At 43.4% G+C, this 72,089-nt stretch overlaps 3 protein-coding genes across 9 annotated transcripts in view; 1 reads left to right on the top strand and 2 right to left on the bottom strand.

The window, feature by feature from the left end:
• ephb2b (eph receptor B2b) overlaps positions 1–13,484 on the bottom strand; it is a 124,184-nt gene extending 110,700 nt beyond the window's left edge. For all 3 annotated transcript variants that reach the window (XM_027024339.2, XM_027024347.2, XM_027024355.2), the window contains exon 1: positions 12,936–13,484. In XM_027024339.2, coding sequence (XP_026880140.2) covers positions 12,936–12,990 — 55 coding nt within the window. In that variant the 5' untranslated portion in view covers positions 12,991–13,484. The remainder of the gene's footprint in view (positions 1–12,935) is intronic.
• Positions 13,485–43,579: 30,095 nt separating this feature from the next.
• Positions 43,580–54,227, top strand: lactbl1b (lactamase, beta-like 1b). The gene is given in 9 exon segments (XM_035520614.1): positions 43,580–43,698; positions 44,162–44,175; positions 44,805–44,884; positions 46,152–46,309; positions 48,002–48,201; positions 52,404–52,509; positions 53,266–53,468; positions 53,471–53,614; positions 53,617–54,227. Coding segments are annotated over 9 exon segments (1,635 nt in total).
• Positions 54,228–55,603: 1,376 nt separating this feature from the next.
• nmur3 (neuromedin U receptor 3) lies at positions 55,604–63,303 on the bottom strand. Of its 5 annotated transcripts, none has more exons than XM_035520146.1 (5): positions 63,204–63,303; positions 62,678–63,042; positions 62,117–62,206; positions 58,672–59,650; positions 55,604–57,820 (listed from the first exon to the last, which is right to left on the bottom strand). In XM_035520146.1, exons 4-5 carry the CDS (start codon positions 59,540–59,542, stop codon positions 57,369–57,371), a joined length of 1,323 nt encoding a protein of 440 aa, XP_035376039.1. In that variant the 5' UTR covers positions 59,543–59,650; positions 62,117–62,206; positions 62,678–63,042; positions 63,204–63,303; the 3' UTR covers positions 55,604–57,368. The 5 variants fall into 5 exon arrangements, with proteins under 5 accessions (XP_035376039.1, XP_035376040.1, XP_035376042.1 ...); XM_035520147.1 differs by having other exon boundaries at positions 62,678–62,713; positions 62,866–63,205; XM_035520149.1 differs by having other exon boundaries at positions 62,117–62,200; positions 62,678–62,713; positions 62,866–63,205.
• Positions 63,304–72,089: the final 8,786 nt, after the last annotated feature.

Raw genomic sequence — 72,089 nt, 5'->3', positions numbered from 1 at the left:
CGGTGGATAAAGCAGCATACAAGACAACACTAATCCTTGCTCGAGGGCAAAGACTAGCTGGGGGGGGGGGGGGGGGGAGTCTCATTTTCCTCTTCTTTCCAGCACAGACATTCATCCCGTCACCTTCTTTCCTGAGTTTAAATAGCGTAAATCTCTCTGTGATGGCTGTTGTTTATCAGAAACCTTTTAGAGGTTTCAGGCTGATTTGTGCAATAGGAGGGTTTGGCTTTTAAAAATGAGCAAGCAGTATAAAAGTGGTAACAAATTGGCAGACTGCTGGAGGAATTGGCAGAGCCGTGATTTGTTTGTTGCCCTTTTAAAATCTTTCAAAGGTTTGGACCGCATCAGTGAGGCGGCCGTCTTGGCAAAGTGGGGCAAGTGTGAATCCAAGTGCTAAAATGTGTCAAATGTTATCAGCACGTTAATGTTAAACATGGGCATCGATGTCTCCCTGCTGTCTTTTTTAGGAAATGTCACCAGCCAAAGAACAGCTTTAGCACTTCAAGGGTTACAGAAGTGTGAGTTTAATGCATGACTTTATGCAGAACAATGAACCTTTATGGTAAAGGCTCAACTAATACACTGGGTCGTGTTCCTGAACCCAAAGGCGTCGGCTTTTGGTGGTAGAGGGTTCAAAGGCTGCCCAAGCCCGTGACCCTGTGTTCACACCTCTTCCGCTAATCTGCCTGCGAGGCTCCTGCTCCCACAGAGGCTGCGGCAGAACGAACATGCCTCCAAGGCCAGTTCTGCAGGTGTTCCATCAGCCAGCCACACGTTACGCGCAACAGCCTGGGCCATATGCTCCACACAAAGGACCATCTGACGTGGTGCAGGAGGAGGAGTCCCGAGCTCATTCCTCTTCCGGGACAGCAGAGGGCACTTTGTTGAATTTAGAGGAGACGCATCAATCAAAAGTGCCCAGGATTCAGAAACTCAGGTAGGTGCACCGTAAGAATGTTTACATAAAAAAAAATAAAAAATTTTAAACTGATACATACTTTACCCAAATCTGAACATGGAAAAAAGGAATGGGGTATAATCCCAGACATGTTTTTCCAATCAATCCTTATGGCAGTCTTTCTGACGGAGCCCATCGAGGGAGTCATTCAGTTACCACATGCACGCAATGTGTCTGCCACTTTTCACCACAATCCCAGAAAAAGTGAGAGAGAGAGAGAGAGAGAGAGAGAGACGGAGAGGAAACGCATCTAGAGACAATCTGGCTGCAACGGAAGGAGATCTTCATGTCACCAGCTGCTCAAAAGCGCGTTAAGTTTGGAGAAGCTTTTAGTCATCTCCAGAGCTCCCGCGACCGTAACAATTCTGAAACATGATCTGTAGATTAATACACCCCCCCGCCCACCCGACACACACACGCACACACACACTCCCCCTTAATGACACACTGCTTAATCTAACAATGAAAGAAAAAAAACTCTGACTGACAGACATAATACAGTGGTGCATGGCCAAACGGAGCATGAGGAAAAGCTTCGTGAGACTGAAGGCTCGGATCAGTAGCAAAAAGGGTGCGGCACAAAAACGGCAGGACGGCAGGGAGATGAGGACTGGCCCGGCTCGGGAAGCAGAGCGGAGGCTCCACGGAACCGCGTCTCTTAACCGGGCCGAGCCCGTTCTGCCAGTGCTTGAGGCCGGAGACTTCACGCTCGTAACGGAGAACAAAAGAGAAATCAGGTCACACGGTGGTGTAATTGATATGCGAGCCACTCCCCCAGGGAGTGCCGTTTCATAAACAGGGGAAATTGACTGGATAGGAATGTTTATTTCCCCAGACTGATTAACCCTGCTACGCTTTGCGATAGGAACGGCAGAGGTGGGAGCCACACAAGCGATGAGAGCTCGGATAAAAAAAAAACTACCAAGGAGAGATCCAATTTACAGATGATCCCGGAGCTTTTCAGTCAGGCGGGGCGTAATCGCCGCCTCCCAGTGAGATGGCGCCGGCGGTGCCCGGCATCCACGGCGAGGCGGCCGTTGTTGCTGGATATGGCACTGTGGGATTGTGGGTAAATGGGTAGGGTGCCTCAGCTCAGACGCACAACAGCTTGTGTTAACTGCAGCTGAATACACCATTCAGCATTCGGAGGGAACAGCAATGTTTCACACGTTGACCCGTGTTGTGCTGCTGGTTCGATTTATTGCGCAGGCCCGGGCGGGTCGCTGCGGATCTCCGCGGAGTGTCTCGAGGGGCCCTGTAGATCTTCTGTCTGAAAGGCGGGCGCTTGTGGAAGGCTGGTGGTAAATGAACACCTCGGATTCCTGCATTTCGCTGCGGTTTCAGTGAGCCGTGCAAGTCCGGTACAGGCCAGGCTGCGGTAGTCCAAGTCCCAGTCGGTGCTTAACGCACGCTGGCAGATTCTCGTGGTTTTGGCGGGGTGGAGCTCGTGGGTGTACAGGCCCACACTGCTGCAGAAAAATCTGGACAGGACTGAGAATGGAAGGGGCCGTGTGAGTCCGAAAGGCACAATGTGCAGAAATACACATAAGCGAGGTCTGATTGGCTGAGGTCTCTTCCCTTCTCCACTAATACACTGATTTCAGCAAATTTTGAGTTCAATTTGCATGTGTGTGTGTGTGTGTGTGTGTGTGTGTGTGTGTGAGGGAGAGAGAGAAAGAGAAAGAGTGTGAGAGAGAAAGTGAGAGTGTATTTGTTTGTGTGCGTGTGCGTGTGTGCGTGTACATGTTTTCACGTATGACTGTGTTTGTATGCTTGTTTGTGCGCATGTTTGCATGGGTGTGCGTGTGTGTGTGTGTGTGTGTGTGTGTGTCTGTGTGTGTGTGATTCTGGACTCACACTGCAAAAAGCAAGCACTAATGACCACTCATTACTCAGACTTCATAAAATCCTCCCAGTGCCTCAAGCTTTGGAGAGTTCACAGAGTTGATGATGGCCGTGGCTCTGAACTGCATTCTAATTGATAGGGCCAAGCACAAATAATCAGTTGTTTAGCATTCTAAAGGCTTCTCGTACTCAAATTTGCATTCGGCTGAATGTACTTAAGATCTACGAATAAATGCAAAATTATTAACTTGCAATTCACATTGTAAAAATGCGTCACGAAAGCTACATCAAGGGACAATGCGAGAACATTCCGAAGAGGAGGAGAGACTTTATGAGGAAGGCCAAGTGACTAGCAGCCTTCTGGAAAGCACACACAAAGGCCTCAAAGACTCGGGAAAATGTGCAGATAACCTAGAATCTGTTACAGCCCACCCTGTGAATCCAAAATCCCTCAGATCTTACCAGCTTACCATGGCTCATTTTGCCCGGAATATTCACGGCTCCACCTCAGGGCAGTTCAGACTTATCGAACCAGAGTTAATTAACCCTCAAGGAAAAAAGCCTGAAGAGTTCTTCAGCTGCAGCGCTCCGTCTTCGCTCTCTAGATAACGCAGCGCCCTTTTCTTATTATTGCAGTATCAACATAAAGGTTTTGAATCTTTTCTTTTCTTTCTTATTTAGAAAATTAACATCAAATTGTAATCTGCACTACAACTAAATCCGCTCGAACAATAAGTAAATAAAAGAAGAAATGGATTCAAAAAAGTATGAATTTAAAGGAAGAATGAAATGTGTCCTTGATCTCTTTTGAATTACTGAGTCCTGCTGTTCGGAGAATTGCCTTCTCCAGTCTGAGAGCAGTCGTGTACCAGCCACGGGGGTGAGTCACTCCATTATCTCTGTTAATTCCCGGTGTGCCAAGCTAATGGAATTATATGCAAACAAATACCTGCAGCCGTGACACTGCCTCTTCCCTGCCACGCGTTGTCTCTGAGCGAGAGGCTCATTTAATTAGCCTGCCTCGTTTACAAGAGGCAGTTTCCACAGTCGGTGCGTCCTACGGAGTCCCTTCATGTGCACAGGCCTGTTACTGTCTCAGAGCACGCAGACGCCGCTGAGGTCAGTCATACATTTGAAAAACATTAATGAAGGAAAGATGTGGGAAAGGTTGCACTTGGGAAGAGTTCTTTTTTTGCTACTGTCCACACGTCATTGACGTTAGGAAGATCGCAGCGTGTGGATTAACTAATAGGGTCAGTGGAGCACTGTGAGTGGGCACAGGAGTGCTAATCATATGAAGAGGTATACCCACACACACACACACACACCAGAGCTATTCCATCTCGCGCTGTGTTGCCAAAACAGTCTCAGACATGCAGGAAAACAAACAGAGTGAGATGTGAAGGCAGACACTAACAGGGCCTGACAGGGAATGCAAATGCACACTCTACTGACAGGCGATGCTTATATAGTCACGGATCGATGGCTAAAGCTTGATTTATTTACCTACAATCTGATTCGCCAGAGTACAGCGAGCGTCGTAATTACAGACGTAGAGGAAAATTCCTCTAAATTAGCCTCCTGACATGTGGCTCTAAAGCTTCTCAAGTCCAACCCGTGTGCTTACGACAATAGATTGCAGTTCACAGAGAAGACCTCTCCACACAGGAGGGCCACATGTGGGTTCCATGCACGACCACAGCCCCGTGCAGGACAGAACAAGACAGGGACGACCAATAACACGTCGCTCTGAAAGCGTGCCGAATGGCTTAGCGTCAGTCAGTGGTTGTTGGGGTCTGCCCCCTATCTCTGACAAGGAGTGTCTGCCAAAAACCTGGTAACGGGCAGCTCAGGGAGGCAAGCGATTTTATTCCCACTTCCAGAAACGACGCAGGCCCGTAAAGACCTCTGTCACCCGCACAGAAAAGAGGGTCTATTAAACGAAGCCGTCTGCCCTTCTAGAGAGGAGAGACTGTGGGACCGAGGGCATCCTCAGGGTGGTGTTAGCGCCACTGCAGTTCAAAGGGCTAAAACTGCACCCCTCAACACTAGTTGAATATAAAGGTCAGTTGGTGTGTCCCGGCGGGGACGGTGCACACCAAGTCGCTAGTCCTTACGCCACAGCAGGTTAAGGCTGCAGTAGTTCAGGCTTCGCTAGTGCAGGCTTCAATGGTTCAGGCCTCGGTCGGTTCAGGTTTCAGTAGGTCATACTGAGTTCCTGGGACTTGACTTCCTGGATCAGTTTCTCTGCCCTTCCTTGATGGGAGTGTTATGTGGAAAACTTACACTTTGGAGCAGTGAACTGCAACACCGGGCTTTTAACACACTGCTGGCAATCTGTGGGTAACTAATTGTTAAATAGTTCTCTGCCTTGTTTACTTTCACCCTCGAGGAGAACAGACGAGAAGACACAAACATAATAGAAGATATAATCTGATCGTGACATTGACACAGGTGATTCTGGGTAATTCAATAATTCTGTATTATGATCTTGACAAAAACTCTATTGTAGTCCATTAAAATATTTTTTATAGAATTATTTTGTGTGATTGACTATGTATTCACTTCTCTGTTGAATACTATATAGGGTTTGGGTGTATTTTATGCATTATTTTACTAGCACTGACAATTTAGAGTTTAATTTATATTCAGGCTAGTGATTCATATAACAATGATATTAGAATAAGTAATAATAATAATAATAATATAATAAGTAATAAGCACATCTCGTGCTTGGTCTAAAAACGGAAGAATGGTGCTGTTTCTGTAACGAACTGTTCCAGTTTGATTTTGTAGTTTTCTTGCCTACATTTCTTTTCCTTTTTGTTGTGTAGATCATACAGAAAAGCTGGCATGACAGCCCTGTATTCTAAGTGACATGGCCCAGGGTTGCCATAACAAAAACCGTCCCTGTGATCATCCCAAGGGAGGACGCACTGTATGCGCTAGACAAACCACATGAGAGAGGGGTACCAACAAGGGCATCGCTGGGCCCAAAAATTTGACTAACTGGGGCCGTGAGTCGTGTGTGAGTCCCGCTGTTGCGCACGTGAGGTCGTAATCAGACTTATTTCGGCCCTGAGAAAGCACAGGTCTGTGGGAGACAACACACTAATCCAGAGAGCGTGTGTGTGTGTCTGGAGGGGGTGTTTTTGGATGAGGGTCACCAAAGCTGTCACGTATTTTTAAAACAAATCTATCATAGGCAACTGTAAAAAAAAAGTGGAACAGAGGCCCAGCTGCTGGGAGCCCTTATCGGGAGAGCTGAACTGATGTGACTGTACTCTTTTAATTAGCCCCAAAACGCAACAAGCCAAGTAAAACTTCATTAGCGAAACTGCTCGAAGTGCTGCACGCGGCCTGTAAAAAATCACAGCGCGTGGTCCTGCGTGCAGCAGCGAGCAGTGAAAACAAATAATGCCTCTCCGGCAAGGGATCACAGTTTGGGACAGAGGAACCCACACACACACACACACACACACAAAAATCGCCAGCTGCGCCCGGGCCCTCTCATGTGAGTTTTCGTGATCTGCACTTGGAAAATGCAATGGGCAGGCATTACATTATATAAACAAGCAATGAATATTACCGGCGTGCATCTGCACGGCCAACCCCATCACTTACGACTTTTGGCCACGTTTCATTTGGAACGCGTTTCACAGGGGCCTGTGAATAGAACGGAGCGTTTCAGTTTGCATCTGGTCACTGCTAGCACACATAGTTTAAAAAAAACAGCAAAAAAAACTAGGCCAAAAAATAATCTCTGTTGCTAAAGTACGATTTTATATATTATGTGGAATTATATGGGTCACGTATACCTTAACACTTGCGCTTGTGCAAAGAACGATCGCAATGTTCCTAGACATAATTAAGTTCGGAGGGCGGACAAGTCACTTTTTTTGCATACTGAAACGATTAGCGGCCCAAGGTGAAACAAGACAGCTATCGTTTGACCATTTTAAGAAAAAAAACATCGCCTAAAATCCACAAGGCCCACGGCTCTGCCTTTAATGGATCTTTAGTTGAGAAAAGGAATCAGTAACATATAGGTCTCATTTGTTCCCAATTCCATGGAGTCCCCAGGTTGATACAAAGGGAGTTTGTGGAGTCCTACTCCATGACTCCAGGGAGTAATGGGTATACTCCTTTCAGCCAGAGCCAGTTTTTCAGTATAAGCCCACAATTTAACAGAAGTGATGTTAAATGAAAAATGCATCGCTTCTCTCCTGAATGCTTTGTGTCACAGACACTTATCTGTCGCCAACGCTTCTCTGCTCAGCCTTCTGTGGAAGTAATCCGTTTCTGAGATCGAGATCTGGACTGACCGAGAATTAACCAAACTGTGCTCGCTAATAATTTTTCCACGCTGCACAGCTACCGGGTTGGCACAAGGGCTAACTGGGGCCATGTGAAAGCAATCAATGTTCCTTCCACTACAAAGCACTGCCTGCTAGCATCATCAGAGAAACAAACTCCCGCCATATGACAGGCCAGTCTTGACATCAGCCAGGCCAGGGCCCTGCGTCAGTGTCTGGACCTGATGCAGTTTCACTGTGGAAACTGAAGTGGAATCTAAACGGCCCTGGTGACTCTGCCCGGTCGGAAGGCATCTGAAAGGCAGCCCCGCGCTACGGTGTCTGCCCTTCGTAAAGAGTCTTGCCCAAGGCGCTACATAAATCTTTTTAAGAAATGATTTTAAAAAATTCCAACTGAAAAGGCCTCACTGCTTGCTGAAAGGAGAACGTTGCTTCTGGTGGTGCTAAGGCCAGGACGTCAATTGCGAACGGGTGACAACTTGCCCACGAGTCAAATAATAACACTCTGAGAAAACTTCTGACATGCACTGCCATGCAATTAGAGCAATTCTGGCCCTTTTTCACTCACACATCAAAACCGAGAGTTGACTACCATCTGCAGAGTGTGTCGTGTTTTAGCAAACAGCACGTGTTTATGATGGCGCTGTGTGCCCGTGATTCATTAAAAGGAGAAGGCTGAGCTTTGAAGGGAGATTGATTTCGGTGGTCTCGGTGTGGCGTGGGGGGGGCTATGATATCACTGCACAGCTCGATGCGAAGGGCAGGAATGTCGCAGGGGAAGCAACTGATCCATCCTGCCCACTGGAATCTCCCTTTACGTTCCTGCTCACAGAATGCGCCGGGCGAAACGTCTGGACACGACCGATGCAGCTCGCTATTATGCTCAAAGGTAACGTTTCATCGTAAAAAATAATCGCAGGTTATGTTACATGTGGTGTAGGGGGTCGTGAGACTGTGGCTAGATTGGGTGTTAACAACAAGAGTTCTCCCTACACGGTTCAGAACTATCCTGTACATTATTAAAACTGTATCCAAATAGGTTTTTTTGTTTTGTTTGTATATGCATGTGCGTGTAATGGAGTAATACAGTAATACTGTAAACTGCAGCAAGTCACCATTTTCCCTGAGAGACATGCATTATTTTCAGCGCCCCCTACTGGTCGCGCACTATGTTATGAAAGTATTTTAGAAGGTCTACGAAATGAGCACAAGCCTGGCAAAAACAGAAAGTTGTTTTAAATGAAGCCAAACTACCGCCGTGAACAGCTGTTGCCTGTACCCTTTTACCTATTTTCAAAGAATTCACGGTTGAAAATACCAAGACTATAGTGATACGGTGAAATTCGACGGCGGTTCACCAGAGAAACAACTGGTACCAGCACTAATTGAAATTTTGCATGCAGAGTTACAATGGCAGAACGGCAGGCAGCGTGGATTAGGCGCCGAGTGGGAACGGAGCCTTTATGAAACCCACTGTGGAGGCGGGGGGGTAGGTGTGTGTGTGGGGGGGGGGGGGGGGGGTGGTAGGTGTTTGAGATGGTCGGCCCACGTCTGCTCAGCTGCCTGATGGTGAAAACACAGCGCTGTGAGCATCTGCTAGTTCTACCTTTACCTAATACCATTCCCCCCCCCCCCGCCAACGCACGCACGCACGCACAAATCCATACACGCGCAACGCAACAGGCACAAAACACACACACACACACACACAACCCTAAAAATGCTCTGGCTTTTGTTACCCTTCCAAAAAAGCATGCAGTGTGTGTGTAGGCTTACGACTCGGCGGCCTACACTCTGTGTACAGTTGGAAGCAGGCAGCCCGCATTTACATCTGAAAGCAGATTATTCGAACTTGGCAGGCATTTCGGGACGGAAGTGGCCGAAAACAGCTAGCAACAGTTATCAAACAATAGCTTTCATCATCTTGCCCTCTCTATGTGTGTTCTTCAGACTGTTATGGCAATAGATCTTAAACGCTTCACTGAACAGTGCTTTCTCACAAAAAGCTAAAAAAAAAAATTTAATGGGGACTTATGGATTTTTCGTGATGTTTAGGATTCAGTGTAATTTAAAGGCTGTCGCTTGGATGTTAAATACAACTGCTAATTATGATCCATGTATATACAATAGATCACCCAGTTTAGACTATTATTAAAAAGCTTAAATTTTAAAATATATAAAGGTCAGAAATGGCGAGAGATATGTGACCTAGTTACTACTGTCAAAAGTATTTTCAGGTTGGAAAAAAAACACCTCAGAAGCAGCCCGAGTCCAGCCCCACTGCGTGCCTGTACGTTTCTGTTGACATTTTATGGCACCGGGTCTCCAGACATTTGAAAGAGCTACGTGTGCTTTGTACCGTCGCCCACATGGCCACGACTCATTTACAATCAGTCTGCTCTCGCTGATAGGAAACAGCATCAGGGAACATCACGAAGCGGCTCGGGACAACTCGGACGAATTCAGCTCAGACGAGACACGGGAGTGCATGGAGGTGAATCAATTATTTTGGATGGCTCACGTCTTACCTATAAAAATAAATCTCTGCCATTGCTTTGGGAAGGAAATACCAAGATTGTGTAAAAATACCTAAAACCATGATGTTTTCTAGACGCTGGTATATTTCAGACCCATGCCAATGTATCATGTTTTTTTTTTTTTTTTTTGCTATTTGGAAATATGCGAAACCAGAAACCCTCATTAAAAAGCAATATAACGTGCCAAACCTGACTACCAAGAGACAAATCACTTAGAATTAGAGAAACACAATATTTATAATGGCCTTAATTGAGATGGAACCTTGTCACATGGAGTGAGAAGTTACACAGCACACACCACGCAGCATGTTTCTCCCAGTTTAAATGTTGTAAATTAAATATGTAATCATATACCATTGTGCTTGATCCTATAATTTACTAAGATGCACTGCCATTTGATGTTCCTAGACAATTATAATATTTAATGCACTTAGGCAAATATAAGCATCAACAGATTTTTATGTATTTACATACTGGACATACTTTCATTTAACCAAAGCTCCACGAACTGAACCCACACAGTCCTGACTTCAGCGAGACGCAGCCTGCTTCCCTTCGATATGAGAGAAGGCCAAAGGCAGGGAAGAACTTCAGCGCCGCCGAGACGGACGACATCCCATGGAACACATCCAACAAGTCACCTATCGGTGGAAAGCTGTCTGTCTTATCTCTTGGGCGGTTCTCAAATGGAGGCCTTGCATGCTCAAGTGCCGTGCCTTCACGCTTCTCGAGCTGAAGAGGGGCCGCGCACCGCGGGAGACCACCACGCCACTCAGGGACACGGCCTCCCTCATAATGAGCAGTGAAGACAGGCGGCGGCTCGGGCAGTTGGTCTGCATGCACAGTGGTCAGGAAATACAGAACATACTGCTTATATTTGGCCAACCAACATACTGCACATATTCGAAAAGGACAGCAACCATTTGACAAGACCTGTAGTTAGGTTGAAAAAAATATCCCTTCATTAACCCCTTACCCGTTTTGAATTTGAAGTGATGTGGGTAGCTTTATTTTATTTATTACATAGAATAATATTTAAAGTGATCATGGCTACCCCATGTCTCTTTTTTCTGAAACGAAGTGAAGCGATACTGACCTTGTTTTCAACTCGTAAATTTGTATGCGAAACCCCAACGTGTCAAAGTCACTGGTCCGAACGTTAGTGTGACTGAGAGTGGGAGAAAATCTGTGCATATCATGAATTCACCAATACAGAAGCAAAATCTGCCTGTTAACCACAGAATATCCTCATATTCAGCTGATGCCATCCTCAGCAAATAGTGTTTAAAATGTGTTCAGAAAACACCATTTCAACATATAACTGTATAAAATGATTGTACTATTTAGATGCAATTTCATAAAATATTACAAGGTGGTATTCCAACATGACTAACTGCTGTATATTATATTGCAATAAAACTGATGTAAAATATTGATTTTTATTCAAAATTCACATACAACTCATAAATGCAATAAACCCCCAATGATTTTATAGGGAAAAAAAATTTGCTTCTGCCTCGAATCAAGAACCCAGGACGTACACTAATATAACGCTGATAATTCTTTACTCTATTGCTGCAGCATTTTATGAGGTCTTAAATAGAGACAGAAGAAAACCCTGAAGAACGTCGCGTCTTTTATAAGCGTCGGGCAGCAACAGCAGAAAAGATGGAGGTGTCCTCGGAGCCGTGCACGGCACGAGACCACATGCTGCTTCCTCAGCTGGGCCTCACAGTGCCCGTAGACGGCCACGGTACGTGAACACAAATAAAACTATTCTTTGACCTCTGAGGGCACTTGCTGCTATAAAATGTTTTCATTGCAAAAACTCACAAGTGTATCAGATAAGTAAGAAGTAGTCTATTTAAAGGTAATAATACAGTACTGGTTTAAGGTTTTTTTGTTTGTTTTTTGTTTTTTTTTTTAAATAAAAAAACAAAACAAATCTTATTACCACTGTTACACATGTCAGCATGATAATTATCCATTTACACTTAAACTCCTGGAAAAAAAAACATCTTTTAAGAGTTGGCCCAGGGGTGTCGTTGGCTGAGACAAAACGGCCTGACCTCTTTCCAAATAATCCACTTTTACTCAGAAGCACTCGAGGTGTTTGAAATCCAGAAGCAACTATAACAGTTGAAGTGTTGTTATAAACAGCCTTGCAGTGGTAACTTTGCTATGCTTTGCTCTGCAAGAAATATGGCACTTAAAATATGCTACACTATTAAAACCTGATCTAAGGCATTTAGGTGCAAGGAGAAGCAGACCAGGCCATCTCACGTCAGGAGTCAGGAGCGTAGAGCTTTGTGTTGCACAGATATGACTCATAATCCAAGAGTTTTTTGTTCTACGGTTAAATAAAATTCATGATGTTCAGGGCCTCACAGGGCTGTCAGCGGGCCACAAAATATGAATATAAATAAAACTATTCTTGATTGCCTCACCTCTGACCACATTTATTCATCTCAAAGCAAGATTTCTTTATTTGCTTTTTGGGAAATATTTTTTGATGTGCATTCTTCAAAATAGTTTTCTTTCACAAAACCACTGGAAATATATCTCTAAAAAAAAATTTATATATATATATATATATATATATATATATATATATATATATATATATATATATAATTATTATTATTATTTCATTTTCTTTGCTTAAAAGAAAGAGTAAGTTCTTGGCACGGCATGTTAATGCGTGACAGACCACGCCACCAGACCATAGCCACCAGTCACAGTGCTGAACACACGGGGATCTTTTCTACCTGCTCGTGTAGACTCGGTTTGCCAAAAGCAGGGGACGCGGCTCCAGTCTGACCTGGTGCCGCGGTGCGCTTCTGTCCTGCGAGGCTCGTTTCATTGTCCGGCATCCTGCTTACTCGCGCGTAACGGCGAATATTCGGCGCAGAGAGCCCCCGTGACACCACGAATAATGTACAACGACTATTCGCACATGAAAGGGTTTAACTCCAACACAGCAGACGCCACCGTTTATTAGAGGTGAAGGGGGGGACCCTTCGGGCGCGCAGTTCTGAGTAAAATGTACATTTATAATGTAGTACGTGACTGCCGAGTCCAAAAAAAACCCAAAACAGCATACCTGAAAGGACGGAACTGTGTTTGCCCAAAGCTTCATCTATGGTTCAAACTAACTCTTCTTCTTCAGTAATCTTATTGATGCGTATTCATTGAACACTCGCAAATATTTGTGAAACGCTATTCAAAGCAGCAACTCTCCGGCTGTTGTTCCCCAACCCACGAAAACGCACGGCTCACCTTCAATAGCCAGCGCTGAAGGCAATATCCATAAAATCCATACGATATCCATCATCGGTGCTTAGGAAGAAAATATCAGACGTCCGGTCATTCAGATAAAGCAGAGCCCGAAAGCCATCGAGAGCGGACGCGGGCGCGGAGCGACTGAATGGACACGCTGTCATCCACGGAGAACTACAATCCCGACCAAGTTTGGACCAAACCAAACGGAGCAGACAAGGGGGCTTGCCGTGGCGTCCGATTAATCGCTCGCAGTGCTCCTGAAACACGCAGCGGCGAGCAAAATCGCCGCAGAAATGCCGCGGAGTCCGTAATGGCCAAATGTATCGGAGCCGAATGGGTGCGTTTTCCGTTCTTGGGGCTGTAAAAGCGTGAGGACAACCTACCCTGCGCCTAAATCTTCCCCCTGCTGTCAATCAAGAGAGGGGAGCTGTTTTCCAGCATCATCGATGAATGGTCGTTACACTGTTCGATATTATGGAAAACCTTGAGACTGGTGCTTGTTGGATAAACAATGGCCCCTTTTTGGTAAAAAGATGTCTTCAGGTAAGGAGGTAAAACTTAGTAACACGATCATTATTCGATCAGACTTTATTCTATTTTTTCGGCAGGTGAAGTATGCATAAATGATGTTTATTGGCTCAGTTGAGTAGACAAAACACGCATTATTTTTCGGCATACGAATAACTATAATAGGTTGTGTAAAATATTTCACTCTCAGTAGAAAAGCTGCCATGGCCAGATTAAAAGACAGCTGCACTAAAGCGCATTTGAATATAATGACATAAGCAAATAACCTTACGACGCTTCTTACGACCCGTTGATGATAACGTTTAGAATGAGGAGTGGGGAAGATAAAATATAAGATTCACGTCATTGCCTGTCTAAGTAATTGGGAAGGGGGCAGAATAAACCGTAAACAGAACACAGACGGGACTTCAGTCGCCAAACGACTCCTGAACACTCGCTACTTTCCACTTTGAGAGTAATGTTGCCTTCAGCTGTCGATTTATGTACTTCTGTTACCTTTGTTTTGTTTTGCATATTTTTTCAGTTCCTTACAGTAAACAAAGACATAAAAGCACAATTCAGAGCTCTTCTCTCTTCTGTATCGAGTCTATGACACAAATATAAAGTGAAAGGCTTTTTCTGAATTGGTTAAATACCATAATTCATACCCTCCTTTGTGCTAGGGGTGAAAAAGTGAACCATCCTCTTGCTGAAAGAAGGGTGTTATTTTCCAAATCACCTATTCCAAAGAGCATTTCTTGGCAAGAGTTGCAGGTTGACTTTATTCTGTTATTATACTGTATACTGAGTCACAGACCTTATGTGTCTGCTGTGCTCTTCTTTAAACATTTTGATTCACCCCTAAATGATCATGTTAAATGAAACTATTTAAAACTGAAAGATGAGGTTTGCATTATAATTTTCGGTAAAAAAAAAAAAAAAAAAAAAAAAAAAAAAAAAAAAACAAAACATAAAGCAAGTATATTAAGTATAATAAATTTGGTGTAAATAGTAGTGTATTAGTAGTGCTTTAATTTGTGCAGGGTAACACACTTACAGGGGTGGCTCCAAAGCATCTTGCAATGGATACCTGTTCCCAGGTGACTGTAACTGGAATCGTACCACACATGGCTTGTGTTTAACATTATGCACTTTCAGTCCTAAAACAGATTTTCCTGCTTAGACAAAAGTACGTGAATAAGTGTCTTGTGGAATTTTGGTGAATAAGTTCCACATGGTTTTAAAACAAAGCCACTTGTTACCTCTGCCAACACATCAGTCCTAAGTGGCCCTGCGCTGAATGTGGTCCTCGTTTCTCTCATTGCCTTTCACGGCCGGTTTTCCGGGGCCAGTTTCCTCTTCCCTCGCCTTACCTGTGATCGGCAGTGTTCTGTCGCTTTGAAAGGAACAGTCTGAAGCATCAAGAGTCACCCACTGATTATAGGGTGTTTTCTATGGGCTTGTTCCGACTGTTGCTAGCGCTCAGTAGAAATGACACTGTTGCCCCAGTCAGTTTCATAAACGCAGAAACGCCGCTTTCAGATGAGTAAAACAAAAAAGAAGTTCAACAATTTCAACAGATCACTTTAAGATTCCTCACTTTCCAATACCTTTTTTTTTTTCTAAAGCAGCAATTGCTCCAAAATCAGAAAGACAGTCCCAGCTATGTGAAATCTTTTTCATACGATGGATTTACTCTGAAATAAGAATGTGGCCCAAGCAAAAGCCTCAGTTAATCACACCCATTCGCTTAAAAGCTGCTTGCTGAGCCCCGAGTTGGCACATTAAAACACGCGTTACTAGCAGAAGTGGCAGTGTCTTTCAGTTCAGGTCTTTGGGATTTTGTGTTTTCATCTGTGAGAATAATGGATAAAGCAATTAAAGCGAAATTGCCCAGGAAAGGCTGCAAGCAGAACACTGGAGTGGGGGGAATTTACATTGTCACTCACTTTTGATGAGAGTACAACAACTGAATTTATGCCCCGTTGTGTCTCTGGCCACAAACACAAGTCTGGAATTTTCCTCAAGGTTTCTAAATGCAATTTGCGGTGTCAAGTCAGCTCAAAGTGCGATTGGAATGTGAATTTAGATTGGTGTGCGGAGGTTTAAGGACAGTCAGGGGAGGGGAGGAGTGAGAGAAACTAGGCGCGTCTCTGAGCTGCACATTTTCTAAAATGTCTTTATATTGTAATCTTTTGGGGTCGCAGGAGTTTCACGTATATGACGTCCTGAAGCAGAACTCACTTCAGTAGTTGCTTTTACCTGTCTAGTGACGTGGCCGAGTAGATTTACGTGATTATACCATATCAGGGACTAGGCATCACACTTAGGTGTCTGTTAAACCGTCAGAGTACCACGGGCGATGGTGAGATTGTTATTGTATTCCAAAACACTGAAACTGGAATCTTTATTTTGTTAGTTCGTGCTCCTTTAGAACAAAACTGTTATTGTAACATAAAGAACTCGCAGTATTCTACACAAAAATACCAGCCAGTCTGAAAAAGAAATATCAAAGGATATAAAACTAGACTAACCACAGGAGATTAGAGTTGAACGTTTTGACTTATGTCTGCTGGAGTATCGAGTTAAAAAAGTTTTAAATAATATTTATTATTTCCTCTATGGAAAAGAATGTGTACAGTGAAGTAATACCAGTCTTAAGTGGTAGTGTAGATCAAAGGAGAACTCAGTGCATGTAAAAGTCGTAGGTGGAGCATCTTAGCTCATTTTAAGGCCCTTATTTTAACTAATCTAACAGCTATACATTAAGTTTAAAAAATCATTTTTTTGTCATTGACATTTTCAAGGTGAATTGTGTAGTTTCCATTTGTTTGCACTTTTACAATATAAATGTATTTTTCATTGCCCCTTATGGCTTTGTTTTTCAGGCTCCATGGTAACTTAATGAATAAACATGTGGGATATTTCAGGTCATCCATCCAATGGCTGCATTAATAACTTAATTTAAATAGACAGAGGACAGAAATGACAGAATTTGTTAGAGTACCAAACTTCAGTGTTCTTTATTTGCATAATGCATCATTTTGGTATTATTGGGTAGTTTGATGCATTCATTTATTTTTTATCCTTGTGAATGTTTATGACTATTATGATTTAGAAACAAAATAAATAGCACAGGGATATCTAAGGAACATATAAAGCAAAGGCGTCCAAAACTAGAATATAGCCTACTAAAACTGATTTTACATCAAGGACCTTTTAAGTTGTTTTTTTTCTTCAGAAACCAGTTCCTTTAGGCATGCAGGTTATTTAATAACGCCTAAAATGACTGCACAGCTAAAGAAATGTTAACTTACAGCTGTCATGCTTTCATTAAAAAAGGCTGCTACAGATAAATGAATGTGCTCTTTTATCTCCAACATTGAACACTTCAAAGGGGAAAATATGGAAAAGTAAAGACTAATATTAATGCTAGATACATTATTAATTGTTATTATTCTTAAAGCTAGAGCTGTTATTACTGGAACCAGTGAACGCATTTCTTTCCAAGATCTCTGCTGGGTATTTTTTAACTAATGCGTGATGTAAACTGAGATTTATGTTGTCATTTGTAGGCATTCACAATTCCTGAAACGTTTAATTATGCAAGGGCACCCACCTATTTCCCCTTATAAGCCATGTGCAGCAGCCCTATGACACAATACTTTTCTGAATTCATTTAATGGAGACATTTAACTAATTTCAGGTTTCAGTCATGAGATATAAACAGTGAATAATTAAGGTTCATGCGTTGGGTGAACACTTAGCCACCACGGGCTAAGCTCACGACCAAATTGCACCAACAGTGCCATCTACAGAAAGAGGATTCATATTCTCATTCCCTCTCGCTGGAAGTCTCCCTTGTGATGTATTTGTTCATTTCAAAACAAATCAAACCATTTTTTCTGCACAGTAAATAAAACCTTTTAATAAGATTTAATAAAACATTTAGGTACACTGTTATCTTGTGTAGTCTCTCAAAGTCTTTAATACATTGGCCATCAAGGGGAATTAACACTCATCGTATACTGCCTGTCCGGTTTCTCTTAAACCTGTAATAACTGCATTTGTTGCACACTTTAAACAAAGAGCCACTAAAGATGAAACTGCTTCTAGTTGACCTTCCACTTCTTACAAAGCACTCAAGATGTCTATGGCTCTTATCGGTGTTTAGACAGGGTTTTGCTGTCCGAGACCTTAAAGAGAGCAGGCAGTGAAGTGGGGTGGTGTGTGTGTGTGTGTGTGTGTGTGTGTGTGTGTGTGTGTGTGTTATCCCTGACCTCATTCTCAGATGTGGGATAAGCTCTGAGGTACCACACCCTTAGGAGTCAGAGATAAGCGCGAAGGGTTTTAGACACATTCAGTACACATTCAGTACACACTCAGTACTCAAGTACAGACGTGAACCTGACTGTGGGAATCCTGTGTGAAAAAGCAACTTTACACAGATTTTTCATTTAACTCAAATGTGCTTGATCAGCACATCAGTTAGGCACAGGCATTCAAATATTGCTTTTGCAATATTTTTATTGATATTAATTAATGGACATTTGTGACCACTCAATACATGATGCTACTTGGCAGCCTTAAACTCTCATTAGTCTACTGTTTGTTTGAATTCTCCACCACTTTGTTTAATTTGCATGGAAATTTGTGTTAGATTGATGTTCCCCTAACCCATTATTTTAATTGTTCTAAAAACATGTTTCATATTAAGTGGTTAGTGTTTCAAATTAAGTTGAAAAATCATTTTATATATATATATATATATATATATATATATATATATATATATATATATATAAATATATATATATATATATATATATATATATATATATATATATATACACCAATTAGGCTCTGTTGTGTGGGCATGGGCTCGAAATCAGAATAACCGAATACCTTTGTTTCATTTCATTTTAACCCCGTGGGGGGTGACTCCCCCAAAGCGGGGGTGAATTCCCCGTGGTGGGTCTGGTTACTGCTCCTTCTGCTTACTCACTGAAGTCATCCTCTTAGTTATTCAGCCACGATAGGAAGGTAGCCTCCATTAGCCTGTAGAGCATTAATCAAAAAACCAAAAGCCCTCACCATTCATTTAAAGTACATGCATTACTAATGGCAGATGTTTAGTTGTAAGATCCAAATTCTTGTAAGAAGATTGTGATGAAAGAGCAAAGACTCTGAGTGGTTTACATGGCGGAGTCATCTCTACAAAGGCACCCGGGTCCCTTCTCTGACTAAGTTTCCTGGGGAAATGAAATCAGTCCAGTGTAGAAATGTTTCCAATCAGGACCAACCTCAGCTTGTTACCCAGCAGGCCCTGTGTCTTGGGAGGTTTATGGTAGGGACAGGTTTGCATTTAACAGTCCCTGAGACCCTAGTCCCAGGATCCAGGACACAGGTTTTATTGACAAAAATAAATCCAGAATCCGTTTCTGAAACCCCTCCCCTTTTAAAATGAATTAAACAGCAGTTGTAGAAAAACACAAACGCTGGCCTCAGACGTCTGCAATCAGTCACCGGGCTCTCGGTCCGGCCTGTGTGAACCCACCCCCTAACCCCCCTTGGACCACGTCCTAGTTGATACGGTGCTCCTCACGTGAATCGGGGTTTGGGAGTGGGTGGAGAGAGCCAGACCTCCTGTAACATTCTTCAGGTGGAGCCCAGAGAAGAGTGGCTTTCATTAGGCCTGTGAAACACAAGATTCCTGCCCAGAGCTTTGTTCACGCTCCAAACGCAGATTAGCCGAGATTGCCTTTCAAATCGCCTTTGTGTCGTGTCAGACTCCTAGTAGCTCGCCGTATAATCCCCAATCCTGGTTCCTTCAGCGTACACCCGTGTTCTTTTTTTAAAAGGAGAATCTATATGTAAACCAAGCTTATATATTTGTCCCTTTAGGGGATAAATACACTCATTTTGTTTTGGCTTACATGTCTCTTTTCATCTTTTAGCCAATACATGTTTTATGTTTTTTTACTGTGCAGCTATTTTTCAAATGCAGTCCTCCCTGCTGACAAATTAAGTAGGTCACATTTCTGTAAGATATTTATGTTCGTTACTGTTAGACATGATATTACCAAAAAATCAATTCATGTTTTCAAGGGCTTCAGAATTTCAATTTCAGTTACAATAATATTGAGTTAATTAGCCTCGCAAAAAAACCACATGGCAACTGTTCAAAAGTCGTCAAAGACTGCATGTCTATGATTGCCCTCCACTTGTAGCACCAGATGGAGGTGGAACACAAGAGAGGTGGGGTAACAGTATTGCCCCCGCGATTGTAGACGTCTCAGTGGCCTGACTAAGGACCGCTGGGAGTCTTTAGCCATCTATTTTGATGTCCTAGCCAACTAGCCACGGTACAAAGTGAAACACCCCTCTTAACAGGGCAACCCTGCCGTCCAGTACTGCAGAGTGATCACGGGTCTCCTGGGCTGGCCGTGACGCCTTCCGGAGTCAATTGGAGTGTGGGTGAGCTGCACGTCGGCTGCGACCTGCACACTTTACGAGTGCAATGGCACGATGTCAATGTCTGCGTGTAGGAGAGCTGTTCATTCATTAAAACAGCAGGAGAACTTCCAAAAACGCCTCATTAGTGCCACTGCCTCCGTCGGGGCCTTCTGAGTTTACGTGCTCATAACTTAACCTTAGTTTAAGCTGCTTTAAAGTTTTGAAGTTGGGTGACTGTGATCGTTGTAATTTATGCTATGTGTAATATTAGGACACATATCATTCTTTTTCACTAACGTAATATTTTTTAGTAAGTCTATACATAATAGAGGTAGTGAATATGCACATAATATGCCCCACTGAAAATTATTGCATATATATATATATATATATATATATATATATATATAATGAATGAAGTAGTATTGGAAATCTAAAATATTAAAGGTAGAAACAGATTATCTGCAGATATTTACTAATTACTTCTTTTAAGAAGTAGTTTTATTTTATGTGTAAGAAAAGGTGTAAAAATGATTGCCTTAAAATAAAAAATATACAGTTTCCTCCTTATTTGTCTTTTTTTTTTTTTTGGTGTCAACCAATGTTTTAATGCCATTGGCTCAGTTAGCTTCTTAAGGGTGCTGAAGACCATGCAGGTTTCAGCCGGTATATCAGGCTGAGATCCCTTGTTCTTGGGAAAATCAAGAAGTTTAAGAACGTGAGGAGCTTGAGGAATGGGCAGGCAGCATGGACCCACGGTGAGTCATGAGCCCTAACGAGGTGCAGACGTTCCCTTCCTTACTTCGGCCTGCCCCAGGTCACCCTGAACCTCACAATTCCTGTTAGCTCTAAATTTCCACATCAGAAATCATCCAGTACCCGAGCTGCATCCATGAACATCAGAACACGGCATCAGAACGCAGTGGCGACTTCGCCGCATGTCCTGTATCTAAGCCAGAAGTCACGAGACCAGGCCTCTCACTAGTCTCAAACAGCCATGTGCCGCTCGGGTCCGCAGTGTGGGATTCCCTGTTAATCTGAAACCTTTCTCAAACACTGATTGTTAGAGCTCTGCATCTGGAAACAATCGCTTACATGTATCAACACTTCTCAGAGCCAAGGACCCGTGCCTGCACCCACCTCAAGCTCTTTGGTACCACGGTGACCGTAAAACGCCTTTGGCACCCCATCCCTCATTTATTAATAACACCGCTCCTTTAAGGAAGTGCCATAACTGCTTTTACAGATTAATTCAGAGATGTTTTGATTATGACTATGAATGGCTCTCTCTTCGTAAGCATCTAACACAGGGCGTGATTTTATCATAACATTATCGTCATGTTATGTAACACACTAGCTGGCTGTCTCCAACTGCACTTTCAGGCACAGATTTTTTTTTTATGTGTATTTAGAATATAATTTGCCTTTATTTGTATATTTGACTTTCTCTGCTGGTTATGACTGCACTGTTTGTCTTTACAGGAGACAAACCACACTGTCACCCTAGTAGCATTTGAGTAGCCATTTTAAGCCATTAGTTCTGATTCTGCTTTAATAGTATAAAAATTGTTTGAGAATTTCTTCAATTTTACGTCATCATTTACATGAAACTTTACCGGGTTATTTTTTATTTTGTAAATATACTGTATTCGATATTAATACAATATTAAAGCAATAATATCAGCAATAATATCATAATCATAATATCAAAATAAGCATAATACTACATCAATCATAATAATATCATATCATAATATCAGGAATACTATCAGAAAATATGCCATATGACAGTAAATCTCTCCCTCAGAGTAAACCTATATGCCATCCAGGGCTGCTTGAACATACGAACATTAGCAAATATGTTATATTTTCCAGGGCAGGGCAGCAAAACAAGTTGATCTGAAATTACTGGACATGACAGCAGACATTTGTCTGCCTGCATGTGCTGTTTAGGGAGCGATCGTAGCAGCGCAGAAGGCCAGAAGAGGACTGAAAGAGAGGAATGAAAGAGAAGAAAAGGTGTTTCAGTTCATCATACCCGAACAGAAACAGCGAGTGGGTATAAAGAAATGCAGGTCTAATTAACGTAGGTGATGCTTGTCAAAGCCTGGATGTGTGTGTGTGTGTATGCGGGAGCACAGTGGAGAAGGACGTAACTCTGCCATGAAGGAATCCAGCACAGATTTGCGCCAAGATGCACATGTGCAGCAAAGACAGCAGACCGTGGGATTCAGAGGTCGTTCCCATAGCAACCTTTGCCCGGGGAGCTCTCTGACCCCTAGAGTCGGCCAATACAAGCACAGTACAGATTGTAGGTCGCATATGGTACGAACATTCCAATCAGGACTAATCTGGCTTGACTTGTGGGTCAGAGAAGATAGTGGAGAGCAGGTTTGAACAGAGCCCGGTTCAGGACTACCTCTGAATTCTCCCGTGACAGGCAAACACTTGTTTGACCTCACCTGTTTGAATAGATTTTAGCAAGAAATTGGGAGATTTTTTGAGGGAAGGGGTTTGCTATTATTGAAAAATCTGTTTTCTCAGTGTTATCCCTTCCTCTAAATTTAAATTCTGATTATGTTTCTGCTTGGCCCTGTTCTGTTTTTGATCTGTTGCCTGCCCCAAGTTGGATGTTACATATATGAACTGTGCAAAGTAATCTTGAGTGGGAGAAATGTGCTATATAAATAAAACTTATCAACTGATACTTTTTACAAAACTTTCTATATAGTGATGTATAGCAGTGACCATTATATTCTTGCACAGCTCCAAATGATGAGAAAAGATAAATTATTAAAGGTTTATTGATTAGAGGAAGTGTGTTCGAGGTGAAAGGTGCATCAGTAAATTCCTGCCCTTAAGTCAAACACCGTTTGATTAAACGCAGATCTCTTTGCAGCACGCGGTCATACATCCACCCAGCGGAAACAGGCCTCCTGCTCACCAGTCTGCTGGTTGTCTGGTACCTGTGACTCTTACTGGTGCTCGTTTTTCTCCAGAACCCTAGCGTGAGCTGCGAGAGTACAGAGGAAGCGAGGCACGTCTGCAGGGGAACGCACGGCCGCCGCGAGCGACCTGAAAAGAACCAGCCACGCCGTCAGCCGTGTGCCATTTGGCCGTTCGTTTATATGGCAGCACTATATAACAACTCCCGCCCACTGCCTGGAATAAGAGATCCTGACTTATGGCACATTGTCAAAGTATTGTGGAAGCAGTTTCTCATGCTGTTGAAATAATATATATGCTCAACATGATTATTACCACAGATGATATTCTTGGATGTAATATATATTGCAGTATATATTCCTTTCAATAGGATTCAAAAGGGGGTGGGGTGGGGTGGGGTGGGGTTGAGGGGGGGGCTACTTTCTTATTTTGTTTCTCTTATTGTATTTGGATGATTGTGATTTATGATATTGTGCTTCTTCTTTTTTTGGATAATAGTGATTGGTGGGCAGCTGTGTGTGTTTGTGTGTGTGTGTGTGTGTGTGTGTGTGTGTGTGTGTGTGTATATATATGTGTGTGTGCGCGCGCGTGCGTGCGTGTGTGTGTGTGTGTGTGTATATGGTGCATGTATATATATACGTGTGTGTGTGTGTGTGTGTGTGGTGTGTGTATATATTTATATATGTGTGTGTGTGTGTGCATATGTTCAGCTGGTCTTTAGCTATATGAATGATTTATTTGTCATGTTTTTAGAATTCCATTATAAAAAGCCCAATGGGTTCGTTTGTTAAAGATCAGAGAGATTCCAGGGCCATATGTCCTTCTACAGCCGCACACGCTTGTACTAGTCTTACTTCCACATTGTTGTTCAAGTCTTGCTTGGGGTCAGGTGGGTTTTATGGTCTGTATGGGAGAAGGTCTGGGATATGTTTATACGAAAACCATTCATTTATTCAGCCAAGAGGTCAACCAGACAAAAGATGCATGCACACACACACACGCACACACACACGTGCGCGCGCGCGCACGCACTGCATCCTCACTCATATGTACCTATAAATTAGAGAGTAGTGGCAATAAATATTTAATCGAAGTGGAAAATCAGTGCTAAGAGAGAACAGGTCCTTGGGTAAGTGATCCGGTACCTTCAGCAGATCTCAAGTGCTGGAATAAATACTTGTGTCTATCTGTCTCGCACCCTCAGCCCAGATAAAAAGACCACCCTCTGCACAAAAGCCCCATCTGACAGAAAACCTCCAAAAATATTTCTTCTTCATGTCTCTGACCTCTGGTTGAAGATCTCATGAGTCTACCACTCATAATCACGGTTGACTGGAGTCTCACTTCCTGCTCCAGATGACTTTTGGGAGGGGCGTGGCTTTTAATAGACGTTCCCATGCGGAGCAGCGACAAATGAGGTCTGCAGAGGCTAGCTCAGGCTTGCATTCTGGTGAGCTGAAACCACTCTGACCCCAGACAGAAGTTCTCCTCAGAACCTAGTATTCCAGAACCAGGAGAACTCCGGGAGAAGACGAACGACTGTCTTTTTTCTTTCTTTTTTTTTTTGGTAGGAATGGAAAGCAACCAGCACCCACAGAGCCGATCTCGCTCAGACTTTCTGTAGTAATTGAATTTCTCACATGGGATCAGATGAAGGATATTCCAAACTGCTGAATAAATTGCTCTGCACACTCCGATTCATTAAAGATTTAAGGGCCTCTTTGTACTTTTCTCCAAGGTTAGTCTACTTCCACTCAGTCCAGCGGCACCGTCTCATGGGGAAACAAACGAGAAACAGGCGTTTTCCTGTAATATCGTACTGACTCGGTGTGGTGTTAACTTTTATTATATTAACACTGTTGTCGATCCATCATAGAATACATTACTATTGGCCTAATAATCCTGACATTTTGGTAACTGGCTGTAATTTCCTTCTTACCAAGTCATTACCATTATGAGCAGTTATTTGCACTAAATATAGTAAATGGCAAAATAGTTACAGATGTTGTACTCAGGGGAATTATTCTGACATTTTCAAATGCTATACTCCAACTTTCTCATTCTGTCTCTAGCACACAAACAAACACATGCAAACATACAGACTCAAACACACTGTGTGTGTGTGTGTGTGTGTGTGTGTGTGTGTGTGTGTGTGTGTGTGTGTGTGTGTGTGTGTGTGTGTGTGTGTGTTAACTCTTTAGGTATGAAGGGGCCTACATTTGTCTACAGATTGCACCTCGCTAATCCTAAAGGTGAATTTGTCCCTGACCTTAACCTGACCTTAACCCAGAGTCCAACTATCCTCTGCCATGACCTTAAACCTAAGGGACAACCCACCCTAACCCTTTTATTAATTACGACCATAAGCATAACCTAACCTTAACCTCAGTGACCTCACACACACACACACACACGTCATACATCAGACTAATAACTGGTTTTATTTGTTGTAGCACATAAATATTAGGTAACCATACCTAAGAATACACTAGAGATAGTCTGCATAGTCGTTTTACTGTTATTTTCATAGACAAACACACACACACACACACACACACACACACACACAAATCCTATTATGCGTCAAGTCAGTTTGAAATGTACAGAGCAGTATAATGAGAGAAAGCGTGTCAGGATGTGTAGCACGGCTGTACTCAGGGACATGCTCCTCCCTGTAGCCCCGCTGCATATCCTGGTGCCAAAAGACTTCAGCAGATGTTAGTTTTACCTGTGTGACAGCAGGAATGTGATCTGAATCCAGACTCTCTCCAGCATAATAAATATAATCAGTTCTTGAAAGATTTTTTTTCTTTCCTTAATTTCTGTCTACACTAACAAGACTTTTTTTTTTTTTTTTTTACAAAACGTGAGAGATTTAATACGCAGATTATTGCTTTTGTGCCCATCATTGCAAATATCCAATGTCCTCTAACGCTCCGCCCTTGTGCCGCGGAATTCTGACACTTCCTTCAGGTTCGGTGAGCAAAGATGGTGGTCTCTGGTCCTGTCGAGTTCAAGGGAGCGTGAAGGTTTCCAGTTGACGGTTGTGCGCCAGCTGACCTCTGGAGCCCGGTGTCGGGGGGAAGCGTCTCTTCCAGAAGGGTTTGAGAGGCGCACAGCGGAGGGGGAAGGCAGAGGGACACTGTGGACAACCGAGGAGCTTTGACGTTAATTTGATTTGAAAGGCTCCGCTGCAGAAAACGGGACAAAACGACCTTAGCGAGAGAGGTGACACTCGCTGGCACCCACGCCTGTCCAGGAGAAGGGGGCGGGGCTGGCAGGGTAATCCCTCGGAGCTGCTGCCCGAGGACAGAGCCCGAGCAAGCGTTTCACGACTCATTTAATATCTGGAACGTGGACGCGGCACGAGGGGATAGGGGGGGATAGGAGGTGAGGGGAGGTGTGCTTAGAATGGAGGGGAGGGGATATGAGGTGAGGGGACATTAGCCGCTGCCCGCCGCTCATTAAGATCCGACGTGGGCGGGGTCGCAGCTCGTTAAGATGAGACGTGCGTGTGAACGTTTAACCTGCCTTCATCGCACCGGGTCCGCCTTGACGAGTGTGTCGCATACACACAGTCCGAACAGCACGGATGAGTTGTGTGAACTGCATTAGAATCGCATGAAAGCATTAGAAATTAAAATTTCATTAGAAATGAAAGCTTATTATTATTTTGAAGGCTACCCATTATCATGCATTATCATTGATAAAGTGAGGTATTAAGTAAAAGACCTTTGTAATCACTGTAGTTTTACACTTTGTCCTGTAACATTGCGTAGATTAACAAGCACCTGAAAATGCCTCGTCATTAGGAATGCAAATCCATTACAGACATCACTCCAAAATTAGCATAATTATGTTATATTTTTTTTAATTTAAATGCTTAAAGAGGACTGCTGCTTGTCATGTTTAATCGGCGATATCAGCAGTGTAGATTGTGTGAAGGTGAGTAAAAGAAGAACGCATTCTTCTCGAGAAAGCCGCACTCCGTCGACAGCAGCGGGGATGCTTCTCTCACACGGCTGCGGTCGAATAGCATAAGCCGCCTGGCTCTCTCCAGACATGTCCGAGTGAGACCCGAGGCATATGTCACATGCAAAATGCAGCAGCTCATGAATGTTTGAACGGAGTGAGGGAGTGATGACCTGTCGGGGGCATGGGGGGATGTCATGCAGGCCACGGTCTTCATGCCGAAGCAAACACAGCATAACACCTTGAGGAAGAGCTTCCCATGGGGGGCAGGTTAAACGGCACACAGGCACTGCAGGTTATAACGCTGGGTTACAGCGTCACGGTTATGGGGTGTAATTTGCATTAAGTACTGTTACAGCTTCATGTGATTAATTAATTGTGTGACTCGGTGTCTCTATAATGTAAAGTATTATTACATAATACATAATATTCAATGTTCTATCATCTCTTGATGATAGATTTTCTATCATCTCACAGGTTTACTCACGTTATACAGTCAGAAGCTCCATATATAGACTTACAGCCTCAATGGGTCCAAGGCAATCGTTGAAAAAAATAATATTAAAGCAGCGTCAGCAGAGGGCAAGCAGCTCCACGAAGCATCTGAACCCTGTTTGGCATATCGGCTCCCTCTGCTGTCTGCATAGCCCCGAGGAGAGCGCCCTGGTCAGCTGATCAGTGCAGAAAGGTCATCCAGGTCACGGGATCACCACCTCACCCAAGCCTCCTGAGGTGCTGCGTCAGCCGCTGTTGCTGGGCAGACGTCGCTATTCCGGGACGCGAGAAAAAAAGCGGTGCCGCGCCGAGCTCCAGTGCAGAGGGGCTAAAGGCGGGTCAGTTCCAGCCCCACATCCCCCCATCCGAGGACGCATCCGAGGACGCTGACAGATAAATCGATGGCTGTCAGTGTTGCTGGCGTTCCCCGGAGCATCGCGGGAATGCTGCGATGGGAAATGCGGCAGTGGCTGATGAGGTGTCACATTAGCGCACGGAGTGTGTCGCCAGCGGAAAAGAGCAAAGGTCACACCTCAGACGAACTGTCACGGGCACAGTGCACCTCATGAAGCACGAGATAGAAATTATATCAGAACCATAACAGAAAGCCACGAGTCACACTATTCAGTTATGATGTTTCACTTGTTGTACTGACACATATTAACTTTAAAAAGGGCATCACAAAACTGTGCAAAACTGAATAAGTCTTTATTCTTTCAACATTCTTCTAACACCATTTTGTTCTATGGCACCTTCTCTTCATCGTCTCGTATGCAAGACGTCCCATCTGCATCTAAACTGCATATGGAGAACTCGCACATGATGACTTACTGGTAAAACTAAAAAGTATTTGAGCCAAAATGAGCTCCATCATTTTGTCTAGGTTCACAATCGCATATCTTCAGATGTGTATTCTGATCAAACCTCTTTTAATCCTCCTACATCTTGTGCACACTTATTCCAGTATAATTTACCCCACTGCTTTTCCTCTAAGCACTAGAATTTTAAAATATTTTTTAAGAGGTGAAGAGGGGATGCAAACATCATAGTAATCTGGAATAATCTGTTATAATCTGTATGGTGAAGAGCAGTGCCTAAGTGAACGATGTGCAAGTCCATGTGTGTGCATCTGTACTTGCATGTCTGCTTCCCATTCTGCATGCTTGCATATATGAGTGTGTGTGTGTGTGTGTGTGTGTGTGTGTGTGTGTGTGTGTGTGTGTGTGTGTGTGTGGAGTCCTTCTGGATCCAGGCTGAAGCAACAGAGTGAGGCAGGGTCACTGACTAGACAGAGCTGCCCTGCTGAACTCCCAACACACACACACACACACACACACCTGCTGCACGTTTAATCTGTGTCAGAAGAAGAGCAAGCAGAGACGGTTGCAGCTCAGTAGAACCCAGCAGACCACAGTCAGATCCGACTCCTGCACAGGCTCAAAAATCAATTTGTCAGGCAGATTAATTAACAAGTGTGATTAACAAACCATCGGTCCAGATAGTGATGTTGAAGGCTTTCATTGTCCAATAAAGATTTCTCTTGTGCAATTAAAGAAACGGTTATTCACATTGACCTAGATTCTAATTAAACTGAATCGTTCCATTTGATATTTTTCCCCCTCTGATTATTCACTCAGTGTGCTGTCTTCTTACTGAATGTCCAATTTATGCTTTAATTGCGGATGAAACTGAAATGTATTTGCTACTGCTCTACATCAGCAAGCCAATCCTTAATCTTCGGATTTTTAATTACGTTTTTCAAATGAAGATGTACTTAAAAGAGATTGGCACATTTTTGACATTAAATATCTAGTACCTTTTGAGGGGGACTTTACGGACAGCTGGAAGATCTCTTTAGGAAATAACAAAGTTACTTTGCTGACCTCAAACACTTACTTCAGAGTTTCCAGATAAAGGAGCCGGATCGTGTAAAACTAATCACAGGATTTAGTCTATCCAGCTGTAGGTTGCAATACTCCTTGTGCGTGTGTGCTAGATTAATTGTGGATACACCAACCATATTTTTATCCATTTTGTTAGGTACGTACGACAAGAAGGTAATTGGAGATGTAGACATTTACATGGAAGACAGTGTCGAACTACAGCTAGTGTTGGCTCTCCTTGGAGAAAACAAGCTTTTTTTTTCCAGTGGAGGGGAATTGTATTCCAGTTCCAGCACACGCTGGTAGACTACAAGATCTGCCAAAAATCCTAACAAGGCTCTCTAGGTAGGATTAGGGAGATGGCCCTGACATTTGCTGTCAAGTGTAGAGGTTTATCTTTGCCGTTGAGTAATATAATGTAATGTAATGTAGCACAACAGGTTTCCTGTGTAGTGCCCTGGTTTGAAATGCAACTCTTTCTGAGCTAAAGCGCAGAATGGCTTTGTTCAGTTGAAGGATATTAGCTGAACCAGGCAGGAAACGGAGACCTTGGTATTCCACTGCAAGGCCAAGGGTTGTTGGCGCATTAATAGGTGCTGGCGGAGAGAGCTACCAGGAGTGTTCGAGGTGGTTGTAGACGTGACAGTAAAGCAGGCCATCAAGAGACCGAAAAGGTCTACAAAAAAATCAGAGACATGGCTGCGTCGTTAGTTGTGCCAAAATCAGATCTTAGGAAACTCAGCAAAATACTGACAACTAAGACAACTGCCCTCCAGGATGCAGGCATGGATGTGTCAAAGTCACGTGAATAGAAGATCATACCAACATGACCTCGGACAGTTTTCCCAAGACCGTTTCCCAAGATACCAAGACCACTGGTAAACCACAAGAACACAAGAGGCCTAGTTCCAATTTTCCAAAAGTTTCTCAATTACATAAAGCATTCTGGGACAGAATCTTCTAGACCAGTGAAATGAAGATTAACTAGCAGCATGGTAATGGGGGGGGGGGGGTCCTAAGATCTGGCTTGTTAGAGAAACATAGTGGCATGGGTTTGCAAGGCTCTGTCGTACAGAAGACACAAATGTTCTTAAATAAAGGAAGGAAGGAAACAGAGAAGCTGCTCGGGCCAGGAATATTTGTCTCCAAGCAGCAGGCTTGTTTCAGAGAGGAGGGCTTACCATATATTGGAATATTTAACCAGGTAGCCAAGGCTGCGATCTTAGAAAGCGATACCGGTTCACGTGTTCACAGTCACTAAGAAGTAAAACGTGATTTTTAGCCTTCCATTTTTAGGTTCCTAGAAATTAGTTGCTTTGTGTTGAATCGCCACCCCGCCCTCCTTTTTATCCCGCGTCCGGCGAAAGCACATATGTCGGTGTCGTCTAGCTCCTGACCTCATACTTGGTGAGGAGTCTATGGGTAGGGGCCCCAGGGGGGCTGCTGTGGAACTTTGACCCTGACAGGAGCGCTAAAGCGCACCTTTTAAAACAAACCTGAAATTTAAAAACGATCGTGCTGGTCTGGCGTCGAAACGTGCGGGGTTTAAGCCCGAAGGCTCAGCTCTAACGATGTCCCTGGCCAAAACAATAGACAACAAATCTCTGTTAGACTGCTTGCACAGTGAACTGGGTTTACACACTCGTAGGGATGAGTGTTGAGTTGTCTTAACGGTTTAGTGGGAATGGATCCTGCAGAGGGACTGCGCAGACCTATGAAAGACGATCGGTGATCTCGGAACCTGCACATCCGCTCGCTGCTACAGAACACTAGGAACGTTTTTTTTTATATTATTATTTTGACTACGAAGAATGTTTTTAAAAGGTTCGCTATGCTTTCTCTCTCTTTTTTTGTCTTTAAGTTTCAGAGTGTACACGCTGGTGGTCCAGAGCTCCAAAGGCGGGGCTGGTTGATCGAGTGACGCCGTCGGTAACGGGGAAACAAGCGTGAAGCCCAAGGAAGCACTTACAACAGATGGAATTTCCTCTCTTTTGCATGTCATACAAATCACATGGCAACTCGCATGAATTGGGCCCCGCTCTCTCTCTCTCTCTCTCTCTCTCTCTCACACACACACACACACACACACACACACACAGAGAGCCTGTTACACAGCAGTGCTCCTTCAGAAAGGTTTAATGGCAGCTCTCTGACCCAGATTAGGTCTCGCCGCTTCACGCGCTTGTGTGCAGATGCCCCGCACTTGGCGGTGGACTGAAAATAGGTCGGAGGTCAAGGCAGCTCAATAAAAAGGCAGTACAAGCAATCGGTGAGAGACTTACACAGGAACAAAGGCGGTCTGGTCTGTTTACCCCAGATAGGCAAAGCAAGAGGCGAAGGACCTTTTCACGACGCCTCATTATTACCGAGTGTGTGGCCACCCATTAGACGCGCGCACTACGGTTTGGCCGGTACACAACAACATTCTGCGGTGCGGGAGCAGATCGCACGTTGTGTTGTATAGAGGAACAGGCGGGAATACTATTTGTTTATGCCCCAGTGCCTTTAAAAAGAATTCCGTCTGAGCTGGAATGTCGACATTCTGAGGCGCCCCTGACTAAAACGAACTGAAATCATGTTAAAATTAACCTGTTGCACATCCTACGGCAAATGTGGATTATTATTATATATTTATTTTTTACCTATCTGCTGTCGTTCTGGTTGGCCTACTGACAGTCCACGCTGAGATGCACTGACACTCACTTTTTCCATTTGAACAGAGCTAATAGTGTGTACACATATCTGCCTTTTTGCATTGAAACTTCTCTTTATGGAAGAGCATGAAATGGAGGAAGCGATTTCCAGCATGCCCCAAGGATCCATCTTGATTGCGAGCACTTGATCCTGAGGTGGAAAATCCTGTGGGATTGGTGTGGGTGGCGAAAGCTGGCAACGGGGACCGATGCTTAGGATGCAAATGACAAATAAAAGATTCGGAACATGGCTGCGAGGCAAACATACGCGGCTCTGCCTTTGCTCACTGGCTGCATTCAGTGCAAAGGGGGGGAAACGCCAGCCATGCGTTTCGCTGAGTGGAACGGTGACATCGGCAGAAAAACACATGGGGTTCATCGGGGGGCAGAAATGAGACCGAGTCTGTTCTGAGTATAACTACACACACACACACACTCCCCCCCGCCATGCGGCTACGGCTGTTCAACCACTGAACATATTACTCATATGTTAAGAGTATTAGCACAGAATCGGGGAGTGTCAAGCAGCATTTGCTGTTAGTCCCTCTCACTGGACAAACGGCAGAACAGGGAGGCACGACAACGACACTCTAATCCTCGGGCACCCTCTAGTGGTCAAATGTTATTCATCATTAAAGAGTAACTGAGTGTGCAGCTGTAAACAGAGTACAAAACACGCTGTTCTTTTACGATACTAATTACATGGCATATACAGAGAGTGCATAACATTTATTTCTTTGAAAAAAATAAATCCTTTCCTAACTGCTTGCTGCCTGTGGAGGGATAAGTTACAGTGCCACTGTGAAACTTATTTCTGTATATATATATATATATATAAAACTCCTATGAATCGACCACTAAACAGAACCTGTCACAGTAGGAATATAAACAGAGCCTTTTTCTGTGGGAATATAATTTGTTTTAGAATAAATTAACTTTTTTTTTTATTATTTCTTCTGGCCCCTTTTGATAGAGATTTTACAAACACAGATGTGCCATATCAAAAATATTTTTGCGTAAAGGTAAATGACCAGTAATGCCGTCTAATTTAGATTAATCGGCTGCCAAGGCTGGTCTAGACACATAACAGCCGGCAGAGGGCAGCATGACACACCATTCTTGCTCTCTAGCGCAGATGAACTCTACCGGTCAGTGTGTTGTTCAGTTTTTCCCTATATGGCATCGTAAGAGTTCCATCCTGTGATAATGAAGCTGTAATAATAATCCTCTCAGAAACAACGATGATGGGGGAAGCACATTACATGTGATGAAGAGGCAGTTTATGCCCCCCACCTCTAAATAATCCCCCTTCAAAAAAATCAGGACATACAGACCTCAACTCTCGGCCTTGACACTGAAACCAAAACCAAGGATCTGTGTAAAGAATTCTAAAAATAAATAGTCCTAATTATTGTAAGAACGGACTTTACTCAGTCATTCAGTGGAGTATGAAAAGGAGAACTGAAGACGGGTTGTAGGGGCTCCTCTTCGCACGAGGCTTTATTCCTCAAAGACTACACTTTTTTCGGTACCTCGGGAACACTGAACAAATGGCGATACATGAGGCCGGAGAGAGTACACCCACAGTGTCTTCTTCCAGCTCGTCTGACCTTGTGGGGAGCAGCATGGCTTCACATGACACAGAGTCCTCGCCCCAGGCTGCTCTTACGGATACATCGCTCTCCCACGCGCCAGAGGTGTGATTTACGGCCATTGAGATTTCTCACCACGTTCACGTCGGCAAATCTAAGGAACAGCTAAGTACCCAAGAAGCAAGTCTTGCAATTAAGTGTTGAACTGTAGTTTTTGCATTTTCTATTTTGCTAATATTTCGCAATTAATCATTTCCGATTTAAATTTATATCAAGGCATCACCATGGAGTGTTCAATTTTGCACTGCAATTCACCTTTGCAAATCTAGCTCGCAAGTCTAATACCAGTGAATATCACTGAACTGACTGCAGTGTTACTCAGTGAAGCCTCAAATCTATTGCTGCTCACTCGGCAGTTCTGAACCAGGATAAGCCATCGGAGTTTACACCTTCCCAGTGCCATATGTGCCTTGTGGAGAAGTCCGGAATAACGTGCTTCTCTGTTTAGCTGGGAGACGTCTCATCTGTTTTCTTTTTCCTTTCTGTGTACTGCAGAAAAGTCATTAGCTGTCAGCTGACTTTCTGCTGGCCCAGGCGGAGAGGAGGCTCTGCTAACGTTCGCTAAGATGAGCACAGACTTTCCACCACACAGGAACCAGGTCAACTGTCAGCTCATCTCATGTTACTCTTCTGTGTGGTGAAAATGCTCGGCCTCTCCATGTTCCAGGATAACATTCTGAATCCGTGTTCTGGGATAACATTCTGAATTCGTGTTCTGGGATAACATTCTGAATCCGTGTTCTGGGATAAGATTCTGAATCTGTGTTCCGGGATAATATTCTGAATTTGTGTTTTGGGATAACATTCTGAATCCATGTTCCAGAGAAACATTCTGAATCCGTGTTCTGGGATGATGTCCAGAATCCATATTCTGTGATGACATCCTTTATCTGTGTTCTGCTTTAAAGCAGACAGCTGTTTCCTGTTGATGATTGAAGTTTTGTAATATCCGGGTCCAAGAAGTGTATCGGATGAACGATGCTGCACTATTTACAATCTCACATCATCTAAAATTCATTCTGTAATGGTTTACCTCTGACGTTTTGTTCTCTCTTTGATGTTTGCACGTAAAACCACACAGAAGATGCTTTGTTATTTTCACTCTTGCTTTTCATTTACTTTGGGAGTGTGTTGTGAACACCACACACAGACACACACACACACACACACACACACACACAGAATCATCTCACTAGCCATTATTTGTGTCTTCTGTTACATTATTTGTACACTGTTGCATCTCATGTGCTTCCAGTCATTTGATCTCTGAATTGCCCTACAAGAGATGGGCTAAATAATTAATGCCCCCCTAACAATCCCCCCGACCTGTTGAACGTGCAACCGATGTATACACATGTTCTGTTACACCTATGTGTGTAATATGTACACACACTTCATTTTCATGCATGCATTTGGGAAAAGGAACAAAGCTCGAGGCCCAACAGTCAGCTGACTTCCTGCATTGCCGTTGTTTTGTTTTTTCCAGTTGGGCTCATTCAGCTAAGACAATCATGACAATTAGCCATTTGGTGGCAGAAATGAAATCAGTACTGAAGCAAACGGTAATGAATAAAGCACACAAGTACCACAGAAAGCCCCGGTCCTTTCCAGAAGATGCTGGTGACCTGGGTTTACCCTCCCGGGATTGCGTATTGACAAGTCTGCCAAGCTGACATTGCACTCAATGTGAATCTGACATCCCCTGTTAGTCGCATTTACAGATGAGTTTCGAATGGTTCAGCAAACGTCTGCAGTACTGGCTTTGAATGGAAGCGGAAATGAAACAGGTGCCGGTGATGGCCAGATCTACATACACAGCACACACGTCAGTAGAAACCCCTACCTTCTCACGACTGAAGCTTCAAAGCATAGACAACAGAAAGAGTCATGTTTCTCCCAGATCCAACCACAACATATGTAAAACAACCACAAAGAGACATAAACCACAGAGAGAGAGAGAGAGAGTTCTAATACAAAGTTGCTGATCTATCATTCTGCTGACATTTGGAAAGGCATTTTAACGGGAGAAGCTGAAAAATGCTTCTGAACCGTTGTCTCAGCCTAAGAAGACCCGTTACTAAGCAGTAAAACAGGGCAACGCACTCTACTAATAAATTATTACTAATAAATTACTAATAAATGATTGTTGCTGCCATACTTACCTTCAGCTAAGGGGTTGTGATTTATGGTTTTTTGAGCGATTATTGATTTGATGGTATGTGACTGTAGTGTATTGGAAGGTCCCTCCTACCTACAGCTAACATTACAAACAGAATCTGTTATAATGTCTAATAAAAATTATTTTATTCAGAATATGACATATTATATTCTTACTGGAAAAGGTACCCAAATATCAATACTCGGTCTGATACCAGAAGAGAAGTGTTTTGTTTGCTGTTGCCGCTGGCTGATTATATCAACATGTTTGCCTTTCATCTGTTTTAAAAGAAACGTTTCATGTTTGCACTAACCAGGCTGATCCAATGTCTTCTGCAAGATGTCGCCTTATTTAAAGTGAGATCTGCTTAACGAGAGCTGGAAAGTCAGAACTCACTTTAAGCTGTTTAAAGCAAGATTAAAGATTAAAACAACATTAAATAACTTGCACACTCTTAACAGTTTTTAGAAGGTTCTGGGGACCAGGTGAATGAGATCTGTTGTGCACTATTTTGTAGATTCAAAGGAGGTAAATCACTCTTTGTGTGCACTAGTTCTACAAGAGACACATCCGGGGACTCCAAAGATGAAACAGCAGAGACGCTCTTTGCAGAGCTGTAATTCTGCTGTGATCTGAAAGTGCATTTTAACTGGAGAAGCTATTTTCACCTTCATCATGAGAAGACCTGGTACTGAGTACTAAACCCGGTACTGAGTACTAAAACAGCACTATACATACTGATAAACGTAGTTTTCACCAGGCTAATTGCCACAGGTCAGCTTTCAATGCCTTCATAGTTTCTGCTTTCTCTGAATGTGACGTATTGTAAATCCAATCAAATGTATGAATCAATCTTTAACCGATTCCAGATCTTAAACACATATCTGCCACTTTGTTACAAACCCCTACGTTGTACCTACAGTGACTGCCCACTTTACTAGGTGCATCTATGTGTGTTCAATTACACACTAGTCCATCTGTTATCATGCACAATTCATCATCCACGCTCTGCCCACTCGTCACTGGTCAGTTTCTGACCACAGGACCACTGCAGCACAAATATTATTCTCGGCACTGCACAGGGCACTGACATGATTATGTATATCCTGTTTACAATGGTCCTCTGGTCAGAAATTGGTCACTGATACAGATATAGATGATGGCTAGCACAAGCTAAGCGTGCCGACAGTCTCTAACTGTGCATCTCCGAGGTGCTTCTCACAGAGTGTGGTTTATATTATATGGATTTGTGGATATAATATATAACCATACAATTATGGATGTATATAAAAATCAAGCTTTTCTCAAAAGAGCACTAGAAAAACAATTGCTGGAACTGTTTCCACAACTACTTATGCATTGCTCGGTCTGCCAGGTGTTTGTGTTTTTCCTTTCTGCAATACCAGAGTAAGTGGTTATGCAGTGCATATTACAAGTGCAACTGAGTCACACAGAAGAGACAGTGTTTGTTCTGCTTATTCATTTGTTATGTTACGAGGGTGCTGTGATGATGCTGTCCGCCTGGCCCACACGAGCACATGATGTAACGTCCTTGAAAATGCCTGAGAGACAGGTCCTGTGCACAAACAGACAGTGGAAAACCTACGAGCATATCAGCAAGTGTGCACGTCTAAGTGCACGTCCAATTCGGTGTTGAATTTTTCAATTTTGAACACTTTAGTGTCAAAGGAGCCACCCATGCATCTGGACTTCTCATTTTGTAACTGCACATGTTTCAGCGTAGTTACTGAATAATTTGCACAGTAGTTACTGAATAACATGTGACGTCCTGCGATGCAACGCACACAATTGGAGAATTTCACCTTGTTCGGGCTTAGCAAGCCAGCTCTGAAAGTTGAGTGTTCAGCGTGCCCGCTCAGAGTCACAGGCACCCGACGAGTACCCAGGCTGAGCAATCTGCAAGACTGCTGTGCTTTCACCAGCTCCAGCGTTAGCAGACATGGCTGGTGGGAGATAATCCAAAATCCCCCAATCAGACGCAAGCGGGATTTCAACCCCGGCTGTGACACCAACATCTGTTGAGACTTCAGAGCGGGCCGGTCAGCACAGAGCTGCCCGTGAACTTCACCTTGCGTCCGGGAGTAAGTCTGAAATAAGTGGCCATTTGTTTTGTGTTGATCCTAGCGCTGATATGAAGTTTGAACCGGTGTCAAGTGGTTTTTCAAGCCTGAGCTTGTCTGGTACTCGGTGTGAATCGAGCGGCGATCAGATCCTTGCTGCAGTGAGTGTTTTAACGCTCCACAATCAAATATCTATATTCCCAGGACTGGTGGTGTGATGATGTTTGCGATGTGTGCTGCAGTTTCGTCCTGAGAGGCGCCGCGTCACATAAGGCTTGCCTCAACTCGAAGCACTGACGTACCTCGTGATGCTATAATTGTCAGTGATGGTGCACTCACACCCACAGCTTATTATAGCAGGTGCCTGGAAGACATTTAGTCTCGCTACTGCCATATTTCTCTCTTGTTCTTCATTTTACTTCCCTCTAGGAAATTGGCCAGGGGTTGTTTTATCTCTGCTTGCTTAGGACTTTAAAGGACTGGACAGAAGCTCAGTTCGGAGGAGCCAGCGGAAAGTAGGCCTGCAGTGCTGAAGCAGAGAGCAAAGAGCATTTTAATCAGACTCAGAATCCTGGATCATCAAGCCTGCCACAGCCAGCCATTCCATATTACGGAAAAATAAATGAAAAAGGCGGGAAAATGGGAAGCATTTTCTACAGTTGTACAAATCCCAAATGCTCCAAATTCAGGTTACATCTGTCTCCAATTATTTAAGTCCAGTATCAATAATGTTCAGCAAAATTCAGCGGTATATCTCCCTAAAAACAAGGTTTCTCCGAGCAAGGCTTTGCTCTGTTCTGACCGATATCTGTCTGATCTCTGGCCTCATCGTAGGCTCAGAAGAGCTTTTAGCTACAGTGGTTTTCCAAGATAATTCAGATTTATGAGCAGTGTCGTATTTAAATGAGCCAAACATGACCTGGTATTCACGCTCGTCTCATGTATACTCGTTCTGAATTACGATCAGGAATAATGTGCCAATCAAACAGCAGAGATCCACAGCTTGATGACATTCAACCATGAGAGAGAGTTCCTTGGGACTGTGATGGCCCAAGCGCCACAGGGCATGGAGCAGGACACACAGCCCTCGCTCCACAAAGACGGACATTTATTTCCACGAGAGACGATGTCAGCAAGACCATGCAAATGTAAAGGGGAGTGGCTACGTTTGATTGACAGTGTGCTGGCATGATAGACAGACAGATGCTGTAACTGGCTGCGGATAGCCCAGCACCTTCATGCCATATTTAAGGCCATTTTAGAGTGATAATAAGGCCATTGTAGATATGAAATATTAAAGGCCACTGGAGAGTGGTAAGTCAAATGAATTTTTTATGTTTTTCCTAAAAAATTAAAAACATAAAAATATGAAATTAAAAAATCTAGACACTGCAGAAATGGAAGCACAGCAGCGTTCCAGAGGCATCCTGGGTTTTCCATAAGGAACCGGGGAAGGAATGTCGGAACATTCAGCTCTGCTTTCCGTACAGTCTCGGTATCTCTCGAACTTTCGGAGACGATCTTAAGCACCCGCAGAGAGTTTGTTAGGTGATATTTTTATAAAATATGACATTTCACGCATTTGTATAGCAATTTAAGTGCTGTTGTTGTTGGGCTACACAGCCTATGTTTATTTTCAGTGGCGGTTATGTATCAGGCATGATTATGATGTAGGGCAGAGGTTCACTTGGTTAGAGGCGGTTATGTCCATGAATACATGATCGTACATCTCAAAGCATAAAGGCTTTCATCTGTGTCTGGTCAGTGTCTCGCTCAGTCTAGTCCAGTACATGTTCTTGTCTAGCAATGGTGAAATCACCTTCTAGCAAACCTGAGAGAAATTTGCAACATATAATTTATGTGCATTTTCAGGATAATTTGTTTGCTGTGTGTATCACTCTAGTGAGGGCCCAAGTTAGTACTTCTCCCGGCTCGGTAATTTGTTTTCCCACTCCGAGTCACACGGAAATCTCATGGCAGTGTCTTATCTAGTATCCCTAACCCATCTGGAGAACTCCCCATTTCCCATTTTCCCCATTTCATAACAGTGGAAATAGTACTGGACTTCTCAAGCAATCATCATATACCGATCAAACTTCTGGGTGGATAAATCGAATTAAATCAGAGTGTATGGGTTTAAACATCATTAACTTCTGGTAAGCAAATCCACATGATAAAGCTATGGGGCATAAACACATGACTTGATATTTACAGAAGGGAGTTTTATCAGGGAAAAAAAAAGCTCTTTGAGAGTATAATATGCTCAGTTGAAGAATTGCCGGATTCAACTCAGTAGGAGTCTACTAGCCATTAGCCTCCAATAAATTCAGTGTGTGTGTGTTTGTGTGTGTGTGTGCGTGTGTGCGCGAGTGTGTGTGTGTGCGTGTGAGTGAGTTTGTGTGTGTGTGTCTGTGTGTGTGTGTGTGTGTGTGTGTGTGTGTGTGTGTGTGTCTGTGTATGTGTGTGTGTGTGTGTGTGTGTGTGTGTGTGTGTGTTTGTGTGTGTGTGTGCGTGTGTGCGCGAGTGTGTGTGTGTGCGTGTGAGTGAGTTTGTGTGTGTGTGTCTGTGTGTGTGTGTGTGTGTGTGTGTGTGTGTGTGTGTGTGTGTGTGAGTGTGTGTTTCAGAGATGTTTATATACACTCTGTGGCAGTTCCAGTGGGTGAGTAATTAATTACACCGCACCTGCAAATCCAGAAGTCCTGACCCTACAACTTATTTTAGTCATCCTCACTTTTTTTAAAGACTGCAATTTTGACAATTAAAGATTTCTTCTGAGTAACACTATTCTCACAACACTGTCCTTGAGGTATTTTCTAAAATGTCTGTGGATTAATCTTATTACAGAAATGAGTCGAACCTTATGGCTTGACAGCCATTATTCGCCTTTCTATGGATAGAAATGGAGATTACATGTCTTCAGAAGAATATAACTGTAGAAATATCTCAAACCTTTCGTGTTCCTTTAACCTTTTTGCTCCTTGCTCAATTCATGGTGTGCAAAGAGACGGAGAAAATTCCCAAGAGTATTTTGGTGCAAAGATACCTGGCAACCACTGACAGGAGCAGAGAACAGGCAGTGGTGTAGGTGAGAAGTACCCCCAGCATGATGGAGTCCACACAGCGTCTTCATCTATTCTGAGTGTTTTCATCTTTTTTTAAGTGTCCTTATCTATTTTGATAGCTGGGAAAGCATTGGGTGCTTGTGTTTATGACTCCCACTGTACATATTGTAATAATAAGCAATGATGTACTTTTTAAGTTAAAGTTAAGTTAAAGCAAAATGTTTTAATTTGCATATCTATGTAATGGACAAAATGGGATAAATTGGTACATATGTCATGAGAGGCTAGGGTTAGGATGTAAAAACAACAGTCAGTTAGAAAACTTTGACACATCAGAGTTGTGACAGATATCACAAATTTGCATGAACTGAAAATGACTTGATATCGTCAGAAAGAAACAAGGCTCAAGAATTTTAAAACCCGCATATAGAATTTCACATTGCACGCCATTCGTGGAATGTTATGCGATTCTCTAACACTCCTGCCTTTTTTAAGGACGTGATGTCTAGTTTTCACCCCTCTCCATCCTGAGGGCAGAGCTGGTGGAGGCCCAGAGGTGCAGCATCTTATCCAACTTTTATCCTCTGCACCGAAGTGAAGACCAGAAGCCCTTTGGCAACATCCCTTGAGCTGATTGGCTGCTGGCTTCTTTGAGGGTGGAGAAGGGACCATGGGGATGGGCTTGTCATTGTCTGAAGGCCAAGCACACGTAACACCATCTTCACTTATGCCTAAACCCTAAACCCCAAGCCCTAAACCCTAAGCCCTAAACCCTAAACCTTAAGATCTAAGCCCTAAGCCCTAAGCCCTAAACCTTAAGCCCTAAGTAGAAACATCTTAAGTTTCAACAGACAACAAAACTGATCAATGGGAAATAATTCCTCATCCAGTTTAGCTGCAAAACTCTTGACAAATGTGGCTTGCATAATCATGTTAGGATACATTTTTAATATCAACCAAACCAAAAGGCCTTTGGTCTTGATCAGTTTTAGAAATGCCATCATAAAGGCATTTTTCCCACTGAGTACGGGCAAGCATGCTGGAGAATATCTCTGTCATGGTGTGTGTGTGAACATACATTAGTGTATGTTCTGGGCCCCTCAGGTGTGACAGTTTCTGCTCATTCTCACACTTGATCTTGGCCCCAGATCTCATTAGTCCTATGTGACTCGAACTGTTTTGTCAATGGACCCCGTGTTATCACGTCTACCTCCTAGACTCCTCCCTGTGTGTGTTCATCTGCGTGGCCACACCCATCCCAGGTATCACACCTGTACCTTGTTTTATGTTGTTACCGTGTGTATGTAAAGCCCTGTTCAGTCGTTCACCTTTGTTGATGTTTGACCCCATGTTTGACTCCACATATGCGGTGTAGCAGCTGCATTGCTGAAGTTAGCCTGCCTGTTACATTCTTGGTGTTGTTAGTGCCGGATGTCCTTCCTGCTTGGTGTTGTTTTGTTCCTTGTTGTAATAAACATCTTCGTGCATCTGACACGGCTCCTTTCCACATCCTGCCTCTCCTCCCCAACGATACAGTAACTTTATCTGTTTTAACTCTATCATCTGAGTTCAGTGCAAGCGGAGCTCAGAGAGGGGACTCCTTTCCGCTCACATTTCCTTTGGCATTTCCCTTTGTCCACAGACGTTTCTGAGCGAGAGATTCGCTCAATTTGAGGAAACGTCAATGTTCCTGAGCAGTGGTGACTGGTACAGCATCAGCAGGGTCAAACCAGATTGAAGTGACTTTCAGGGATTAAAAATGTCCCTGCACCGATGGGTCTGAAGCAGAGTAAATCTCGGGATTATGATGTCAGCAAGTAGTGGGCGAGGAAATTAAATTGACGAGAGAAGCGCCGATGGCCCAGACTGTGGCTCGGTCACCATGGAGATGACGGGAATGAACAACGCTTGCACTAAGGCATTTTAGGTTTGAGGTGGACCATAAGGTATTCAGCACTTTTGGATGTTACCTTTGCAATACGATTGTGCATATGATCTGATTTGTACAGCACGTGTAGGGAATGTATACATAGTTTTTGTAACTGGTGAGTACCTTGGCCTGTATTTCGTGTCGCACTTGTACAGAATTTGTGGGTGCATTTCCACTCAGTGTACCTTCATGTGTGATTTTGAGATGACAGGTGACAGGTCTAATGGTTAATATCATCTTTTTATCCACCTAACTGGTGAATTGTGGCAACGACAATTGTGTCTATTGCCAGGCCTGTTGTCTGGTCATGTTTTCCAACATGCCCATTTGGCACTGGTTGAGGGACAGCTGGCTCCTCTGGGGAGGTGCCGGATCTACTTTCAACTACCCGAATTGTCTGAACAAATGGTTCCAGTCCGGTGGAATTGTTGTTTTCAAATCTGCGAAAGGAAGAAATATGTCTAAGTAATTTTTTTTCTAGTACTTCAAACGTCCATGGAAATGTAATGAAGAGGGCATTAATGCTAAGATACACTTCATCTTAAGCTTCCTGATCTGTCACACATGGTGGGGGAGACCAGTCCAACTCATTTTGCTCCAAATAGGTTTGTTTGTCAGAAGGACCAGGAAGGAAGGGCTGAACAAGCAAGCCTGGCTCCGTTCATCTGCTGCAAGCTGTCAAGCTTTAAATAATTTGATGTCATTTGAATACCGAAGCATTTCTTTTGCTCACTATGTAATTGCGCGTTGGCTTGTTCCAGCGTTCTCCAGTGGCTGCCCTCCGGAACCTTACCGAAGCCAGCAATATGAAAGGAAAATAAATCCTTTTGGGCCTGGCCTTCCTCCTCATGCTGGCTGTCAGCATGACAGCCTGCTTCCTGAGGCAGTATCATTTGCCCAGGCTAATACCAGCTGAGCAAGAGGCGTCACTGAAGACGGCTAATAAAACTTGGGCCCCAACTGTCTTCCTTTCTCACCTCTCATCCTATGTCCTGTCTAATATTACCCTTAAAGTGATGAAATGGTCATGACCTGACCTGAAATTCCAAACCATAGGTATTACAAAAAACAATTTAAGCACTTTTTCTTTGTAGTATGCTTGAACACTAATCTAGTGCAGGAGAAGGATCTGTGGTAGTGCATGACATACACAACTGCGTACTGTGTGACTAACCCCTGTGAAAATTAGACTGCGGTATTGTAAACAATACCTGGAGGTTTATACTGAAATCATTTCACAGCAGGCATGACGATTATCACATAGATGTTAATAGAAAGTCCCACAGTCAGAAGAACATGATGGCATACACAGAGACTGTTTTAAGGTTCTAATAAAGGTGTATGCATGAATAGCCCAGTGAATGAGTTTACCTGTAAATCCTCTTAAGCGCTGTCTTAAAAGGTGGACGCAGGGTTAGAACACCATAAAGCAGCAGATTGCCTTTTAAAGCAGATTAGAAGGTGAGTGAGCGATATATGTGTGTGCTGCATAATCTGAAGCAGCCTTTGAAATTGGTGGCCTATTTTAAAATGGCTAATATCTTTTTCTGTGGTTTAAAGAAAATATGTTTCTTGCCTTATAAAATCTATAATGCTATATTACATTTTATTAAGATTGTGGGCCATAATTCACCTTTATTTATTAATTCATTTAGGATCATCTTGGAATTTGACTGATCAATCTCGGAACCATGGCTGACAAACATAATTATGGTATTTTGTGTGTCAGGATTCTATTAGCGAAGTGCTGTATTTCACGTTTCAGTGCATACAGTTTCATGATAGTGTTAGTGGTGTTTATTTATTTATGGTGTTAATTGTCTTTATTTATTTATTTATTGTTTATGTTTATATGTTTATGTGTCTGCCAGTGTGCACATATATGTTGGTATATTTCCAAAGATGTCAGCTCATACAAAAATAACCTGGCTGGTGTCCTGTGTCCCAGCGTCACCAGGCTGCATCATGCACTTCACTTCCTGTGACGTAACCATGTTATTCTGGTTGAAAATGAGTTTCTTTGTTTGTCAGCCGAGGAAATATGTCCCTGTTTTCCTGAACCCACTTTGCTAGAGCACCCCCTCCCCAGGCTGAAGGAGGCACTACAGAAAGTAATCACCATTACAAACCTCAGAAAAGCCCTTCGTGCTCCGATGCATAACACATTATCACCTCCTGGCCTGCAAGGGATACCCGAGTTCCATCTCTTAAATGTCCCAGGTTCTGTGCATTAAATGCTTCATACAGTGTGTGGCTCTTAGATGCCTTTTTTCCCATGCCTGTTACTTGGCAACTTAGTCACCCTCACGTCAAACCAGTCCTGTAGCATGGAGAGTGCACCTGAAAGAGCAGGGAACATTACCAGGGTGCACGCCTTTAAAAGCTTTGAAAGTGCCTCTGCCTTACAGCACGCCTGCGCCATGGGCAGCTGCAACGTTTTGGAATAATGAAGCAGAGGCCAGGCAGGGGATTGGACTGGCCACGGACCCGCAGGGCGTAAGGAGCTACTTCCAATAAAGGATCATTAAGAGTTGTTGTCAAGGGCTTGAAGATCCAGAGAATGGAATGTCTCACAATGGGATAACTTTTTTTAATCTTTTTTTTTTTAATAATTCTAAAAGTACGTTTTGTTGGATTATATAATTATACTGTTATATAATGAACAGTATTTAAAGGAAGGACATTTTATTTAAATGTTTTTCCATAAAAAGAGCAAATGCAAGCTGATGGAGTAAACTTGTGAAAAGTGACATCTGTAACAGTCAAAACTGACCAAATGACTCATGTCTTTGCATGACAAAGATCTGAGCAGAAACCCTGGTCTGGGAAGCCTGGTCTGGGCAGTGTGGTCTGGGGTCTCTTGTTCAGCTCTGAAGGCTGTGGTGTATAATTTCAGAAGGTACGAGTGGTAATAGTGAGAGTGGTAATGGTATGTGTGGTGATGGTGAGTGTGGTAATGGTATGTGTGGTAATAGTGAGAGTGGTAATGGTATGTGTGGTAATAGTGAGAGTGGTAATGGTATGTGTGGTAATAGTGAGAGTGGTAATGGTATGTGTGGTAATAGTGAGAGTGGTAATGGTATGTGTGGTGATGGTGAGTGTGGTAATGGTATGTGTGGTAATAGTGAGTGTGGTAATGGTATGTGTGGTAATAGTGAGAGTGGTAATGGTATGTGTGGTAATAGTGAGAGTGGTAATGTTATGTGTGGTAATAGTGAGTGTGGTAATGGTATGTGTGGTAATAGTGAGAGTGGTAATGTTATGTGTGGTAATAGTGAGTGTGGTAATGGTATGTGTTGTAATAGTGAGAGTGGTAATGGTATGTGTGGTGATGGTGAGTGTGGTAACGGTGAGTGTGGTGATACCGTGCCCTCTAAGGTGGATGCGGTTATGCATCAGAGCATCAACCCCACAAGTCTCCCCACGCTGTCAACTATCATCCTTTACAACAACACCGTACTGCGGACGGGAAACTTTGGCAAGAGGAACGGCTCCAACCCCAGCTCCGCACCTCCTGACGAGTATTCAGTTTACAGGTGAGGCATCATTACCGTAATTGTCGAGCGCGATTGCTCTGCAAATATTGTCCCCGTTAAACGATCCCGAGGGGAGGGGCTGAGGCGTGATGTGTTGAAAGCTAAAAGCAATATCACAGCTCAGGCAGAGATGGGACTGAATTTCCATGGGGCTCTATTTCCACGAGACTCTCTGTCCGCTTGTGGCCAAGACTGCTCCCGTCTGTCTCTAAATGTCCATTTAAGCACCTCATCACGTTTCTCCTTGTAATTGACAGGTGCCCATATACCAAGTTAAACTGATTATTTACCACTGGAGGATGTTTCTCTTTTGTAGTAGAACTGTGCATAAGATCAACCCAATTTGTCCTCCTATTGTGATCTACAAACTGTTAATCTCCACAGAGGCTCGAATTGCACCGTTTACAGTATTACTTTTTTTAAGGGGTCCTGTTGTTCTGTAGACTAGCACAAAACAGGAGGGGTAAATCAAGACACAACTGCAAATCTGTTAACCTATTGTGAATGAAGTAATTGCTTAATCTGCACACACACTGCCAATATGTTTGCGAGTAGATCCAAACGGATACGTTCTGAGTTCTAGAATATAGTAATGATTTTCTCATAAATAAAACAAGAAAATGGAAAATAATACCCTATTCACCTCAAATTAAATCAGAAATTTAATGAAAGGTGTTGATAAACTTGGTTGAATTTCAGACCATGAACACTGATTGTAATTACTTGCATTATTCAGTACACATGTTTAAAGTGATTATACATTATAAACCATGAGGCTAATTTTGCATGGTTCTTTTTCCCCAACCAATAGCAACTCCTTAAAACTTTCACTTATTCTAACTTGAAATTGCATTTGCATTTAGCAAAGCAACAAAAAAATGGTTATAAAAGCTTGTTCCCACCTGAGACGCAATTCAAAGAAAAGCGCAAGTTTGTGCACATTGATTTCCTTATTCAGGTTTTCAAAAAGACATTTACAATTGTAATAGCTATTGTTATTTTCACTGTGCCTGGACTGGGTGTTTTTATGCTTGATTAAAGATGCAGAAATGTTGGAGGAAACAAACAGTACAGAAGTTTGTAATAAAACCTCTTGCATAGCACAGATGTGACAATACTAGACCATCCCTGACATTTTCTTTTCATAAAAATGCTGAAAACATTTTGAATGAAACACTTGTTCACATCGATGTCAATTTCGTATCGTAATTTCATCTCACTTTGCAAACAGTAAACTTGGAATCGACGTGTTGGATTTGATGGAAGGATCAGGCGTGATTCGGGTGCTTGGTGTTCTGCGTGACTAAGGGTGATTGCACGGATAAATAGCCATCAGAGCCAAACAAGAATGCGTTTGCACTCTCAGGGTCTGCTGGGGCCCTGCGCTGTGAGTGTATGATGTCCAAATCATCGGGACAAGAGCCTGCAAATCACAAAAAGAACAAGTGTACATCAACTCCTAATGCCTACTGAAAGATGTCCAAGCATAGTTGCAGTTGTGTCAATCACCAATCAGTCAAGCTGGCTCACTAGACTCTGGCTGAGCCAAAGAATCACAGATCAAGCCATAATGGCATTAACTACCATGGAAACAGTTTGCCAAAGAATGGTGTGAAAACCAAAGCATCACTGCTGAAAGGCCTGATGACACCTAAATTTATAGTGTGATTCTCATTCTTGTGGTCCCTGTAGGATTGCCAGCATATCCAAGATCTTCCCCACACTGATGCTCTACCAGCTGTGGGAGAATGGGAACATGGCTTCCTTAGATGATTCATTGGAGAAGTACGTGGAGAACTTCAGCATCAAAAACCCACTGGGTGGGGGCAAAGGTAGGGTTCAGATCAGCTCCTCCGGAGTCACCCTACGCCGGATGACCAGCCAGCTCTCCGGTAGGTCCCACACCTCCTGTTCCATCTCCGTGACATCCTCCGGGCCTCTGGATCTGTCAATGGAATTCTCTCCAACTGTAATTTCACTAATGGTGACCATATAGTCACCAGTCACGCCATGTAGACATGCAGTTCAAGACAATCTCACTGGCTGTCTTGCGCTATATGTGTTGGCCATCTCTTTACGCTGAACGCGGGGTCCGTGTTAGCTGAACTCTCTCAGCCCCGCAGTGATAACGTGTGAAATCACTGGCACCACTGATGGGCATGATAGACCGGTACCAGCACAACACCCACTAACGTGATGCTCCCATGTGACTACAACTGCTAAAGAATGCCCCAGCACCCAAGTGATATCCACTCAACAGTGCTCCTGTGTTCATCAGCTCACCACTAATGAATGAGATGCAGGGTAGCTGACTAATGGTGAATGGCCACAGCAGAATAACATGTAGGCCAGGTAAGTGTTTCTAGTGGAGCTGCTAACTATGATACATCTGTTCACCAGACTGGGGAGCTATGACGGCTGCATCACACACAGTGTGAGGTACTACAGTATTGTTCATTTAAAATGTGGGATATGTTTGAGCATATTTAGAATTCAATTAGAATGTAAGGTATATTTGAGAACATTTAGAATTCCTCTTGTTCTGAGGTGTAACGCGAGGAGGCAGAGCAGGATGCTGAGACGAGTCGTGTAAAACACACTGACACGTTTATTCCAACACAACACAGGAGCCCACCCTCTGGACTGATCAGTGCGGATGAGTCTCTGGCGAACGAGCTGAATACATTCTTCGCTCGCTTCGAAGCTACATCTAGCAGCGCTAATGCTAACAGCGCTAGTGCTAACAGCGCCAATGCTAACAGCGCTAGTGCTAATGGTGCTATCGGCGCAGCCAATGGCGCATGCGCACCCACCATAGAACAGCGCCCTCTCATCATCACGGAGAGTGACGTGAGGAGAGTGTTTAAAAGGGTGAATACCAGGAAGGCGGTGGGACCAGACGGTATCTGCGGGAGGGTCCTCAAAGCCTGCGCAGATCAGCTAGCCCCGGTATTCACCGACATCTTCAATCTCTCCCTGACGCTCCGTATCATCCCGTCCAGCTTCAAGTGATCCACCATCGTCCCCGTCCCGAAGAAACCTCGACCCTCCGGCCTCAATGACTACCGCCCTGTTGCCCTCACATCAGTCGTGATGAAGTGCTTTGAAAAGCTAGTCAGAGACTTCATCACATCTTCACTGCCAGCCTCCATGGACCCACTGCAGTTTGCATACCGCCACAACCGCTCCACTGACGATGCAATTGCACATCTGCTGGACACTACACTGACTCACCTGGACGAAGGGAGGGGAAATTATGTTAAAATGCTGTTTGTCGACTACAGTTCAGCATTTAACACTATCATCCCCTCCCTACTCACTACTAAGTTGGAGGATCTAGGACTGCATACATCCCTGTGCGACTGGATCTCCAACTTCCTAACAGACAGACCACAATCAGTACGGGTGGGCAACTGCGCCTCATCCACCCTCACCCTCAGCACTGGAGCTCCTCAGGGTTGTGTCCTAAGCCCCCTGCTCTACTCACTGTACACCTACGACTGCACAGCCACTTCCAGCTCCACCATCATTGTCAAGTTAGCTGACAATACCTTCGTCATGGGTCTGATCTCGGACAACGACGAGAGGGCCTACCTGGAGGAGACTAAACACCTGGAAAACTGGTGCCAGGAAAATAATCTCCTCCTAAACGTCAGTAAGACAAAGGAGCTGATCGTGGATTGCAGCAAGAAGCAGGAGCGGCACTACCAACCTGTGATCAGTGGAACCACGGTGGAGAGAGTAGATAGTTTCAGGTACCTTGGTGTTCATATTTCGCAGGACCTGTCCTGGTCCCGCCATACCAGCTCCCTGGCAAAGATGGCTCGTCAGTGTCTTTACCACCTCAGATGCCTAAGAGACTTCAGACTGCCCTCCAAGGTACTGCGGAACTTCTACACCTGCACTATCGAGAGCATCCTCACGGGGAACATCACAGTCTGGTTTGGGAATAGCACCAAGCAGGACAGACAAGCACTCCAAAGGGTAGTGCATTCAGCAGAGCGCATCACTCACACAGAACTTCCTGACCTGCAGACCATCTACTACAAGCGGTGCCAGACCAAAGCCAGGAGGATTGTGAAGGACCCCACCCATCCCAACAATAGGCTCTTCTCTCTGTTGAGGTCAGGGAGGCGCTTTCGCTCCCTGAAGACCAAGACAGAGAGGCTGAAGAGGAGCTTCTTCCCACAGGCCATTCGGGCCCTGAATCAGGGAAACTGATAAACTGTGGGGACCACCACCACCATCTAACATAACTGTATATCTGTATATATATATATATATATATATATATATATATATATATATATATATATATATATATATATATATATATATATATTTATATTCAATTACCTTGTAACACAACAACTGTAGATATGTTATTATACGAAATGGACCTGTACGTTCTGTAGATTGTGTACATATATACACAACCATATACATTGTACATTGTGTATATAATCATAATATACATATATTGTACATACATTGTTAATATATTTTGTACATACGTAGAATATATATATTTCTCTTTGCATATATATATTTCACATATAGAGAATATCTATATTTCTCTATGCACCCCTGTTTTCTTTTCCTCAGTTTGGACAGAGCACTCTCCACCATTTCACTGCGAGTTATACTGTGAACTTGAACTTGAACCAAAACGAGGACGACGTAGCTCGTGTGGTTAAACACTGACAGCAACTAACGTTTAGACCTTAAATACACGCATGACAAAGATGGAGAGCGAGAAACGGGGGGCGAGGTCCTACAAACGAACGCACATGCTCGCACACACACATACACACACGGAGGGGTCTGGGAGGAGGGACCATATTGTGACAGCCCCTCCCTAAGGTATGACTCCCAGCGCACCAGCCTATCGGGCTATGGCCCCAGGACCGAGCGACCCGACATGGGCCAGCATGAGCAGGACGGAGGGGAGGGGAGGGACCAAGATGGACACAGGGATGGACACAGGGATGGACACAGGGACGGACACAGGGACGGACACACTGATGGGAACGGGCACAGACACAAAGGCGGACAAAGTGATCGGTACAGGTACAGTAACAGGGACAGGGACATGCACAAAATTACACCATGGATATTGAAAAAGTTAGCGGAAGCCGGCAGGAACCCCAGCCTGTCCCCCAGTCATTGGTTGGGTTGGAGTCTGACCAGCTGGGGCGGAATTGTCCTTCGCCGGCTTGGGTGGCAGCTGTTCAGGTTTTGGTGCAAGCCTGTCGGGAAGTGCACCAGCTGCTTCGCCCGTTTCTGGGGTGGGCCCTGGTGCCGCTGCCTTCTTGCCTCTACAAAGCTTAGGCGTAGGCGCAAGTGCTTTGGGGCAGAAATACACAAACACACACACACATACACACACAGAGGGAGGGGCCGTGTCGTGACATGAGTGAGTTTTTCTCTTTACTTCTGTTACTTTCGGCTTGCTCATTAGGGACCTGAACTCGGATTCTCTGTAATGCTGATTTCTGTAAACCTGCTTAGCGACAACTCCTGATGTAAAAGCCCCAAATACATTGGCAGGTGTAAAAGTATCAAATATGGTGGCATGTGTAGAGGAAGAGGAGTTTCCCAGAGGAAGAGGAGTTTCTCAGAGCTATCTCTGAAATCCCACTAGCCTACTGCAGGCAATTAAGACTGCAGTTTCCATGGCTATAATAGCTGACATTACTATCCAAGCGAGCTTTGTTTCCCCAAGAAGAGACAATTTAAGACCCCTCCTACAAATGAATATTAATCTCAAGATAATAGTCATATTGTGCTGTAGCTGCTCTGTGCCACTTATGGCATATTTCATCTGCAGTTCATCTACATAAGTACTATTCCAGTTAAATTATGGTAATTTGTAACCCTACTAAACTACATGTTTCAACAAAAAGAGGAGATTTCAGAAATTGAGGGCAAAGGTTTTAGGTGTTAAAAATGATTTATACGGTTCAGACAACTTATCCTTGCAACCCTCACAAATGTATAAACACACAGTATATCAATCCATATAAAAGTCTATGAAATAAATAAAATTCTCCATTTTGGGGGTGAATTTCTCACCATAACCTTCTGCCTGCAGGTTTGCCTAGAAGACTTCCGGCAAGTAATCTTCTGTGGAAAGGCAAGACTCAGGCTGCCATCAACCTTCTGCAGGATGATGTGCTGGTCGCTGACCCAGGAACCAAGTCCTTCTCCAATCATAACAAAGATCTGCATGTATATAATTAATTTGTCCCTGCATTATCACGCTGCCACGCATCACACATGTAACTTGGCAATGAATCATCTTAGCTGGATTGGCTGTGGAAAAGTACTTAAAGGAAGAACATGTGTAGCTGGTGTTTCCTCCTACAGTTTCAGAGATTCAGAATCCCCGCTGTAAACGACAGCTGTTCTCATTCGCTTTGGTACATTTCTTGAGTCACCATAAACATTTGCAAAATAAGTGTTTCCTAAAATAATCTATGCAAACAGCACCAACCATCAAAAGCCTGCAGTTTGCTCAAAATCCGTATTTTGAGGCTATCCTCAGTAAATATAAAGTAAATATAGTCTTAAATATAGTCTGAAAAGTAAATATGTCAGTGAACAAGTCCTTGTGTTATGGTTTACAAAAAGACAAAATTCTTAAAGCCATGTTGTTAACATAATTGCTAAATGTACTCTATGTTTTCTGAGATTTTGATGACTTTGTTTTATGAGTTTGATGCACTTTTTCTGTGGAAAAGGTGACTAGATGATGTGGAGGTTGAACAAGTAGTTTTGAGAGTTTCAGCACTGATCTGAGAAATGCACCAAAATGACAGAGAAAAACTAACATATCATGCCATCTGTGCGGAAATGTGCATTAGCGTAACATTTATGATATTAAAAAAGGTTATTATTATGATTTCTTACAACTGAAAGCTGATGTTAGCTTTCAGCTGTCTTCGTTTCCGAAGGTGTCACTACAGCAACCTGGCCTTCTCGCTGCTGGCTCATGTCCTGGCTGAGAAGGTGGTTGGGGTGAGCTACCAGCGCTGGATCACGGACAGCATCCTTAACCATCCGGGCTTGGAGCACACGGCCTTCGACAACAACCCAGCCATGTGCAATCAGATGGCAGTGGGCATGTACGCCAGCAGCAGGCCGGCACCACTGCACGACCGGGCTGGTACCGCCCCTTGGGGCAGATGGTTTCCACGGCGGTCGACCTGGCCAAGCTGGCTATGGCTCTGTTGGGAGCTTACCGCCGCAAGGTGCTAGGTACGGACACCCTGAAGGTGATGCTGACCCCGGTGCTCCGCTGCGAGAGGATTACTTCGCTAACCGCACCGGAATGCCGTGGGAGGTGAAGGAGCAGTTCGGCTACGAGCTGGTCTGGAAAGACGGGGACCTGGACGGCTATTTCACCACCCTTTCCCTCCTTGTGTGGCTCAAGCTGGGCTTGGTTCTTCTGATGGCGAGTGCCAGGCCCCAGAACCAGGACGTGGAAGGCAAGGCCTATTCCTACCTCATTCCAGCCATGGAGAGAGCCTTCAGAGAGGCCAAGCGGACCCTCAACCCTCCGCTCAACCTCGCCCCATATGTAGGGTTCTTCACATACGCCAACATCGCCTTCTATGATATCAGTACAGGACCAGGGGAAGTTCTGGTCATGCAGAAGTTTGTATCTCAGATCAAAGACCCGATGCCGGAGCGGTACCGCACAATAAAGCTGAATTGTCTGGTGGAGCGGGTGTTTAGAGTGGTGTCCGAGAACGAGTACCCCTGCGTCTTACACATGGGTCGCTGCAGGCCCAGGATGGATAGCTCTTCAATTTCCATGTTTGACAGCAGGGGGATATCACATGGGTTTGACGCGCCAGGACTGAACACTTACAGCGTCATCCAAATCACTCACAGGCCCACACTTGCAGTGTGAAGTCTAGAGTGCTAAAGAAGTTATGCAGAAAATGCTCTTAAGAGAGCAGGACATGTGAACTACAATGAACTTCAATATTATAAGCATTTCAGGAAATGCCCTGTTTGCCCCACAATGTGCAGAGCCTCTTTTGTTTTGTATCACTTTATTTTTCTCCTACATAATGATGCCCCACCACACACACACACACACACACATACACATATATCCCCCCCCACACACCCACACACATATCCCCCCAACACACACACACACACACACGCACACATACACATATATCCCCCCCCATACACCCACACACACATATCCCTACCACACACACACACACACACACACACACACACATATACCCCCCCCACACACACACACACACGTTTAAGCTTTATGGTGTTTTTATTTTTTTAATTCATTTACAGTTGATTTGCCAAAAAACAGCCAAGTACTGGCCCGGTCGGATCATAGCCACTGGGGAGGAACAAGCCCGATACCAGCGAACCTCGGTACAGCAGAGTTTAGGGTTTATTTGCATTCAGCCCAATGCTAAAAAATACTAAACCAGGCACTCCCGAGCAGATCAGAAGCTCCGTGACTGTAAACACAGTCATTAAACCAAAGCACAGTTTTAGTAAGAGTCTAGTTTAAGGAATTATGCTAAAGTACTGAAATTCCTATCAGCCCAGGGTATTTATCTTTTGTATGAGATGTACATAGGTTGCTTGTCATTAAACATGCTATTATACATGCTGTTATTATTGTTATTATATACAGTAATATGTGAATGCTATTTTACTGTGGTCATGCTTTCCCTCAGTGAGGACTCTTTAGAAGTAATCTTACTGACCTCACTATGAAATCAAACCATGATGTTTCTGTCACGTTATAATCCTATTTAATTCAGTTTTAATTCCACAATTCTGAATAATGGTGGAATAATTCTATCCTAGTCAGAGACAGAAACTGAATCTGAAACAGAGACAACACATTACACACAATACTAACAGGATGGGCATAAACTGTAGTGTAATTTTGGAATTCATTTCTGAGGTAAAAATGTAAAAAATTATGAATGATGAACAAAGTGTCATTCAGTAATCTCACTCGTGACCCTTTTAAACATAATTTAAATTGGAGTAGCAGTAGATTAGAACTCTGAATTTCAATTATGTCCAAAAGTGTCACGACAAGGTTGAATGACACTTTGTTTGTATCATTCATGAATGAGCAATGTTTTTGTTTTTCTGTTGTAGTTATTGTAGGTTTATATATATATATATAGAAATATTTTCCATATACATATTGTGTTTATGTATGGACCATAAACACAACACGTTATATAATTATATAAGACTTCAGTACTGATTCACTGACAATAAATAAACGCATCAGAAATATGCCAAGAAAGGCATATATTGTTTATTGAGTTTCAAGAATGCAACCATTTCACTTTACGACAGTTCAGAATATTATTTAGAAATGTACAGACAACATGAGTGATTATACGAGAAATTTTGTATGTATTTTAAATAACATCAAGGTTTAAGGCAACTGAGAGATGTATTGTACTCATTTGGCTTTAGCGTTGCTGGCCATAAGTCTGGTGGGTGACACAGGACCTTGACCTATCAAGCAGTTTCACATTTTTTTTAATCCATGAATTTGGCCTGCTCACTCAAGCTGTTTCTTTAACTTTTACAGACAACTCTTTTAAGTTATTACAAAATTACTGATATTTACAGAATTGGATCTTTTGTAATGGCGTACGTAAGGAGCATACAAACAGCTAGCAGGAGTGAATAATACTACACAAGTTTTTCAATTCTAAGACCTGCTTCCAGGCTAATGTCTGTGCGACGTGGCTGGTGTGTGCGAGTTGTCGGGGTGGCGGTCCTGATCTGACTACTGCAGGCCCGCATTCCTTCTGTGTCACCAGAGACTTCACTCACTGGGTGCGGTAGGTCCCCAGTCCACACGCGAGCGGAGCAGGGTGTTCAGGGAGAGGCCAAGGTTCAACACTTTGATTCAATTTGGGGGGGGGGGGTCTGTGAGACTCTGATGATGACGATGATGATGTTTTGATATGTTACACCTCTTAGGAGCATTACCTTTGTTTTTATAAAGCACATTCTGACGCAACATATCAAACCAGAAATAAAATCTTCTTCACTTAAGATAGCATTCACACATACCAGAAGCACTTTCCGGATCCCACAGAAGTTGGACATTGCCAGAATACGTTATGCCCTTGGATTGCCTTGTTGTTTTCTGTGTAAGCCCTGTTTTCCACTGTGTCTCTTTCTCTGAGAGCATCTTTATGAGCCAAAAGCTGATAATGCTTCGCTGGCGTGTTCTTCTTGAGAATAAGAGTTAGCCTGCCATGTTGTCCCTTTCATTTCTTTGGAACAGAGACCTAAAGTAAGACTCCTCTTTTGCTACCAAGGCAACTAAAGTCCATTAGAGGTACCCGTACTTCATCAATGAAAGCAATTCAGCCTCTTTTTTTCCAGTGTATTCATTAAACTGGTTTATTTCTTATTTTTCAGAATCAGTTAAAAGATCACATCATTTTTATCCACGCAGATTAAATGTTGCGTTCTGTTGTCAGCAACTACTTGTGCCAAACCTGTCCTTAGTAAATTCTGCCCATAATATCATTACCATATCAATGAGTACACTCTGTTAAAGTGGATAAATAAAACCCACAAGGGAAAAAAAGATGTCGGTGAATAAAAGACACGGAAACAGTACGGAACTTAAAAAGGTTACAAACCGTGATTCTTATTGACATGTTGCAAATGAGATCATCTAAATGAAGCAAGAAAGTCCTTTTTGTTTTACACAATCCATTGACCTGCACAACTAGATTAGACATTAATATTCCTGTCCATCTACAGCCATACAGCAATTTATGAAACACTAGTTCCTGTTATGTATCCTTGCAACATATGAACTGCATATGAATGAATGGTAATAGCCTATCAGAATGACAATGACCTTGAATGCCTTATTACCAGCATGAGGTGTTTGAAAACACTCTACAAAATGGACTTCCTGTTGCTCACAGGTGCTCAGAAGAGGTTTGTCAGTGAGGAGAACTGCCTCAACCTGGTGGGCAGCTAAATGCCCTCGATCAGGGACAGCGTGTCACATGAACGTGGTCTCGAGCTCCTGGTCCCACCCTCTGCTGTAGATAACAGCGGGGCGCGGGTCTGTCTGAGCCCTGCCCCGTGTCTGGGTGTTGGTCACCAAGGCTACTGCGCCTTTGCGGAAGGACGGCCTGTTACAGTAGGGCGGCGAGCCACCCTGCGAGGCGCTGGGCTCCAGGCGGCTGCACACAAGCTCGAGGAAGCGCTCGCGGAAGCGTGTGGAGAGGAGGTTGTAAATGACGGGGTTGACAGCGGAGCTGAGGTAGAACAGGACGCCGGAGAGGATGTGCACGTACTCGAAGACGTTGTGCATGTGGTCGGTCCAGCGCGTAATGAAACTCCACAAGAGACGATCGATGTGGAATGGAGCCCAGCAGATTGCGAAGACCAGCACTACCACAGCTGCAGCAAGCACAGAGAAGAGCCGTGAGAGAGCCACACTGCTGCTAACTGCAGGGGAGGAGAGGCAAGAAGGTGACAGGCAGGAGATCTTGAAGTAACGCCCCTAGTTTTAGCTTTTAGCTGCAAACTATTTTCTCTAAAATGGTTATTCAAGTGTAAAGACCAATATACATTTCTGAAGAAAGATGAATCTAGCACTTAACAATATATTGTATATTACACAGTACATAAATATATGGGTACATTATGGTATGACATAAGGAAGGGGAGTTCACCATGTACACATTTACCATTTTACACAGAAAATCATTACTTTAAATTTCGCATTGCAATAATTATTGAGACTGTCCTGGGCTTTGTTCTCTGAGCTACTGTTTTAAAAAATACTGTATTGCTGGTATATAACAGAAGTTCCCCACTTTTTGTTATGTGTATATATCCTAATATTTGCCTGAAACAATTGTATGTTCTACTGGTTAAGTAATTCAGTGGTCTTCCTTTGTAACAGCCTTTGGCTAAATGGTTGAAAAAGTAGCATGCTTGTCTGAGGAAGTACCCATTGGAGAGAACAACCAAACTTTCATATTTAATCAATGTAGTCTATTTCATGTTTATGCATTGTATAATCCCAATTCAAAGACTAGCTGGTCTATAAGTGACAGTGGTAGCTCAGTGGTTAAGGTACTTGACTTGTAATTGGAAAGTTGCTGGTTCAAGCCCCACAGCTGCTGTTGGGCCCCTGAGCAAGACCCCTTGATTTCTCAAGTTGTACTCAGTCATAATTGTGAGTTGCTTTTATCCAAAGCGTCAGCTAAATGCCATAAATGTAGAATGCAGTGCCGAATCTGTAACACATATTCAACACACGGGAGTGCCACAGAGCGTCTTTAGCAACTCACCCAGCATCTTTGTGACCTGTCTCCTGCGGCTGCTCTCCACTCGGATCGTCCAGCTGGTGCGGGTGCCGCTGCCCTTCTCGGGTTTCCTGCCCCGCTGCCGGTGCTCCCTGCCCAGTCGGACCCCGATCGCCAGGTATAGCCCACTGATCACAACCATGGGCACGAAGTAGAAAAGCACAGTGGTCACCTGGATCACCAGGTTGTAGATCCACTGCGGCTTGAGAAGGTTGCAGGTGGCCGACTCCAGCACCTTCTCAGGCAGGTAGTAGTAGCGGAGGCCGTGGAGAGAGGTGTTGGGGATGGCGCAGACCAGGGACGCGAGCCACACCCCGCCGATGACCCTCTGGGCGTGCTTGTTAGTGACGGCATAGCGGGTCTTCAGGGGGTGGACCACGGCCACGTACCGCTCCACGCTCAGGACCGTGACGTTAAGCACGGACGCAAAGCAAACTGTCTCGAACAAGAAGACCTTGAAGCTGCAGACGCCTTCGGCGAAAGGGAAGGGGTAGTTCTGCCACAGGTCGTAGATCTCCAGGGGCATCCCGAACAGTAGGACCAGCAGGTCGGAGACGGCCAGGCTGAAGAGGTACAGGTTGGTGGGTGTTCGCATTTTCCTGTGCTTTGTGATCACAGTGCAGGTGAGGAGGTTCCCCACCACCCCTGTGACGAAAATGAGGACGTAAGTCAGAGTCACTGGGAGGAAGAAGGGAGACCTCCTTGGCCCGAGGAGCCTGAAGAGTACGTCGTCCAGCGTCAGAAGCTGACACTGTCCGCTGCCGTTGCCGGTGTGGTTAAAAGTGGTGACGTTACACAGAGAAAGGCCAAATTCTGATCCATTCAGTAAAGGATCACAAAAGCAGCTTAAGGACATTGTTCAGGAGGAAATCCTCAAGATCCAACTCAGGAAATGAATCCTTACAGGTTGCTAAAGACACCACGGTCTGCAGCTCTTGGGCTTCATCGTCAGTATAATAGAAGCCTGTTGAAAAAAGATTGAACCTATTGCCACAATGTATGAGACACTCAGAAATAATAACCACAATAATCAATCATATTCATAATGCTCACGTTTATGACCCTGCTGTCGAAAGATCCTTCCCAGACATAAGTAACAACAGATAACAAAAATAAAGTAAAATTAAAAGTTAAAATATGAGAAAATAAATCTAATATAAATACTATACAATATAAAAAAATGCAAACTGAAACAAAATAAAAATACAATAGCCTGAATAATAAGAGTAAAATAAAACTATAAAAAAAAATTATAATCTAGGAAACTAGGGAAATTAAATTTCTCTACTTTTTAAACCTTTTTTAAAGGTATTCTGAGTGCCTTACAGACGTCAACTGCTCTCAGACAGGGTCCTAATGCACTTAAATCCTGATCACCCACAGCTCAGGTACCTGATTTCACAGACCTAAAAAACTGGAAGTAGCAGATCTGAGTGTCGATGCAGATCTGAGTGTAGATGCAGATCTGAGTGTAGATGCAGATCTGAGTGTAGGTGTGGATCTGAGTGTAGATGCAGATCTGAGTATAGATGTGGATCTGAGTGTAGATGCAGATCTGAGTGTAGGTGTGGATCAGAGTGTAGATGCAGATCTGAGTGTAGGTGTGGATCAGAGTGTAGATACAGATCTGAGTGTAGGTGTGGATCTGAGTGTAGATGCAGATCTGAGTGTAGGTGTGGATCAGAGTGTAGATGCAGATCTGAGTATAGGTGTGGATCTGAGTGTAGATGCAGATCTGAGTGTAGGTGTGGATCTGAGTGTAGATGCAGATCTGAGTGTAGGTGTGGATCTGAGCGTAGATGCAGATCTGAGTGTAGGTGTGGATCAGAGTGTAGATGCAGATCTGAGTGTAGGTGTGGATCTGAGTGTAGATGCAGATCTGAGTGTAGGTGTGGATCTGAGTGTAGATGCAGATCTGAGTGTAGGTGTGGATCAGAGTGTAGATGCAGATCTGAGTGTAGGTGTGGATCTGAGTGTAGATGCAGATCTGAGTATAGATGTGGATCTGAGTGTAGATGCAGATCTGAGTGTAGGTGTGGATCAGAGTGTAGATGCAGATCTGAGTGTAGATGCAGATCTGAGTGTAGATGCAGATCTGAGTATAGATGTGGATCTGAGTGTAGATGCAGATCTGAGTGTAGGTGTGGATCTGAGTGTAGATGCAGATCTGAGTGTAGGTGTGGATCTGAGTGTAGATGCAGATCTGAGTGTAGGTGTGGATCTGAGTGTAGATGCAGATCTGAGTATAGATGTGGATCTGAGTGTAGATGCAGATCTGAGTGTAGATGTGGATCTCAGTGTAGATGCAGATCTGAGTGTAGATGTGGATCTGAGTGTAGATGCAGATCTGAGTGTAGATGCAGATCTGAGTGAAAGTGTGGAGTTCTGTGAGCACTGTGTTAATTTAAGGGCTGAGAAGACCATGTTGAAGCTGGATCTGCCATGTACTTGTACACAAGTAAAAATAATTTAAGATGAATCATTATTTAGAATGGAACTGAGTGTATGGACTCTAAAAGTGAATTTATGTGTAAACTGACAAGCTAATCCATCCTCAATGCCCTCATGACTTTACCTTCTCAACTTGCACTGCTGTTTAAAAGTAATATGATACATATTTCAGCTACATCGGTCATATACCTTAAAACCCATTACACCTATTTAACCCATTCACTGCTAGACCAAAAACCATTACATTTCTGTTTAGTGTCTCTTATCACAGATCATTAAACACTAAGAGGATCATTTCACTCATAGATGTTTACACCTGTAATGCCCATAATACACTCACAAAGGAGGAGGAAGTCAATAAAGAAACTAGGAACAACCATCGTAAAACACAAAAGAAAGTATTCAGGTTAGCATTACATTCCAGCCTTCCACCAGAAGCCAACAGTTACAAGGTAGAAGATACTATTAAGTACTATCCACACCAAGTTGCCACTGATGGGCTCCTGAGCAAGACCCTTAACCCTCAATTCCCAAGTTGTATTCAGTCATAACTGTAAACTGTTTTGGATTTTTTTAAAAAGTGTCATCTAAATGCTGCAAAATATCATTGCTGGAAAGCATACGTTAGACTAAGGAAAAGGTGAAATTCAACTAGGAAACATTAATAAAATTGAATTGGTTATATTTCTTTACTTTCAAGTAAGATGCTACATTTTTTTTAAGGATATAACCTCAGCCATGTGTGTCAACGGGTGTTCAGTGTCAGTCCTAACAGAGACATTTATATTATGCAATCACCTTCCTACATTAGAGATGGTGTTGAGTCATACCAGCGATACAAAAATGCATTTAGGAAATTGACTTATTTTGAGTTTTAGTCTCATCCTCATCTGTTTTAATTCAAAAACACTAAATAGGAATAGGAATTCTTATATGCCATCACCCCTACAAAATGAGGCAGTAGACTGCACATACCCACCTGCGGGAGGCCAGGGTGTGACCGGGGCGACAGCGGGGAGCAGAAAGCACCAGAGATGAATGAAATCAGTCTGCTCAAGACATACTGTACCTTACACACAGAAGAAATGGAGGCAGGTGTTAGTAATGGTCTCTCACTATTAAGATGCCAAGAACCAACGTTACAGAACATAAGCTGCTGTACTTCATTTCATATAGATTAATATGACCTAAACTTCCTTCTAAATAGCCACGTGGTTTAATGTGACAACTCTGTAATAGTCACAAATAATCCAATCACTGAATTTACCTCCCACCGAAATACGATTCGCAATGATAATCGCCGCTGGCTGTATAAACGTGTAATCACGGAGATCATAGCGCATGTGGAGCATGTTAACTATCACGACGCCAAAACGCAGATACAAGTACCGATTTTCAATTGGAAATAGAAGCGTTTTCAACACAGAGAAAAAGATACTTACATAACTAATGGATTTACATTTTCCCAAACACCATATTTAACTTTTTAGCAGACCGACTGGCATTTTAAGCATTTGTACAGATTATTTAAGTCACGCACCTGTTCATATTCCAAACGCCTGTATCGCATCCCATCCTAAATTAAACGATAGACACCGGTAAAAATAATAACTTTTTTTCAGTCCAGTTTTCATTAAAACAACATTAGACCAACATCTCGTTAATACACAGCGATAAGGGACGACCAAAACACGGCAGAAGACGCGCAAAGACTGTGGAAGATCAAACCTCCTCGCCTGCAAGCAGTACTTTCACCGAGCTCCCGTGTAGTCCCGTGTTGCCGTGATCGGCGCTCTGAAGGCGCGCTACCCAGACCACCTGCTGGCCGGGGGGCAGGCGCGCTAGCCAGACCACCCGGGGGGACGGGCGCGCACTCTCCGCCCTCTTTTTACGCAAAGGAAATTGCTAAATAAACACATAAACAAAGTCGGACCAAGCAAAACATTGCAATATTCCTGCGTGCAATTAACGTAACGAAATAGTGACGAGAGGTTTACATAACATCAAAGGCTTTCTTTACACGTTTCCTTAGAGAATTAAAAAACAAATAAAAGTCGCATCCCCACCACGGAACCTGCAGCAGTCCTACAGCCAACGTTTGCCTTCCCGGGACTATAGGACGCATTTTATTGTTCAGGCGTGAGTGCTTTCAGCCGTACCCTGCCAAGTTCCAGCAGTCAGCATTTGGCCTTGCTTAGGGGGAAAACAGCGAATAAACAAGAAAGGATTGTGAGCATATGTTATTGCTGTTGTTGTTGTTTTCAGTTTTGCTACATTTGCTTTCCGTCTCTGTCTCTCTCCCTCTTTTCTCTGTCTACCTTTCTTTTGGTCTCTCTCTCTCCCCCCCCCTCTCTCTCTCTCTCTCTCTCTCCCTCTCTCTCTCTCTCTCTCTCTCTCTCTCTGTCACCCCCCACCTCTCTCATGACTGTTTTTAAATCTTTACTGCAAGTGCAACCGTCGTGCCCAATTTATTTCTAATTTATATCTAATGGTGGTCTGTTCATTTTTAAAGGCTATTAAGAAAGCCTGTGAAAAAAAGATATGGCAATACAGTGAAGACTTTTCCTATGATTCGGTATATTAAGAATTAACTTTTTAGTCGATAAAAGTCTTCCATTTTATAGCCATTTTAATACCATCTATCCATTTGGAGGAATTGATAAACTTCATATTCCGGGTGTGCCCTGGACTACGGTTTGCATCCAGACCCATATTTCAATCGAGTGGCGTTCTTTGTTCGGTTTGCATTCATTATACGGTGCATCTGCGCATCTGCTTGGTCTGTCGGCCTGTAATGGCTCTTTCGGCTGATTCGGTCACTGGTGAGCGAGTGGCCGTTTTTTAAGTCGAACAGACCGGGTAACGGTGCGAAACCTCGAAGGCTTCGTTGTCAGCTTGAAACCACTCGATAACGTGGTTTAAAAATTCTGCGGCCCGAGGACGTAGCAGAAACGGGGGGTTTGGGGGACTTTGAGTTAATCGAAAGGAATTGGGTGAAAAAAATAAGATTCTCATGTTTTGTATGAAGGAACAGACTGAAAAAGGCGCAGAATTTATCCCACCAAAGTGAAGGTGGTATTTAGCTTCCCTACACCTGGTAGTAAATGACGGCTTCTTTTAAAAATGTCATTCGTGGCTCCACTGTTAACAAAGCACCTGTCATTCTTTACCTGCTATGATTACTACCCGGAGTGTGGTAGCGCATCACTGTAATATACATGACGTAAATGTATTTATAGAAGTTCGGAGGCGTAGGAAAATCTGTGAACATATGGTGCTGTGCTACTAGCATTAAACTGGATGACAGTACGTACACAAGTGTGTGTGTGTGTGGGGGGGGGCATACCAGGACGACCAGATGAAACTTTCAATTAAATAAACAAAGGTAGACTTTATTATTTATTTGCAAAACCATGTAGAGGAATCTAATGTGATGGAATGCACGTGGTAATAAGTCTAAAATGAAAGTGTGAAGCTTTCAGCTATGTACTCTGACCCAACCACTCTGACCAAACACATTGACCAACTACACTGACCCAACCACTCTAACCCAACCACACTGACCCAACCACACTGACCATCCACTCTGACCAACCACACTGACCAACCACACTCTGACCAAACACACTGACCAACCACTCTGACCCAACCACACTGATCCAACCACACTCTGATCCAACCACACTCAGACCAACCACACTCTGATCCAACCACACTCAGACCAACCACATTCTAACCCAACCACTCTGACCCAACCACTCTGACCCAACCACACTCTGATCCGACCACACTCTGACCCAACCACACTCTGACCCAACCACACTCAGACCAACCACACTCTGACCCAACCACTCTGACCCAACCACACTTTGATCCAACCACACTCTGACCAACCACACTGACCAACCACACTCTGACCAAACACACTGACCAACCACTCTGACCCAACCACACTGATCCAACCACACTCTGATCCAACCACACTCAGACCCAACCACACTCTGATCCAACCACACTCAGACCAACCACATTCTAACCCAACCACTCTGACCCAACCACTCTGACCCAACCACACTCTGATCCGACCACACTCTGACCCAACCACACTCTGACCCAACCACACTCAGACCAACCACACTCTGACCCAACCACTCTGACCCAACCACACTTTGATCCAACCACACTCTGACCCAACCACACTCTGATCCAACCACACTCTGACCCAACCACACTCTGATCCAGCCACATTCTGACCAACCACACTCTGATCGAACCACACTCTGATTGAACCACACTCTGATTGAACCACTCTGCACCACACAACCTTGGCCTCAGAAGGTTCTCATTGTCTGAAATGGAGTTACAGAGGTAATAACAGTTAATAAACCTCTGGGTCAGTTCCATGCAGTCTGTGTTAAAGGGTATTGGGACGAATAAGGACTGCAAAGCATTATGAAGATGACAAAATCCCTTCAGGTGACTGGTGTAACCCTCCTGAACATCACTGGAAGGTGGTTCAGAATTATCCTGACCTTCAAAAAATAAACCAACCAGTCATATCTAAATCTGGCTTTTATTTAGTTTACCATTGAAGATCTTGGGTTGAAGATTGAAATGCAATTTGAACAACATTTGAAGTTTCATTGTGTCTATCAGAAATTCTTATTCAGTAAGGCTCGTGTTGAAAATAATCAATAATCAGACATTTACCTCTGCCTGTACTATTCATAGCTTAGAAGAAAGCATTATTACAATAGCCCAGTATGCAGTATTTCACCAGTGATGTCCAAGTATGTGTTTTCATATTGCTGATTGAAGCAACGTGAGTGTTGTGATTCATGTCCCTGTTCTCTCCATCTTCCAGCATGTGTGTGTGTGTGTTCCAGTCAGTACATAATCCTTTCAGGCCATTTTCTATATTAAAGTCCATCTGCCCCTTTAGTTTTACTTTTGCTTTATAGTTATTTATATGAGGTAATCCCAGTGAGATTATAGATTATATTGTGCTAGAGGGATGTACTCAGACTGTTAGTAAATAACATAAACGTAACGCAGTAAAAACCTGGATGTAACTGGTTTTGTGCCGTGAGTGGTTGCCATGACTCCTTACCATGAGATCTCTGCACACCACTAGTTGGGAGGCAATGCCCCTCTGTCCTGTGTTGGCTGTGGTTTGGATGCTGAATACCTCATGGGGTACATTAGAGACTACATAACCCAGCATGCTTTTCTTTAGGAAAAATAATATATATGATTGATGGATTTAAAGGAACTGACTGCAGAAGGAGAGCTTTAAATTAATATGGTCCCCCCAAAAATTTATTTATTTGACTTAGAGGTGAAATGTAGTCCTAAAAAATATTCTACTGTGAAACAGAGCATCTCAACATTGAAACCTCACTGTAACCTTAATTTAACCCTTCAATCAGGTTATGAAATAATCCAGCGTCATGTATTGATTTCCTGTGAAAACATGGCTTTAAAGAGGCATGGGAGACCACAGGCTTGTTTGTAGATGGTCTATTAAATGTATTGTTTGCAGAAATGTATTGAAGTATTCCACACTCTGGAAGCATTTTTAGCTCAGGGACCTGCCAGGTCCGACATGGGCTCACTTGACTCTGAGTCCACAAGCCTGTTAACCAGCCGGCAGAGGCAGGATGTGTGTGTGGGTCAGCTTTATCTGGGACAAACCGTGAACCACTGGCAGAGGAACGGTTAAACAACAGCATGCAGCCAAAACCACAAAGAACTAAGACAGAATGGGGACCCCCGACACTATAGCGCAGCCACAACAGACGTGAACCGGCACAAAATGATCCCCAGGAAGGCTGGCTAAATCTAGGAGCTCAGACTGAAGCCAGTGGAGAAGGCCAGGGAGAGGAGAACGCTGGCCAGGCTCTTGGTCAGCAAAAACAAAACCACATACCCCTTTATGTGGCACTTAATGCAGGAGACTTCACTTGCACATCCTTCCCACCTGCAGCTATCAGACTCTGTGGCACCATGCTTACCTTGTACGTCTAAAACGGACTTTTCCCCACTGCTGTACTTTCTCAAGCCTCTGTTGCCTTCGCTGTTATTGTCATGCCATATTTGTCGCATAACCGGCTATTTGTGTCCAGACATTTGTATCTGTTTATACAATTATACTACACGCTTGCTGTATGTTATAGGCTCGTGCTGCAGTTACACCTACACTTTTCATTTGGGATCAATAACGTGTTGTCTTATCTTATCTTATCTTATCTTATCTTATCTTATCTTATCTTATCTTAAACTTGGAAACATAGCACAGGAACTCTGAGATTCATAGATTTCACAATAGAGACATGGACAACTTGTGTATGTGTCCTGGGACTGACGAGCGTGAAACATAAACTGTATATACAGCTTATGGTCTGAAACAGGGGACAGGTGGCACTGGTGATCAGGTGGGTGGGTGGAGTTGAGCAGAGAGGGTGGAGTTTTGTCACAGAGGGTGGGTAAGAATCTTTTAAATGGGAGTCTGTGTGGCATATGATGTCAATGCTTGTTTCCCTGCTGCACAGCAAGGAGCCCTCCCTGAAAACATGAGAAACTGATATCCAATATCTTTTACAGAAGCAGAGAGATAGTGGGATCAAATCTTTAGAAGCTCAGAGAACTGAAAACGTAACTCTAAAGAAAGTATATTGGATACCTTCCAGTCCCCTTAAGGCCGGTCTGTCTGATAGTGCCACCTACTGGAGTTGAGGTTAGGTGCCGCTGTGGACCAGGTTCCAGGGTAGTGTCCACATATCTTCTGAACAGAGGTCCATGGCTTATTATCATAGTTACAGTGATGTAGTCAGAGATTATTGCTCAGAGCATTCACTTCACTGGGACCCAGACTGTTCAGATGTTTCAACTCTAATAACGATTCTAGATGGCAAAACACAACAGGGCCATCTGTATTGTTATAATTTCGAAATCTCGGCAGATTGGAAGAATATATTAGACATAGCAACAGATCAGCAGATTGCTATCCAAAATTGGAGAAATATTTTTGAAATCTGAGAAATATCTATTATAGTGGTGCTGCTTCTAAGACAATGGTCATTGACAGTTACACCCATACATAGGATCTTAATGGTGTAATATGCAATGTATACCATTCAACTGTCAGTCCCTGTGGTGTAATCCCACTCCATTTATTCTGGTCCTTGTCTTTCATACCCATCTCTGGATGTGAGACATCATTACCTGGGGCCCATTTAAGACTGCTACAAACAGAGATGGTCCAGTTTTGTGTTTGTAGTCTGTGAATTGGATTGTGATTATTTGAAGAGATTGGCTGGTAATGAATCTTGTGCTTTTGCTATTAACTTTGAAATTGCATTTATCCCCCCAAGGATCGCTCACTTGGTTTCCATCATGAATAAATCTTGGAGGAAGGAATAAATCTTATAAATGGTTTAAATACATGAAATAAATCTTGTAAATATGTTAAATATATGGAATAAACCTTGTAAATGATTTTCTTAGCACCACCAGGAGTGGCTGCCATTCTAGGCGGTTCAGGTTTTGTCTATATTTCTATAATAGTTAGGGAGGGATGGAAATATTTTGTCTTTTGTTTATTTCCATTTTTGGAGGCAGTTCAACTGTGTTTTATAAAATAGTTGTTGTGGTGTTTTTGTTTATTTTGGCCCAGGTCACATCATAAGTCAAACCAGTGTATATACAATCCTGCTATCATGATTTCCCTCATTCTGTCATTTCCATTTTCATGCATATGCATACAAGACACATCACATTTCACACCACACAATCTACTGTTAAGACAGCAAGAATTCCTTCGCTGCTAGTGGCTAATATGATCTTCAAGAACTCCAGGGTCCTCCAGGATGATGCAGAGACTGCGGCCTCTTTCAGGGAGCCCCACTCATCCCCTGTCGATGAGACAGAAAACGAGAGGAATGAGAGTGAGACATACAGTAACCATAACAGGGTAGCCTGCAAACGCTCAAGATGTCCTCCTACATGTGACATTTATTAACACAGCCACTGCCATGTCTAGCAGGAGATGTCTAACCTGAAAGGACCAGTTGTTATCACCAAATACCTCGAGAGATATAATCAGTGGAAAGCTGGAGAAACCAGGAGAAACTTGCAGGTGGTTTGATCAGACACTTTCGGAGGGTTTGTCTTTTCCAATGTAAAGGGATTTTTAATGCTGATGGATGTTGAATTAACGATACACCTGTTTGTAATAGCAGCTGCTGTTATGGCAAAAGTGAAATTAGGAAATTCTCAGAGAGATAGAGAGATAGATAGTGCAACGTTGCGCGGTAGACGGCAGACACGTGCAGAGAGGAGTGAGATTTATTATGGGCAAATCCAAAATCAGAGTCGTTAAGGCAGTCCAGGGTCGAAGAGCTCACACTGAGAGTATGAGGCTACATGATTAACAAAGCAAACACACGGAGGCAAACAGGGGAGGCAGGCTATAACAAAGACTAGAGAAAACACAGGGCTAAGAAACACGAAGGCTGGAATACAAATTTACAGGCTTTGCAAAAACATCAAAACAACCAAACACATTCACATAAACGCAACCATTCAATGAAATAAACACATTCAGAAGAACAGCCCAAAACACTGGGATCCAGACAGGGTTTAAATACATGAACTTAATACTAGAAACGTGGGACAGGTGTGGAAAATCAAATGAGGGGTGGAGAAAACGAAACCATGGAATGGAACTAAAAAGCACAAGACAGGGAAAATATGGAATCCAAGAGGGACTGATCGTGATAGATAGATAGATAGATAGATAGATAGATAGATAGATAGATAGATAGATAGATAGATAGATAGATAGATAGATAGATAGATAGATAGATAGATAGATAGATAGATAGATAGATAGATAGATAGATGTATATTTATTCATGTTATTTTATCTACTGTCTGTTATAAAATGACATTTTATTTTATATATGCTCCCCCTTGGCCATGTCATTAGCCACCATGGAATTTCATGTCATTACTGTGCCAATAAAATACAACTTTACATAAAAAATTGACGCATACTCTTTTGCACCTTCACCATCATAATCATCATCATCAACAACAACCTCTCTATCAACACTCATCGCTTGTCTTGAGAAGATGAAGCACCGCGCATCAGGTTCAGTCTCCTCCAGCAGAACTAGCAGTACACTCTCTGGCCACAACATTCCGTCATTGATTTGGGTGCAAATCTTGACCCTCAACTCACCCACAAAGACCAAAACAATCACCTCTGCGAGACTCTGCTTTCACCACTTCAGAAATACTGCCCAGCTTCGTTCTGCTCTCACCTTAGTAGACGCTTAACAGCTGGTTCACGCTTTTCTCGCCTCCAGACTAGATTATTGCAGACGCACTTCTCATTGGGATTCCTAGGAAGAGTCTTCGGAGATTACAGTACATTACAGATTACGGATTACAGCTATTGCTGTACTAGAATTCTGATGAGAGTGTGAAATATCGAACACATTACACCCATTCTCCATTCTCTCCACTGGTTGCCCATCTCTGCTAGAAGCCCTCCATACTCAGCAGTGTATCTATGGCAATACCCCCCCCCCAACCCACAGCTGTGGACTCACCCACTGTGGAGGTTGCGCCTGCGTGTCTGATGGCCAACGACTGATGGAACTCTAAGTGATATGTGCCCAAAGACCTCATGGTTCATCTGTTGGCCCCTTCCACAAACATGATTTACATCCTTTCCAACTTGCGTATCTAAATGAGGTAATTATAACATGGCAACAGATAATAAGCAGTACTGCACATCAAGAGAGCGACACTTGCCCATATATCAAATGGGTAATATGGAGAAGTTAGTAACATAACCTACGTCAGCGCATTATGTCCCTCTACAATTACATAAGCACTGGGATGGTTTCCACTGTGGGACTGAGAGGACCAAGATAAAGAAATAGGGTTTATACATCATTACATCCATGGAATTACTTCCCGAATTATTTTCCCAATATATCACTGCAGTGTACTTATAGGTGTGGAAGATAATATTAATAACTACGTAGCATTTGAGAGAAATTAAATATCTCTAATATTAGGTTTGTGACTAAATGCTAAAACTGCGTTCTCTGAATGTACAACCACTAAAGAGACAGTGGTCCTACATAAGAGTGTCAATGCCTTTTTAAGAGCATTTGTTATCACATTAAATGATACAGTTACCGTTATTGAGGTAATGAAGATGTCTCCATGCACATCAAAAACAGCGTTTTGTGTTTGACACACGGTAATTAAGAACGCATAATTCCTCGTTTTCTACAGTTCAGGAGCCCACCAATGAGATGCACATGGAATTTCGTAATCCATTATACACAATGCATCCTTGCAGTAAGCAAATACCAATCACAGCCACGAGAAACAAACAAAAAATATTATACAATTTACGAATAATACTTAAAAGTATTCTGTAGTGATGAGGAGCGGTATTATGTTTTTTTGTTAGCTTTGTTTTGCTTAATTTTGTTGTTTTGTTTTTGTTATTTGCTTGTTTGTTTGAGACTAATTCTCTATTTGATTTGCTCTAAAAAATAAGCAGAAGAAACTTCCATGGGAAAAGCAACACGGATGATCAGTAAGTTGTCAGTAAATCTTATGTTTGCTAAAATGGGTCATGCGGGTGTTTATGCAGGCTACACCCAGTGGTCTCTAGGTCTTCAAGGTACCTCACAAAAGGAAAAACATCTGCAACATGTGACACATGACCTAGGATTGTATTTGATTTCACATTTTGAGATGTGGGCTTCATTTCCAAACCACAGCAACAACATGGGAAATCTGGACCTCTGAATTAGCAGAGGCCAGTCTAAACATGGCAAACTCCCTCAAGCCTTTATCCAGCACTAAAATCCACCTACTGGACACACTCCAGCGCTACCCTGGGCTTGCTTCATATCCAGTCA

This window comes from Electrophorus electricus, chromosome 20 (genome assembly GCF_013358815.1).
Source record: "Electrophorus electricus isolate fEleEle1 chromosome 20, fEleEle1.pri, whole genome shotgun sequence".
Classification (NCBI taxonomy): domain Eukaryota; kingdom Metazoa; phylum Chordata; class Actinopteri; order Gymnotiformes; family Gymnotidae; genus Electrophorus; species Electrophorus electricus.
This window is presented reverse-complemented; position numbering and strand designations above follow the sequence as displayed.

What these genes read in the sequence shown, in the direction of transcription:
- nmur3 (XM_035520146.1), bottom strand. Translation starts at nt 59,542, where the DNA reads ATGTCCTTAAGCTGCTTTTGTGATCCTTTACTGAATGGATCAGAATTT. An exon ending in ACAGGTCACAAAGATGCTGG is followed by an intron (nt 57,821 to 58,671) that starts GTGAGTTGCTAA and finishes CCTCCCCTGCAG; the next exon opens with TTAGCAGCAGTGTGGCTCTC.